Source organism: Carcharodon carcharias, chromosome 2 (assembly GCF_017639515.1).
Source record: "Carcharodon carcharias isolate sCarCar2 chromosome 2, sCarCar2.pri, whole genome shotgun sequence".
Lineage (NCBI taxonomy): Eukaryota > Metazoa > Chordata > Chondrichthyes > Lamniformes > Lamnidae > Carcharodon > Carcharodon carcharias.
The window spans coordinates 122,947,355-123,019,443 of NC_054468.1; the positions used below are offsets into that span (position 1 = coordinate 122,947,355).

Below are 72,089 nucleotides of genomic sequence, written 5' to 3' on the forward strand. Positions count from 1 at the left end.
CATAAACCAGCATGGACCTGTTGGGCCGAAAGGCCTCTTTCTGGGCTGTAAGTTTTATTTAATTATTTTTGAATGTTGCTATTGAATCCGGTTTCGCTGCTCTTTCAAACAGCGCACTCCCAGATCATGTCTCTACTTATAAAACCAGGAATCCTGTGTGTTTTCTCAGAACCTTTTTCTCTGTTATATTTGTTGTGGTGAGTCAATGCTTCTCTGAACTTTCCTCTTGTAATCTCCTCAACTGTCCCGGGCTATCCTTCTGTCCTCCTGATATTGAAATGCACACTGCAATGGCCTCATTCTATCTCCTTCTTTAGGGTGAGAGTACCGATGTCCTCGCGCTGTGATTTTGTGGACGATGTTAATGAACAGCAGGTCGGTCTCCAGAAAGCAACCGTGAGTTAATAGTCGTGGTTATGGTACTGGGTTTGTAACCCCAAGATCAAGAATTCAAATCTCACAATGGCAAACTATGAAACAATGTAACTTCATCTGAAACAGATGGAAACAGGTTTATTCAAAAGAGTATCAAGAATTCAAATCTCACAATGGTAAACTATGAAACAATGTAACTTCATCTGAATAGGAACAGATGGAAACGTGTTTGTACTCAAAAGAGTTACATTGAGGCTGTTCTGAAACTAGGATGGATAAAAGTTTGCTGCTGCTCAGGTGGTTTGATCCTTTTGTGTTTGGAGGCTGACCCCAGTGTTGGTGTCTGGAAGGGATTTAGATAATGAGATGGAGGGGCTGACAATGCAACAGTCCCATTCTCTAGTGAAGACTAAAACAAAAACAGAATTACCTGGAAAAACTCAGCATGTCTGGCAGCATCGGCGGAGAAGAAAAGAGTTGACGTTTCGAGTCCTCATGACCCTTCGACAGCTAGTGAAGACTGTTCGGAGCTTGTGTGTGAACTACACCTCCCAGAATACCGCCTCGTACTGGCTCTGGGGCTGCATAAGGAGGAGTTAGAGAGAGAGAGAGTGTGTGTGTTTGTGTGAGAGAGAGAGCGAGGGGAGGGGGGGAGAGAGGACAGAGGTTCCCCTCCTGGCGGACGCGGCTTTAGTTGGCGAGTGGAGAGCGGTGGATGAGCTGTAGATTCTGCCGTGAAGGTTGGTCGGGATTTGTCTAACAACGCGCCCCCCCCCCCCCCCCCCCCCCCCCAACACTGGGACAGAAAGCTAACCGGGTGAGTGAGAGCTGCGTTATATCTTCTTGTGAAGAATAAGGAAAATAGAAGATTGCAGAAGAGACTGGGTGGGTTTTAGTGATTGTTAATGATTGTATTTGAATTAATCTCTGCAGCTGGCGCATGCATTCCTCCCCCCCCCCCCCCCCCCCCACGGTTTGAGTCTAAAGGTTGCTAGCGAAGCGGTCCTTTATTCCCCGGATTTATTGTTCAGGGGTTTATCTGCATCGTGCATGTTTATTTGGTTTTCGAGTGATTGATTGAATGCAGCCACTCGGTGAGGAGGCAGCTCCGGCTGATGTTCTGTACGCGAGGGAGTAGATTACAGCTGAACAAAGAATCTCACTCCGGGCAGTGACAGGCTGGAATTAGAAACATGATTGATTTTGTCTGTGATCCGAGGGCGCTCGGCTGCACACCGATACTGGTGTTGGTGAATCACTGAGAATCTGTTGGGCAAATTTAAAAATACAGTCGATACCAAGAGTGATTGAAATGCTGATGATTCACGGTGAGAAGCAGAAATCAAAAGACTTACGTCCTGTGGTCGTGTAAGATGCTATGTAAATGTATCTCAGTTTTACAGCCTTTGAAGAATTTTGAATGCAGTCACTGTTGTAACCGTCAATTTGTGAACAGCAAGCCCCCACAAACAGCAATGTGATAACGACCAGATAATTTGTCTTGGTAATGTTGAGATAAATATTGGCAGAGATAACTCTCTGCTCTTCTTTGAAATAGTGCCATTAATGAGCAGACAGATGGGGCTTCAATTTACCTGAAAGAAGGCACCTCCAACAGTGCAGCACCTCCTCAGTACTGTGCTAGAATCAGGCTGGATTTAACTCCTGCCTGGGGTGGAACTTGAACCAGGAAGCTTGTGACTCAGAAACAAGCATGTTGCCAAATGAGCCACAACCGACAGACTAAATTGTTTTCATTCCAATTATTATAACCTGTGCTTGAGTCATTGGACTGGGGTCACAAGGCTTGGCCTTCCTGCCTCAGACATCATGGCTTGGGAAAGGTAAATAAGAACAGATGGAGACTACTTGAGTTTTGCTGCTAACACAAGCTTTGTGTAACTAACACCATCTTTCAGAACAAGCCATGCCACGAGGTGTCCTGGAGACATCCAAACCAGAGAATTGGCACCAACTGGATCTGATCATCACCAGACCTGAATCCTAACACATGCAACTACCACAGCCCTGACAGTGATACAGATCACTCCCTGGTGTGCACTAGGGTGAGGATGAAACCCTTTAAGTTTTTTTCATTCAAAGCACAAATGTCATCCTCATCAACATCAACATCAGCCATACGGCCTATCCAGATAAAAACCAACAGTTCCTTCACTCGACAGGACAGGTGCTCTCCAGCATTCCCACAGAGTGCAGAAAAGAAATGGAATATATTTTGAGACACCATCTACAATACAGCACTCTCAACACATGGGAAGCAAGAGGGGGAAAATGCTGACGGGTTTGAGGCTAATATCACTGCAACAGTACCTGTCTTTGAAGCCAAGCAGTCCACTCTCATTAATTACAAGAGAGATCTGAGCGATAGGATACTGGATACACTAAGAGTTGCTCGAAATAAAATCTACCTTGAGTTGTACTTTAGAGAGAACAGGGTCACCGAGGAAGCTGTAGACACCATAGAGAGCCTGCCTGTTGTGGGACAGCTGGATATCAAACCCACAGTGAAGGATCTTAGCAAAGCTATTAAGCTATTGGCTCATTTGCCATTGGCAAAGCTCCAGGTAATGACGCTGTACCACCTGAACTCACCAAGCATGGAAAATAGGTACTGCAGCATCTGCACAAAGATCTGTCTCTGTGAGGGGTGGCAATGCCCCAGGGTATGTATGATACAAAGGTTGTGACCGTGTATAAGAACACGGCCGAAGGCAGCGATTGCAACAACTATCAATGTAGCTCCCTGCTGTGGATCATGGGGAAAGTATTGGCCTGTTGCCTTTGTCAGACTGCAGATCCTGGCTGAACACGTCCATCCTGAATCCCTGTATGGCTCCAGAACTGGAAAATCTACAACTGACATGATCTTCCCAGTTCGGCAGCTGGAAGAGAAATGCCGTGAACAAAGGGACCACCATGTATTACCTTCATTGATCTCACCAAGGCGTTTGACCATGCGAACAGAGGTGATCCATTTAATCTGCTGGAGAAAATTGGCTGAGCAGCTTCGATGAGCAATGTGATCTCCTGTTTCCATGCCAAGGTCATCAGAGCCCTTTGAGATCCGCAGTGGGTTCAAACAGGGTTGTGTTCTGGCGCCAAAACTCTTTGGCATATACACAGGAACATAAGAAATAAGTGTAGGGGGAGGCCATTTGGCCCTTCAAGCCTTCTCCACCATTCAATAAAATCATGGCTGACCTGTTTGTGGCCTCAACTCCACTTTCCTGTCTGCCCCTCATAATCCTGCACATCTTGCTGATCAAAAATCTCTTCTCTTTGCTCCTGTCATATGCCTTCAGGTGTTCTACAGAGGATGTCTATTTGCATACCAGAACTGACAGAAAATTGTTCAACCTTGCGCCTGAGATTCAGGACAAGGGTAGTCCCAAGTCCTCATCAGAGAGTTATTCAACGCTGACAATGCCACACTAATACTGACAATGCCGCATTATTATTCCATACTGAGGAACACCTCTAGGGGCAAATGGACAGATTCTCTCGCACCTGTAAAGAGGTTGGTTTGACCATCAGTGTCAGGAAGACAAATGTCATGGTCCTGGATGTTGCCATACCATCACCTGTCAGTATGATTTGGGATGAAACATCATCAGAAAATGAGCCAAGGACTTGCCTTTGGGCACAGCACACATCACACACTTACTCATACATTACAGTTAGCTGGATGGTCAACTATGCTGTCAATCTCTATAGTGCTATTGTATAGTGGGATCCTATTTTAGCCGAGATGCTGCTAGCTGTCCTACATTTACTGCTGTGGAAACTCTATGCCCAGAGGTTTTAAAACTGCTTTTACATTTCTGGAAATTATTTGCAATTGATCATTTTACTTTGCTTTAATATTGACACTTCAAGGAGCTCTGTGGGAGAACCAGCTCCCTAATCATAAAGAGAAAGTACTGCAGATGCTTGAGGGGCCTGACAAAGTGTCATTGACATAAAACTTTAACTCTGTCTCTCCCTCCACAGATGCTTCCAGAGCTGCTGAGTATTTCTGGCATTTTCTTTTTATTCCTAGTGTTAAAACCTGCCTGATTAAATCCTGTAGATTGATGCAGAATTGTAGACCCAAATAACATTTCTGTCGATTTTCCCCATAGTGATGTGATAGGATTTCTTATTTCAAAAAGTGCAATTGTATTATTTAATTGGTGAACACATACCCATTCCTGTTTATTTAAGGGAAATACAAGTGCCGTATATACATTGCATGTTTGTAAAATTTCCTCCAATGTGGATCTGGGGTTATCTCGCTGTGTCTGCGAATTGTATTTGGATGAATTTATTACAATACAGACTATAAAAACAGCTGAGTTATATTATATATTAGTAAATGATATATTAGTTATTTATTTTGCAGCCGAAAGTAACTTAGTTAAAAAACGGTGTGCAGTTTGGAGATGCACTGAAGGGCTGGTTACAATTTGCAGGGGAAAAGGGCGGGCCTTCTGTCCTGGCGTCATACGCCGCCCTGTCAGCCAGCGTCAGGGAGAATTGGGCGTGGCCCACGCGTTGACGTCACTAGCCCGCTGTCTTCGAGTCGCTTTAAACAAAATGGCGGATCGGGCTGGGGTCTTCGCCGAGTGGCTTTAAATTTAATTTTAATATTGAAGCACCAGGTGAGGAAACTGTGAGTAAGGCCTTTCATTTCGATTGTTCTGTTTAGAGTGCGCGTGTTGAAACATAGGCTTCACGTAAAATAATTGCCGATCAATCGATGCTGAGGCTCGGCTTTGTCTGAGGAGGGGAATCCGCCACCGATCCCGCTCCCGCCGGCCCGCCACCCCGGGGCTGGCTCCCCACACTCTTCCCCGAGAGCTGTGCCTGGCTGTCCGCACCACGCCGCGCTCCTGAACTCAGCTTCCTGTGGCTGGAAGAAAATATTCCAGCCTCCCGAGAAGCCGAGTTTATCGTCCTCCCGTCACATTTACAGTTCCGAGAATCCTTTTCGCTGGCCGCTTTACTTCCCCATGTAAAATGCTGAATTCATAGCTCATTGAGTCTGATGTCCAGTTCTCTGCGATGATCTCAGATAAGGTAGAGCATTGTGCAGTTGTGGTACTGAACTGAAGATCTTTGTAAAGGAAAGAAAGGAAAACAAGAGAAAGTATTCCCGATTAAACATCGCCCAATCAATCTGCCCCTTTATCTTTGGAGTTGTAATATCAGCTCATCAAATCTAAAATTTCCAGCCAGCGCCGTATGAAATCGGAAAAATGCTAGGAATTTCTTGGACTTAATGTATGGACAGAGCCTGCCCATGTTCACTTGGGTTCTTCCCACTGGCAGAACATGTCTGCAATTTTCGTATTTATGTAATGAATATAAATACAATTAGGTAGTTGGGGGATTAATATAACACTAAAAATGAGAAGCAAAAAGCAGTGTTTCTGAATGTAGAAATCATGATTTAATTACCAGGACCTGTATGGAATGATGTGAATAATCTGGATTGTTGTTATAAACTAACGACCTTTCTTGTAGTGGTTATTAATCATGGAATGTTATAGCACAGAAACCAGCAATGAGACACACCAAATTTTTAATAATCTTCCCATACTTAAGGCAGCTCATCTTCTGCTCAGTCCTCATACCCTTTCATTTTTTTCCAGGAATTATCTAATTCCCCAGCAAAGTAATTTATTAATTGTATTTCCACAGCAGCTTATGGCAAAACATTCCACCATCAAACCACCCTCCATGAAAATAAATCTTTTTCTAACTTCTTTATTTTTGGGAGTTTTATCTTAAATATTTGCCGCCTTGTCTGCATCTCTAAGATCTAGTACAAGCTATTACAATTTACCTTTTCACAGCCCTTTACAATCTTCAATGCCTCAATCAAACTTCTCATCTCCAGCGTAAAAACCCTAATTTTAATTAATTATAATTAATAACTAACTCCTCAAGCCTGGTAACATCCTAGTGATTCTATGATAAATCTTTTCCCACCAACATAGCTCAAAACTACACTAACTACCCCCAATTCAGGTCTTTGAATTCAAATTCACTCCTTGCTTTTGTATTCTGTGTCTCTAGATACTCAGCCAAGGATTTTAGTCTGCCTTTTTATGGCGTACTGCCTACTTATTGCCTAATGTATCCACAAACCAAGGTTTCTCTCCTCCATTTTAACACCTTATAATTTAAGGTATATTTACTTTTCTTCCTGATTTAGTTTAGGAAGGATTCCAACCTCAGACTTCTTGCTAGCATCAGTTCATTGAATTTTATTATGCCCAGTCAATGAATTGAATAATTCTGTCATTATTATCTGTTGGAGGTATTGTCTTGTATAGTGTAACCCCTAGTGTAAACATATCGCTGTTTCCATCTATTCTGATAATCTGCCATAATGCCAAATATGAAGAAACTTTAAAATGTTGTAGCCAGCAAAATGTCCAGGTCTAGGAGCAATGTTGCTTTTCCCCCATTTCTGCCTTAAAATGATGATTGAAGACGCTGAAGCATGTTTAATTCTCATGCAGATGATTTATTTTGTACTATTTTAAATGGAACAAAAATTATGGAACTAACAACCTGGTGGAAATTTATTCCAAATGATTTTTGAACTCTGCAACTGTAAATTATTGTTTCTGGATTAAATGATTACTGAAGTCTACACATTTGAGTAATTCACACACTTAACTGATCATAAATCTCAATTTAACTTGATGGCATAGACTCTACTGAATATTCTGTGCTGCTAACTAGAAAATAAAATCTCTACAAATCTTGAATTGAAGCAGTAGGTAGGTATGTATTGTGTGATGCAGAGTTGGAGTAATCTTCGTAGGTTATATCACAGAATCTCACAGTGCACAAGAGGCCCTTTGGCCCATCGAGTCTGCACCAACACGTGAGAAACACCTGACCGACCTACCTAATTCCATTTACCAGCACTTGGCCCATAGCCTTGAATGTTATGACGTGCCAAGTGCTCATCCAGGTACTTTTTAAAAGATGTGAGGCAACCCGCCTCCACCACCCTCCCAGGCAGCGCATTCCAAACCGTCACCACCCTCTGGGTAAAAAAGTTTTTCCTCACATCCCCCCTAAACCTCCTGCCCCTCACCATGAACTTATGTCCCCCTGTGACTGACCCTTCAACTAAAGGGAACAACTGCACCCTATCCACCCTGTCCGTGCCCCTCATAATCTTGTACACCTCGATTAGGTCGCCCCTCAGTCTTCTCTGCTCCAACGAAAACAACCCAAGTCTATCCAACCTCTCTTCATATCTTAAATGTTTCATCCCAGGCAGCATCCTGGTGAATCTCCTCTGCACCCCCTCCAGTGCAATCACATCCTTCCTATAATGTGGTGACCAGAACTGCACACAGTACTCCAGCTGTGGCCTCACCAAGGTTCTATACAACTCCAACATGACCTCCCTACTTTTGTAATCTATGCCTCGATTGATAAAGGCGAGTGCCCCATATGCCTTTCTCACCACCCCTCTAACATGCCCCTCCACCTTCAGAGATTTATGGGCACACACACCAAGGTCCCTTTGTTCCTCAGAACTTCCTAGTGTCATGCCGTTCATTGAATACTTCCTTGTCAAATTGCTCCTGCCAAAGTGTATCACCTCACGCTTAAATTCCATCTGCCACTTATCTGCCCATTTGACCATCCCGTCTATATCTTCCTGTAGCCCAAGACACTCAACCTCACTGTTAACCATCCATCCAATCTTTGTGTCATCCCCATACTTACTAATCCTGTCCCCGACATAGTCACCTATGTCGTTTATATAAATGACGAATAATAGGGGACCCAGCACAGATCCCTGTGGTACGCAACTGAACACTGGCTTCCAATCACTGAAGCATCCTTCTGTCACCACCCTCTGTCTCCTACAACTAAGCCAATTTTGCATCCACCTTATCAACTTACCCTGTATCCCATGTGCATTTGCCTTCTTTATAAGTCTCCTATGTAGGTCCTTGTCAAAGGCTTTGCTGAAATCTATATAAACTACATCAACTGCATTGCCCTCATCTACACACCTGGTCACCTCCTCAAAAAATTCAATTAAATGAATGCCTTATTTGCTTTATTTAGCTAGTGTAAAATATGGGATGCAAATTCCCTTAAATGTAAATACATGAAATTGGATCATTTTTCTAACCATGACCTTGTACTCCCAAGATCAGAGCTTTTGAAAAATATCACACCCCTTTTCATGGTAGCAAGACCCAAATATGTGGGTTTATAAATAGAAATTAAATTTTCCAGCATTATTTCAGGTAGCTGAGATTATTCCCAAAAATCACTTCAGACTTCTGGCAATGACTCAGTGTTGACAGCTTGTTTTGCTTCCATCCAGAAACAATTACGTTTTCTTTACTGTCAGTCAGTGTTTAGCAGTACTATTCTCATGTTTTGTATTTGTTTTCTAAAATTTTTGAAGAGCTGCAATATCTTTATACCCCAAAATGTTTTAGTGAAAATATTGGACTCCTTTTGAACATTTAAGTTATTTGATAGATAAACATGTTTAAGTGTGAGTTGTACAAAATCAATAACTTTGCAAATTGAAACATTTAGTATCATAATGCAGTAGCTACCGGCTAGCAGTTATCCTGTGTTGTCAAGTCTCTTATACTTATATAAAACCACTTGTTGAACGCAGGGTTGTTAGGGATACCTTACCAAAAGTCTGGGAGCTCTTTTTGATAAAATAATGGTGCATCACTGACAAATATAATAGAGTGGTATGTTTCTAGAAAGTCAAAAAGGGAGGTCTACACCATATCATTTTTACAGAAGTTCCTGTATCAGGCCAGGAGTAATGTAATAAATCTACAGTCGATACTGCTCACCAGTTGGTTTAATCAGGAAAGGTTTCAGTGTCTCCCAATAATTGCTTCAATAGGTATTACCTTATATTGTGACTTGCTGGAGGAATATTTACTTAACTAACCTGAATTATTTCCACAAATGTGCAGTTACCTTTGAGGTTCACTTTGAAAATTTAAATAAAATGGTCTTATAATTTTGTCAATAATGGAAAACATTTTTCTCCCTTTACAAACTTAATTAAGTCCCCACATAATGTATATTCAAGGCTGCTGACCATGACTGGAGCATTACAATTAGCCTCCATGCTGCTAACCAGTTTGGAAGGGGAGTCGGAGCTGTGGAGGGTGGGTTGCAGGGTTTGATGAGGAATCAGCCAGAATTCTGCAGCTGAAAGCTATCCTTTCATCCCAGTTGTAGGAAAATTGCTGAAGTTTAGTGTCCAAGCTTCCACAAAGTGAAGAATCTCCTTGTACGATGTTAGCCCAATCATCCACTTGTGCAGTTATAATCTGTCTTGGAATCTATTTAACCCCAAATGTTAGCATTCATTGTGAAGATGTGTGTGACGTGGATTAAAATATGTCTTGCTCGAGTGGTTTTTAATTTCCTGTGAGCCCAGAGAATGAAGGGTTGTTTGCATTCGAGCCCATCAAGGAAGATGTTGATAAAAGCAAAAAACTGCGGATGCTGGAAATCCAAAACAAAAACAAAAATACCTGGAAAAACTCAGCAGGTCTGGCAGCATCTGCGGAGAGGAGCACAGTTAACGTTTCGAGTCCGCATGACTCTTCAACAGAACTAAGGAAAAATAGATAAGAGGTGAAATATAAGCTGGTTTAAGGGGGGGTGGGGGGGTGTGGGACGAGACGAGCTGGGTAGAGGGCCAGTGATAGGTGGAGATAACCAAAAGATGTCACAGACAAAAGGACAAAAGGTGGTGATATTATTTAAAGGAATGTGCTAATTAAGGGTAGAAAGCAGGACAAGCAAGGTACAGATAGCCCTAGTGGGAGTGGGGTGGGGTGAAGGAATCGAAAAAGGCTAAAAGGTAGAGATAAAACAATGGATGCAAATACATTTAAAAATAATGGAAATAGGTGGGAAAAGAAAAATCTATATAAATTATTGGAAAAAACAAAAAAGAGGGGGAAAATCGGAAAGGGGGTGGGGATGGAGGAGAGAGTTCATGATCTAAAATTGTTGAAATATTCAGTCCAGAAGGCTGTAAAGTGTCTAGTCGGAAGATGAGGTGCTGTTCCTCCAGTTTGCGTTGAGCTTCACTGGAACAATGCAGCAAGCCAAGGACGGACATGTGGGCATGAGAGCAGGGTGGAGTGTTGAAATGGCAAGCGACAGGGAGGTCTGGGTAATGCTTGCGGACAGACTGGTTTTGATCCTGTCCTTTTGGTGTCTACACTTGCACTTAAAGTAGACATTACTGATAGTAAATGGGGACAGGATACCTTCCTCTCTCCTACTCATCCCTCTCATTTCACAATTATGATAACTTTATAGAATGATACAATAATGCCGCCTGGGTGGCCTTCCAGTCCTTTTGAGTAAGTGCCAGCTCTCTCAAAGAGCTATTCCCATTTCCCCACTCCGTCCCCATATCCTTGTAATTCTCTCTTCCTCTAAGCATTAATCCAATTCTCTCCCAAACAGTATCACTAAATCTGTATCCACTACCCTATCAAGCAATGCACTCCAAATCCCAACTACTCATTGTGCTAAAAAGCTATTCCTCATGTAGCTACTGGTTCTCTTGCCAATCACCTCAAATCTATGCCCTATGTTTCTCCATCCTTCAGCTATCTGAACCAGCCTCTCCATATCAACTCTATCTGAACCTCTCAAACAGCATTGTTAAATCTCTTCCCAGCCCTCATCCCTAGGGAGAAAAAATCTTTGCTTTTCCAGACTATCAATGCAACTGTAATCCCTCTATTCTGGAACCATTCTAGTAAATCTTTTTTGAACCCTCTCCAAAGCCTTCACTTACTTTCTAAAGTGCAATGCCCAGAATTGGATGCAATACTCCAGGTGGGGCTGAACTAGCATTTTATAGATGTCTAGCATGACTTCTTGTCTTTTGTTCTCTGTCTCTATTCCTAAAGTCCAGGATTTGTATCCTTTATTAACTGCTTTGTTAACACATCCTGCTCCCTTCAGAGATTTGTGTCCAAACCGCTGCAGGCCTCTTGCACTCTCTCATGTGCTCTCCACACCCCTTTTACTACTGGGCTAGGTGAAATTTGGGATATCTGTCATTACCTTCACATCACAGCAGGTTGGGTTTTTGCCCATTGACTAGTTGGAGCTTCCTAAATGCTGGCTATTTTGAGCCCTAAATATGCTGGTGGGATTTTGTTCTGCACTTCCCAGAAAGTGGAAATGAAGAACAAAAACTGGGGTCAAATGGACAATTTGTTTGTACCCTACACCAATATTTTGGCAAGTACCGTGAGAAAAGTAGATCTACCCTGGATCTATATTTGGATCTGAATCAAACTGGACAGCTTGTGGCTTCCCCAGTGATTCATCTGATTTGAGGCAGTGAGTAGCTGAGCTGTAGTCTGGGAAGGTCCAAATCCAGTGTTCCTGTGCGAGTGAACTCTTTTAAGCTGGGATAAGAGCGATATGGCAGTGGGCCTTACTAACTCCAATAAGGAGAAAAGAAAATTAGCTGACGTTCCTGTCCCTGTTCGGAATTCATTGACGTCTGCAGGAAATAGATAATGTGCGTGCTCACATTTGACTGTTCCAGTTCCTGTTTTTTTGAAAAAGGGCATTTATGAAGGAAAGGAAGGGATGAGAAAATGGTGGAAAAAGGGAGAAGGCACCATATTTACAGAGGCCATGCCTTTATTCATGGGTGTTGTCATTTTTATTTCTTCTGTGATTTTCATTGTCCTTCAAATTTTTTTAGTGTATATCTGAACTCTGATTCTGGTGTATCCTATGCATGAAGTTAGATTTGAACTAGACTGCTTAGGATGCCCTTAATTTGTATTTAGCCTAGATTTCTGCATTAATTAATAAGCACAGCACTAATTTCAAAGTCTCATCATGAATACTAAAATTTGGGAAATACTGGAAGTTTTAATATTCAAACACAGTTGGTTCTGCTTCCTGGGGATTTTGAAATTAAAAATAAGTACTGTGCATATTGATTAATTTGGATCTATTCAAATTCATAAATTTGCCAAATAAAAATCACTTTAGGTGAAGCCTAAGGATTTGCAACAAGCAAACAGACAATTACGCCAGGAATGTATATATCAGGCACGCAGCCTAACTCCTGCATCTGCCACACCTTTCCTAAACTGAGACTCCGAGGGTACTAATGAGCTTTGTTTCCAACTGTTTATAATCTCTTCCTTTTTCCTACCCTGTGAGACATTAGTACCAAATGCAATGCTGATTGTTGTTCTGTTTTTTCATTAAAATTTTCATTACTTTTGTTCCTTTGATCATGGCTGTCACTATAGCTCTAAGTGTTTAAGCAACGGTCTGTTTGATGAAACAGAAATACAAAATGACAAACTTGAACTACATACATTTTTAACTCTTCAAGAATGTCTTCTAGCCCTGACTAGTCTTGTTTATAATTTATAGATAACAACCAAGTTCACAATACACCTAAAAACAAGGTAGTGCATTATGAAATTTCATTACTAAAATTGAATATTCACCAATGGTGCTTAACAAATGTCAGATGTGTTATACTAGAGGTGCCAATCTCCAACCAGTACACGTAGAAAATGATGGACAATTTGGCAGCCTTGAATTGCATTGCATTCTGCCCACCGACAAGGGAGCTGTGCACATGCATACAAGTGTGTGCACTGAACTTTAATGTTGGTGAATGTGGCCTTTTTCTTGACGTTTAAAATTTTTTTTTGAATGTTTTCAAGGTTCCCAGCCCAACTTGCAGTGGGGAGACATTGCCTCCTGAAGTTGATCACGTATCCTGCCTTTTGTTCAGCTGAGTTACGTTATTGCTTTTGTGTTAATACAAACTCAGAACCAGTATGCATTAACAGAAAATTGATTGGTGTAGCTTGGTAAGTGGTTTACTCCATCTTGGCATGTAATTATAAGTGATTTTCCTTTTGGGTAATAAAACAGTCTGTGGAAATATGTGATTTTTTTTTGCTCTATATTTTTAAAATTCATGTTAAGTTTTGGTTGGGTTATGATTGTTTCCTGTTTGTTAAAGTTTTGGTTTTGTAGGTGGTTTCAGTATTATAACCTTGCAGCTATACATGTGTAACTCTTGCATTTTTGAGTAAGCTCGGATAGTGAATCTACAGTGACAGTGAGTTTTTGGCTTTGGTATGGAATGATAATGTTCAGGCTTGATGTCAATTTGTATTATGTAGTACAACGTTGGTGTAGACTGTCAAACATGCCTTTTCTTACCATTGTTGTTCATATTGGAATAGTTAACAATTGGAGAAAATTTCAGAAATATTCATGCCCTCCTTTACCCATGTAACAGGTTCAGTTTTTTGAAGGGAGTATTTTGTAAATCAGGTATGTCTAATTCATCACAGGAATTATTCTGAGTGAGATTGACTCTGTTAACATTAGCTAGTGATGAAATTGCTGTGAATTTAGTGATCATCCTCCAGGGGAGGAATACGTACTAAATAAATTATCCAATGTTCTTCTTAAAATGTACATTCTAGGCTGGTTTTTGAAATTAGACTTAGTCTACACACACCACATTTCTGTGAATAATGCCATTAAATCTACAATACAGAAATGACAGCACGAAGTGCAGGCACTTCCCATGCCTCTTAATGAATGACGAAAGCCATTTAATTTTCTCCCTTTCCCACTCTCCTGTTACAAGTGTGACTTGTGGCTGAACAATTTTTGGATGTAACGCCAGAGGGTAAACACCAAAGTGGCCAGTCTTTATGTCAGATAAAAGCAAAAAACTGCGGATGCTGGAAATCCAAAACAAAAATAAAAATACCTGGAAAAACTCAGCAGGTCTGACAGCATCTGCGGAGAGGAACACAGTTAACATTTCGAGTCCATGACTCTTCAATAGAACTAAGGAAAAATAGAAAAGAGGTGAAATATAAGCTTTATGTCAGTATGGATGTTGTGTGTTGGCAATGTCCACATGTACACATTTCTAGCAGGTTGAGTGCAGGAATTGTTTATTGTCTTCTCCTTTTTCTTCCCCTGTCCCCCACTTCTCCCTCCCACTCATGGAATGGTTGAGTTCAATCACAGTGTTCCAACTGCAACCTGGACTAAGTTCAGTTAATTCAGCAGAATCTAACTAATTCAGAGAATCTAACTCTCCAATCTTCTGGTTTCCAGAGTTGCACGTGTTTCTACAAACTGAGGCCTCAAGATTTCCATTTTTAGCTGAGGTACATGGATTAATCCATGCTTTACACCAAGAGTGCTCCCATTCCAAGAGCTGAACCTGTATAACTAAAACTGATTCCTGTTTGGTTTGGGAGTGGCTTGATACTTGGCTTTTTTATATAGGAATTAACAGACTAATGAATTGGATCATAATCTCCACACAAAGCAAAAAGAAACATACTTTGAATCATGATTTGTCTTTTGTCTTTGCACCTAGTGTCAGATTGTCCACACAGTGACAAACCATGAAGTTTGTTCGTTCCTAAATCCTGTGTTTCATAATTGAGAGATACTGTGCATGTTTATTCCTGTGCCAAATATTTTACATTTATTTATCCTCTTCAGTTCTCCAATAATCAATTGAATCCTTTTTCATTAGGCTGCTGTGAATGGGTTTATCTGCCAATGGTTATCTGGTATTGTTTGAAATAACCAACAGTTGCTGTCTTCACCTATCAATGTACTTTGAATAAATGCCAAAAAACTACATTGGGTCCATGAAACCAAACCTCAATTCACAATAGTAAGACTTCCTTCTGAGATTTTAAATAATGTAACGTTTTAAAGAATGGACCTATTTAAATTCAAGCAGCTTGCCAATAATAAAATGGCACGTATTGCTCTGTATTTTCGTGCCCTCAAATAAACTTACTGTTCTTACTATTTGTAGTGCTGCTCAGACTTTTATTGTGAGTAAATAGTCATTTAGCTTTTCCTTTTTGACAGGTAGTTGGGCAAACACTTCTCTTTATACTGAGAATTTTAAAGGTGTCTCCACATAATTCATGCTGTCTATTCCTTTAATGGCTGCTGGCTTATGCTTCAATCAACCTGCACTGTCAATTTAGCATCTGGGCACATAATTGTAGGTCATTATAACTCATAACCACCAAACATATACACAGTATAATTGAAACCAACCGTCCCCAGGACCTCAAACCTGCTGCCTGTCTTCCTTGTGGATTGTGCTCTTGGCATACAAAGCATATTTGCCTATTCAATAACCTTTTGCCTTTTCCCTCCTTTTATAACCACCAGATTTATTCTGTACACTTCCACCACTCAACCCCTTTTTAAATTAATTTCTGTTTATTTTTTTTTTGCTTTCCATAAGATGATCCAAAAGGAATTTTGCTGTAATTTGGATTTATTTCAGTGACACATATGCTTTCCATTTATTTTTCCCAGTTTTAAAGCAGCCCTCCACCTAGCCCCCAGCCCCTGCCGCGCACCCTACATTTGTGTGTTTCTGCAGATTCTACTGTCTGCATTGGTTTGATGGTTATGAACTGCTTCCTTCATTCTCTATTTGAAGTCATCAGTATGGGTTGATTGAATTTCTGCTTTATAATCACACTTGGTTGTTCTTGTTAATTCCACTCACAGTTGTTGCTCCTTTGTGGCCTTTTTAATAAAAGACGCCTTGTCTATTGTGGGCCATAGAGGTCACTATTATCAGCAGGAGTGCATTCTTGATGTATGTGTTTATTAAGTACATGGTTACATTCAAATTTGAATGAAGTATTTTTTAGCTTAATGCTCAATATGGATAGTTCTTCCCTTCCCAGCCACTTTAACAAAAAACTAATTGCATTTTCCTTGCTTACTATGGTGTACGTTCCTAATGCCTTGTTACCCTATTGTACGGTGAGCTGTCTTTAAAATGTATTGGGCACTTAGAACAAATTCTTCCTTTACAGCTGCTAATCGACTTTGGAATATGTAGTAGTTTTTTTAAAAAATGCTTCAATAAAGTTGAGGCATTTTAAGTCACTAAAGTAAAAATTCAAACTTTGTACAGTCATTGGGACTTGGTTGCTACAGCCTCTAATTTGAGGTTTGATCTTAATCTGTGGCTGTTGATATTCAAAAAGGGGTGTTGGAGCCCTTGGCATATTTAAACTATTAGAAAACTTCAGTTTTTGCTTTCCTCTTTGTGGTTTCTTAAGTCGCCTTCTGACTCTTTGACTTTGAATGTATCCTTGGCTGGAAAAATGTCATTTCTGATCCAGTGGTCCACTGGCTCTTCTTGTGTTACCTGCTGGTAATTATGGTGAAAAAAAAACTTTCTTGGAGAAAATCAGAGGAGCTGGCATCCAATTTATAAGCTTTTAATTTGCTAGTGTGCCATCTGGGTTGGAAAATAAAAGATAACATTTCTAATCTGAGCTCTCTAAAACTTGGTGTACTTGACACAAGGGATTGATGGGAAATCTAATGGGGAAAACTACATTTTGACACTCATTGCCAAAGTCAGTGAATTTGCAACTCTGACTGCGAAACTGAGGTCTTTTAATGCATGAAAAATATCCTATTAAAATTTATAAATGATGCTTCCAAATACTAAATGCCTAAGTAGAATAGGTTATGATACTGCAGTCATTAGGAGAGGTGTCCTGAGAGCATTGGGGAGTGGAGGATGGGGGAGTGGGACAGCCTCAAGTTCTGATAAGGTAAAAAGGGAGCTAACTATGATAAACAGAAAAAAAAGTTTGCTAGATAAGACTGTGCACTAACAATTGGAAACTTTTAAATGGGAGATTATTTGGGTACAGGCTAGACAATTCCCACTGGAAGTTATGATGATTCTGCAGACGTTGTCGATCGTTGGATGAGTAGAGAAACGGCCCTTGACAAATCTAGAGCTAGTAATACACATCATTATAGAACTGAATACAGAAGAGAAGCAAAAAATATATATACTGCAAGAGGAATATGAATAAGACTGGCAAGTAATATAAAAGGAGATGGTAAAGGAATTCGTAAAAATATAGAGTAATAGAATAGTTTGAGGCTAAGGCCTATCAGTAATACTAAATTAATATTTTGCCTTGGTTTTCAGAGCTTAGAAAAATAATCGCTAACTTCTGGGTGCAAAAAGAGAAATTAGGGCCTTGAGTTAAGATAACTACATAGGTATGGGGGAATTGGTAAAACTAAGTGAAATGACATCTGAGAAGTGGTCGCTGAATTAGTAAATCAACAAAAAAAAACTTGAATTTATATAGCCTCTCTTGTGTCCTCAAGACGTCGCATAGCATTTCACCGCCAGTGAATTACTTGTGAAGTGCACTCTTTGTTAAACAGGCATACACATAAACTAAATACATTTATCAAGGTCTGAGAAAGAACATGAGATACATGGCCTGATAATTTGGTGATGGCAATGGTTGAGAGAGAAACGTTGGTCAGTAAGCTGTCTTCAAATAATGGCATGGGTTCTTTTAAATCCACTTGAGCAGACAAATGGAACCTTGGTTTAATGTTTCAACTGAAAGATGCTGCCTCAAATTATGTGGCAGTTGCTAAGTACTGCACTGAAGTGGAAATCTAGATTATATATCCTCAAACTCTACAGTGTGGCTTGTGGAGAGACAGGAATCAAATCACTGAGTCAAGATGACATTTGGGAACAGATCAGCAAAAGGCCAACAAGAGAGGTTAGAATCTTTTTATACAGATGGTGATAATATGGAATATCCCACTAGGAATAGTGGTGGAAGCAGAATTCATGATCTCTGTTGAAAGAGAATTGTTGGAAAAGAATTTAAAAGGGTATAAGAACATTTAAATGGATACTGGGACTTTGGGGGCAAGTGCCAACTCATGGTCTGGATTTCACTGGTTTATGAATTGTAGTGAAACTTTTGTCCACTCAAACTGGAAAAAAATACCCAGCACTATATATTTGATAGACTTTAGTTCCAAATGTGGGAATGAGGAGCCCACTTTCAGTTGTGCTGGGATAGATTGCAGCAACTGGTAATTAATGGAAAAAATTTGAAGTGACTAAATTAAAAGTATCACAATAGTATATAATGTGTAATTGTATTACTGTCTTTATGTGTTAAATCTGTAGCCTCCTGGTGCCAATGTGTCTAGTGGCAAAATTGCTGCTGCATATAAGCCTTGTACTGTGCTAAGTGCGGGGTTGTTTTCTATATAACAACACTTAATAAATTTCAATTTATTTTTCTAGACTGGAAGCTGAAACTCCATGTTAACTCTGACTTGTTATGAATTAGATTTGTTGTCTGTTAAAGCTCCCAGGCCCTCATGGTAATTGGTGACCCCCTGGGACTAGAAGAAAAATAGTTCAGTCTCTGAAGCTGAAAAATTATGGCATTGCTAATGTGGAAATATGAAAACTATTTCCACAGTTCCTAGACCATGTACATGTGTTACAAATTTAACTGGTGCCAATTTCTGGATTAGTAAGGAAGGGTTTTGTTGAAAATAAGTTGATAGAAAATTTAAATAGTAATTTCTGCAAAAACTATCTTTGATGCGATCTTTTGGATTGGTAGCAAAAGAAGGAAAGAATGTTTTTTTATAAACAAAACTTCTAACAATGAAGCTGGATGTCAGTTTTGAATATTTTGAAGATCCTGCTAACTATGTACTTGACCAGAGAGCGCAGCTGTACTCCCTTAACTTTCTCCTACATATTAGGGTTGTTTGTATTGTGAATGGGAAATGTGCTGAGAGCACACAAACACTGTTTAGTTCTGAGAGGTTACCATAGGCTTTTTACCGTAGGCTTTTTCTTGATTAACAATCAAATTAAATTGTAGTATAATGCACTTGTAAAAATGAAGTGCTTTCAGCACACTTTTATTTACTAACTATATACTATAAAGCAGCTGTATTTAATATGCGCATTTCATCTTTGTTTCTGTAAAGGAGTGTTCCCCATTTTACACAATTCAGGAAAATAGTAACTAATGGGTGAAGTCTATGTAGGCAAGATAAAGCTTTAATAGGCTGCTTAACCATTTGGATGGTTACCAGACCAGAAAAGTGGTTTTTAAGTAAAAGTGAATCTAGCTCCATATCATTCAGTTGGTTCTATCGTTAAAAATGGAATCCTGTATAATTTGTAATCCATGAGAAGAGTTTGGCGAGGATGCAGAAGTCAGATGTTTCACATTTTGCCTTTGCTGTAGCAAAAGGCATCTACAATTCCATTGAGCGGCCTTCTCGACTGTTACATAAAAAACTCCTCCAATTGATTTCCATGCGAATTTGCCCTGGGTTTTGATCTGCTTATACTAGTAACTTATTATCATAGACACATGAAACTCAAAAAGTACACCAAGCATCTTTGAATTTTCGAAACTTTTATCTATTAGAATTTTCTGTTGTACAATGCAAAATATTATAAACTTGTCTGAATTGTATTAAACTATGTTGTATTTATTTGCAGAAACTTTGAAAACGAATAATGAAAAAACTGTGTAAAGATTGCAAACTCTGAAGAAAAGTACTAAGTGTGCTAAACCACCTCGTCCAGCTCATGTTTTCTCCTGATCAAGAAAATCTTTCTTCATCCACCAAAGCACCCATTAAATATGGAGAAATCATTGTGTTAGGGTAAGCATTTGTGTGTGTGTTTTAAGGTTGGAGGGTGGCGGTGGGGAGGGGCAGTTGCGGGAAGTTAAAGGGAATTATTGGCTATTAGAGTTTCTGCCACAAACACTGAACCCTACCCTTTTGCTGTACATTTCAGCAATTTTTTATTTGTAAAATAGGACTATGTCGAATCCCTTCTTTAAGACCTTTACTTAAAATCCACCACTTTGACCAAGCTTTTCATCACCCAAGCTACCATCTCCTCCTTCAGCCCTGCACCCCTTTTTAAAATGGCATCTCTGTAAAGCATGGAGTATTTTTTTGGTATTACAAATGCAGATTGTTGATAGATGAGATGATCTGTTCTCCTTTTGGTTTTGGAGAAGCTCAGCATATTTGCAGATTTATTCTTTTCCTATGACTGCCTGCCTTTTTAAATTGTAATTGGAAACTGGGAGGTTTCCAAATCAGAAATGCTCTTGATTCAGGATCTCTTCGCCTACGATAAATTGTCCTCTTATTCTGCATATTTCTTGGTTATTAAATTTAAAAAGAAGTGCATATACTTTTTAAAAATCTGCCATGCTAGTTACTTTATAAATTGCCCAAAAAAAGTGTCATTGAAATTATCACAATGAAGACCATTAGGAGGTTTCCTTTTTTTAATTGGAGATTTAATTTAAAAAAGTAGCAGCTGACAATATAGGAAGAACCTTTGTTAGTTGACATGAAGAAAACTTTCACCTGCATTGCCTGATAAATTTAAAAGGCAATGCAGGCTCTTGTCCCTGTTATATATATCACCCATATTCCTGGGGTGAAATCATTAAACTTGGTAGCAGTGGTGAGATGAGTAGGATTAAAAGTTGGTACATCTTTAGCAACCTTCTGTCTTGTGAGACAATGGTTTGTGCCTTGGTGGTCAACTCTAATATTGCCTGGTGTGACTCAGAAGGTTCATTCTACCACACTTGCCGCAGATAAAGACATATTTGGTTGAAAGTGGTAGGATTCATGGCCTCTGTTTTCTCTGGGCTCTCTGTTTGACCAACAAAGCTTACCATTTCTGTTTGCCTCTTCCCATGCCCTTCCAAACAGTTAGCCTCCAGCAATCACTGCCATTGGCAACTGTCTCCCAGCTGTCTGTGTCAATGTCAACCATCTTCATATCTCACTTGCATGTGTCCTTGTAGCAGAGGTATGGGCATCCAGCAGGTCATGATCCAGTAGCCAGTTCAGTATACAGAAGGTCTTTGAGTATACGGCTGTCATCCATTCGATGAACGTGGTTGAGGCAGCATAAATCCTGTTGGCTTAGCAATGGGTGTATGCTGATAGAATTAGCTTGCTCCAGGACCTCTGAGTTAACTACTTTGTCCTGCCAAGAGATGCTGAGCATTCATCTGAGACAACGAAGGTGTTCAGCCTTTTCTCCTGCCTAGTATATGTTGTCCAGGTCTCACCGCTGTAAAGGAATGCACTGAGGATGCAGGCTTGGTGGACTCAGGGTTTGGTGTTCTCGGTCAGGTTGCTGTTGTTCCACACTCTCTTACTCAGCTTGGACATAACAGCTGCAGCTTTTGCAATGCATGTGTTGATTTCAGCATCAAGTGACAGCTGGTGATTGTAGGGCCTTTATATGTGAATGTATCAACAACCTCCAGTGTCACGTTGTCAATGCTGATAAATAGTGGTATGGCAACATCCTGGACCATGACGTTTGTCTTGCTGGTGTAGTTGATCATTCCAAACTGTACAGGCATGAGAGAGTCTGTCCATTTGCCCCTGAAGGTATTCTCAGTATGGAACGCTAGTGTGGCATCATTAGCGTAGGATAATTCCCTGATGAAGACCTGGCCTTCCTTTGTCTTGGACCTCAGATGAGCAAGGTTGAACAGCTTTCTGTCAGTTCTGGTTTATAAGTGGACTTTCTCTGTAGGTGACATGAAGGCACGTGACAGCAGAAAAGAGAAGAATTTGCCAACAGTGACAGTGCCAGAGCACAATCCTGTTTGAAACCACTGTGGATCTTGGAGTTCTGATGTTGCCCTGTCATAGCTGACCTTACCCATCATGTTGTCATGGAAAGAGGAGATCACATTGAGCAGCTGCAGTGGGCAGCCAATTCTCTCCAACAGCTTAAATGAACCACCTCAGCTCACATGGTCAAATGTCTTGGTGAGATCGATGAAAGCAATACATGGTGGTCCCTTTGTTCATAGCATTTCTCTTGCAGCTGCTGAACTGAGAAGATCATGACAGTTGTAGATTTTTCAGTTCTGGAATCACACAGGGATTCAAGATGGATGCATTCAGTTAGGATGTGCAGTCTGACAAGAGAAACACAGGTCAATACTTTTCCCACATTGCTCAGCAGGGAGATGACTCGATAGCTGTTGCAATCGCTGTGGTCGCCCTTGTTCTTGTACAGGATCTCAATCTTTGCATCATGCGTATCCTGGGGCATTGCCTCCCCAGCAGAGGTCAAGAACTTTGTGCAGATGCTGCAGGAATGCTGGTTTCCTGTGCTTGATGAGTTCAAACAGTATAGCATCATCACCTGGAGCTTTGCCAATGGCAAGCAAATCAATAGCTTTGCTAAGCTCCCCCACTGTGGCTAGATGGTACTTAAATTTCATATAGCTGAAAATAATACCTGTTTTTTCTGTGAGGCTAATACTTTTTTTTGAGCTCAGAAACTTGGACCATGGACTGAGATGTATCCTTCAATGTATAGATTTCCTAATTTCAACACCTAAAATTATTTGAATTATTAGTGGAAATCTGTTTAATAACAGACTAAACAGGATAAGTTTTCGCTTTCAAGCAGATGGAATGGTATTACTCCCCTTGATGCTAACTCTCCATTTCGGCCTGTTTCTCATCTTACCCTCACCCTCCTGCCTCCCCACCCCTGTTGGTAATGGAAAGCTTGGAGGAAGGGATGCAGAGGGTTTTACAATTGAGCACTTCATCCTTTTGCACTTCTTCATCACAGTGCATTTTTATGGATGCCATCTGTCACTTTTATAGAGTTCTCTGAGTAGAGAGTAATGGGACAGAGATCTCTTTGGGGGTTGAAATATTTTTGTAACTAAAGATTGGAAAATCCCTAGGTAGGGTAGCACTTGTATCTGGTGCTATGCAGCTGAAGTAAGATCAGAGAGAATCAATGGCTTGGTTCCACACCTATCTGGAAAATGGCGACGCCTCCAAAAAGTAAGTAGTTTTTTCCTACCTGTCCCATTCTTTTCACTCAATCAAAAATGCTTGCCATTTCCCAGCATTTTGGGAAAATAGCCCCTATGTTCAGCTCATTCCCACTTGTGTTTCTGGTCTCTGGATTGAATGTGAAGTGAAGATTTCAATAATGCAGGCACATTGGTCCTGCTTCACTTCTTGTCACAGTAAGTGACTGAGTCACAAATCATACTTCTGCAGTCCCGTTGGTTTTTTGTATTGAGTGTCATTGATAGTGGAAAACATTAAATGCCTGCTGTTGACTTGTAAATCAGTCATGCAAAAGATCTGTTCTGATTTTTGAGACACGTTGGGGATGAGGGTTGGCTTGACTTCTGACCTATGCTCTGGAAACAGTATAGTATTTGATAGTATTTTCAGTTAAATAACTTGTAAGTTGACATTCATGGTAATAGATAAACTGCTCAACTGTGTCCATGCACTACATTGCTGATAGAAATTCGAACAACTTTCGGTTTAAAGTTTGCTCAAATCATCGTATAAAACAGAAGCATCAGGTATCATGAACGTTTGGCATTTGGAGAGTTAATGGAAGTCACCTTAAAGCAATAGAGTGTTTAATTATTTAAAGTAACCAGAGTTTAGGACTTAGCTAGAATTGTAAATATTTAATGACGATATTTTCAGTATTGGATTTCTTCTTCTATTCTATAAGGTACAACGGATCTCTACCAAATGGAGACCGAGGACGAAGAAAAAGCAGATTTGCTTTATTTAAAAGACCAAAGCCAAATGGTGTGAAACCCAGCACAGTGCATGTAACCTGCACTCCTCAAGCAGAGAAGGTATGTTTTTGAAAATTGCAATTACCAGTTAATAAATATTTTACCCTGAACCCTTTTAAAGACTGCATGCACCAGAAAGACAAAGTGGATTAAAATAAAAATGTTCATTCTTTGTATATATGAATTAGGAGCAGGAGTAGGCATTCAGTCCCTTGAGCCTGCTCCGCCATTCAATAAGATCATGGCTGATCTGATTGTGGCCTCAACTTCACTTTCCTTCCTACCCTCTATACCATTTGACTCCCTTGTCAATCAAGATTCTATCTAACTCGGCCTTAAAAATGTTAAATGATCCTGCCTCCACCACTCTAGGGAAGAGAGTTCCACAGACTAATGACCATCTGAGAAGAAGAAAATTCTCCTCATCTCTGTCTTAAATGGGAGACCTTTATTTTTAAACTGTGTTCCCTAGTTCCGGAACACAGTTCCCATAAGGGGAAACATCCTTTCAAGTCCCCTCAGGATCTTATATGTTTCAATAAATCACCTCTCGTTCTTCTAAACTCCAATGGATACAGATCCAACCTGTCAAACCTTTCCTCATAAGAAAAGCACCCCATCCCATGAATCAGTCACGTGAACCTTCTCTGAACTGCTTCTAATGCATTTGTGTCCTTTTTTAAATAAGGAGACCAAAACTGTACACAGTACTGTAGATGTGGTGTCACAAATACCCTATACAACTGTAGCAGAACATCCCTACTTATATATTCCATTCCCCTTGCAATAATCAGCAATATTCCATTTGCTTCCTATTCACTCGCTGTACCTGCATACTAACTTTTGTGATCATGTATCAGGACATCCAGATCCTTCTGTACCTCAGGGTCCTGCAATCTCTTTCCATTTAAACAATGTGCTGCCAAAATGGACAAGTTCACATTTTCCCACATTATACTCCATCTATCAAATTTTTGCTCACTCACCCAAACTATCTATATCCCTTTGCCAGACTCCTTATGTCCTCTTCACAACTTGCTTACCTCCCTATCTTGATGTCATGTTTGTGGGTGTGGTTGCTTTGTCTTTTGTCAGAGTTTTGGTTTAGTGAGCTTGTGGCAGACTCAGCTAAATAGATATCTCTAACTCTGTAATGTGAGGTGAGGGCAGAGGAATGGAGGTTTCTAGCGGAGAAAAGAAGCTGGGTATAGTGATCCTGGAATGATGTTAGCAGAAGAGAACAGTGCTTGATGTGATCCAGCCACAGCTGGTAATAGATGGCTCAGCTACTTGTGTGCTAAATGTGTTCAAGTCTGTGTCTCGTGGACAAGGGAACAAAGGAAGGAGAACAACTAGAAATGGAGATTGATGGGCTAGGTACAAAGGTGAACATCTGATGGAGCAGGTTTGCAGCTTTGAAGTATCATGGTGAACAGAAAGACAAAAGCTAGGAAGTTGGCACCTTCTAAATGCAATTTTCAGTAAATTGGGGAGAGCATCTTTTTCAGGCATGATGCAAAAGAAAGTGTGGAAGCAGGGAGTAGGGTGTGTGGCTAGTGAATGCTTCAAAGAAGTGGTTGGAGATGGCCTTGTCTGTGATTGAGACTATTGGAGTAAAGAGACCGCCCATAAGTTAGCATGGTTGAGAGTAATGAGAAGACAACTGAAATCACCATGCAGTGTAGAGGCTGAGGGAAAAACCCAAGAAGGTACTACTAATAAACTGGATTGGACTGTGGTTGGAGAGGATTTTAAAGGACAAGCAAGAGGGATAGAAATGCTTGAAGGAAGTGAGGAAGAGATCTGGGTGTGATTTGGTGATGGGGGCCACACTGCTAGTGTGGTGCTGTGCCTTGGAGTGGCAATGATGATTACCAACATTCCTGACCTGATGGCAGAGGGAAGATCTTTGATTGTTGAACCAAGAACCCTGCGATGACGCACGATGAGACATCTGGGGCTGTGGTAATTGGCTGGCTATAACGTCTGCCGTCTTCCTGGGGGTCGGGAGCCACAGCCACTGCTGCTGGAAAACTTACACATCCTGTTCAGTCACAGGAAACCATGACATTGTCAGCTATTCTCAGTTCCCTTCTGGCATACAGCTCTTTGGGCATCTTCCACAGCATACCTCTTGATGGAGCTATTCACAATTTTTTTTCATCATCTTACTGATGATTGGGATGAGTTTGATTGATTGGACAGTTAATTGGATTAGTGAACCGCTAATTGGTTTTTTACAACAATCGACAACGGCTTCATGGTCATCATTAGACGTTTACTTCCAGATTTTTATTGAACTCAAATTCTGCTGTGGTGGGATTCAAACCCAGGTCCCCTGAGCATTGCCCTGGGTCTCTAGTCCAGCGATAATACCACTATGCCATCGCCTCCGCCCCTGTTCATCCTGTTATCATGGTTAGGACCACTGTAATGTTCCTTCCATGACACAGAATTGAACTGGTCGCTATTATTGCCAAATCACTCCACTCCATTTATATTGTGGAGGGGGGAACAGCAACAATTAAGCTTCAGGTGGAACTTCTGAAGTCACTAATGCAATGTGGAAGGAAGAAACATTAATTTCTGCACAACATTCAAGTCTTATTTCATATTCATTCCAATACTACGTTTGTATTCACATGCACATCATTTTCAATAATAGAAAATTAGTAGCAATTTCTGGACCTAGAGCAACGTTTCTGCAGTAATTACTATCTCTGGTAGAAGAAAAGCAGATCAGAGCCAAGAAAAAGAGATGAGGAAAAAAATGACAAATTCAAAATATGAAGATCCAAATGTCACAAAGTTCATGTCAAGGAATTTAGTGGGTTATGGGGGAAGCTGTTTGGAGTCAGCTCCCATGGTTATACATTACTGAGAGAAACCTTGTATATTAAACGTTTTTTTGCTTCTCAATTTGCACACTAAGTTAGAAAATGTGTTGTAAATTTCATTTTTCTTTACTTGTTTTTAAATTTGGTTTGAAAGCATGCTCACGGAAGATCATCTGTCACTTATTACAGATCAGTGATCAGCAATTCTTTTCCTAGTTTAATTAGTGATGCTGACTTGATAGTGAAAAGAGCTGATGTTTTTTGGCAAGTTCTATACTCTGTGTGATGCCACATAAATTGAATTGTGGGTGGATTTCAAAGAAGATGAGTGATGTGCTTTTTATAGATGCTACTCAAACCTTTCAGCTTTTCTTACATCAGCGTATTTCAGAGTGGAAAATGATGCAGTAAACTGATGGACCTAAGTCTTATTTTTTCCCCTTTTCCACATGTAACTGGTGATGTTTGGGATTCCCTGCTGGTTCAAAGGGTATATGTTCAATCTTTTGTTCTAATTGGCATTACAGATCGGCAATGTCCCTGGCGCATGCCAGGATAGTGTATTGCAACAAGGAATCTAGCATTTTTTGAGCTGAGAAGGGGAAACAATCCAGTTATCCTGGCTGGAGTGTGTATAAGCATGTCAGATAAGCACAAGTTCAAGATTGGTTGTCATGCCTTTTCATGATTAAATTGCTGATTGATACTTACTGACCAGATGCAATTATTTCCTCAACATCTCAGTCCTGTGCACAGTAGCAATGCCTAAAGCTCAAGTTTGGGAAAGGGACGAGTTGCTCGAGCTATACTGAAGTAGTTTTGGAAACTCTGGTCCTTCCAGACGCTAAGCATTTTCACATGGTTCAAAACGATCAATTCAGGACTGTTGGCATCAGGGTGTTTGTGCCTCAGGGTTCCCCAATCAATCCCCCCCAAAAAAATACGAAAACTTTCATTAACATTTTCAAAAACTCTTCAAAGGTAAGGAGTGAGCACAAATTTGTGAGGAAGAGACTGATAATTAATTTGCTATGATATTTGGCAGTTGTTGACTGGTTGAAGTTAATGGGTGATAAAATTGCGGCTCCCATCCATTTCTACATTGAAGGTGAGGGAGATGATGGAAGTGACAAGGTAGTGGTGATGTTCTTGGGCCTGTATGGGGATATGATCCCACAGCAAGAATGGTTAGGTATTGTGAATATTTAGAAACCTGAGCTGTTTTTTAAAGGTTGCTGGGAATGTACTCCTTTAGTTTCATGATCTTTCTTTCATTTAACTGACTCTTTTTTTTTATATATAGGCAATAAGCAACAAGGACCAACACAGTATTTCATATACACTGTCACGTGCTCAGACAGTGGTGGTAGAATATACACATGACAACAATACAGATATGTTCCAGGTAACTTGTGTTCCTTTTTAAAAAGCTTTAATGTTTAATTCATGTAAAACAGCACAGGCACTTAAATGTGACTTTGGCCTATAGTTTAAAACCCCATAAACAAGTATAATCAAATAAGTGAAGTCCCAGCTCACTTTTGCACACTTACTCATCACACTAGCAATATAAATTGGGTGATCTCTCTCTTCTATCTCACACTGAATGGAAATTAATTTTGGGCTGACACCCAATTCAACTTGTGTCAACAACAGCAATTCTGTTGCTCACACTTAGGGATTTTAGCTTATTTATTGGACAATTCTCTCTCCATGTTGTCCTTATTGTTATTAAAAAGGTAGAAAAACATGCATTTTTATAAAGTTTACATCACTTAACATTCTGCAATCTTGGCAACACACCATTTACTATAAGAATAAAATCTTTTTTTACCAAATTGGACTTTGACTACAGCTAAAATTGTTGGTCAGGTTTTAAAAATTACATATCCTGCCACTGACTTTTCATACATTGTCTTCCAACATTATGTAATTACATGTAGTAAGTGACCAGTTCCAAACTCTCAAAAGTTCGAAGATACCAAAGTATAGTTATTGTGTGTGACATTCCTGAACCATATTGTAAAATATACCTGTTATGTATTTTCATAAAATTGCAGCCTAGCTGATTCATACAATTTTTAATATGGAAGATCCATCTGCTGTTAAGATGAAATCTTAAAAGTTTATACAAAAGTTAGATTAAAGGCACTACATGTTCATGACACAGAACTTCACTCTAGTCTCTGACATTTGTAAGGGGTGTGGCATGCCAGATGTAACAAACTCGATAGATAGTGAAGATGGTTATTTTTCTGCCATGCATCCATAAAACAGGAATAAAAAGTATTGATGACCAAGAAGTTGAGAAGTTTAAGCTCCAGGAAAGATATTTGTCTATCGTGAAAGGCTGGCTTTTGATCAAAGGCGTTGGATCCTGTTAAGACTAGATGTACCTGCTACCTATGTTTTCCATATCCTCAGTTCACAGTTGATCAAGTCACTGATGGCATGGAATTCCCGGGGGGGCAGCAGTATCTGCATGCAGAATCATAAGACTTCGATGAAGAAAACTGAATTTCAAAGAATTTGTAAATATTGCTTGAAAAAAAAGAGACATCCTGTTGAAGCTTTTTATCTTGCGTTCATTAGGGCAGCCACGCAAGAATACCAACTGTAAAGGGAACAAAAATTTTATGCTGTGTGAGAAGTGGGTACTGATTGGTTGGCAAGCGGACTCCTCTTGTAGAGGCATTGCCATGGAGAATGCACCAGGGAATGGCTGTCCCCCAGGTTTTTGTTTAGTTGAAAAAGGCGCAATGTGTGGACTCGCTCCTTCTGCAAAAGACCTGCATGTGAATATATGTAGCTTCTGGCATATGTAAGCGAGCCACACTGCGAGCCCAACCAATAATCCTAAATTGGTTGTCAGTGTAATTCCTAGCACAATAAGGATTGTTTAGCAAGTGCTGTCCAATCGTGGAATCACATCTAATGTTGGACACTGTTTTGAGTTTTGCGAGCTTGGGCTGGTTGGGTACGGCTGGTAGTTTGCCTGTTGCAAACAACCGAAGGGACGTGCTGTTTGAAGTGATCCTCCAGTCATCAGGTCATCCAGCCTACATACCTGGCATTACACTGGCACTGAAATTCATATACCACATTATTCATTTTTGTGATAGGTAGAATGTCTGTTTGGCTTGATGGCAGCATCCTGTTAGTGGAGAATACCACTTGTGTTGCTAATGCATAGTAGCAGCTTCACCTGTTGCTCAAATTTTTGAGAGACTGTACCCTTCCAGGGTAATGGGGCGTAGACTGGGCACTTTTCAGGACCAAAAGTGGCAGCCTTAGGCCCATTCTTAAGTTTGCATGATATAAAGTGAGCAATGATCTGATCAGTGTAGCCATTATCCTGCAGGATGACTTTGATGTGCCCTATTTCAGCATCAAGCTTGTACAGCAAGCAAATGGCTCGGGCCCTATTTACGAGGTTGCTGATGAGGCCAATCTTATAGTGCGTGGAACTGTAGGAATCCCAATGCACATATTGACCAGGGAAGGTAGGCTTGCAGAAGATAGTAGTGGAGAACCCATTGGCATATTCCTCAACAGCATGTCAAGGAAAGGGTGTTCATTTGACTGCTCCATTTCAAAGGCGAATTTGAGGGTAAGATGGAACCAATTAAGGTAAGTAAGGAAATTCTTACATGCGGCTGTGAGTTCAAATATAGCAAATGTATCATTTTTGTATCGGAAGTATGCAAGGGGTAAGAGATTAGGTGTCATTCCATCAAAAACGCGTTTCTCGTGGAAACTGACAAAGATGGTTGTGAGGGCAGTGCCTTGACCAATCAGAGTTGACCTACCTGCTTTGAATTTGAACAAAAACTTGGCAGTTAACTGTTCCCTGATGCATTCTCCATGGCAATGTCTCTACCAGAGGAGTCCACTTGCCAACCAATCGGTACCCTCTTTTCATGCAGTCCTTTTATGATTGGTATTCTTGTGTATCTGTCCAGATGAGTGTGAGACGAAAAGCTTCGACAGTATGTCTCTCTTTTTTTCAGCAATATTCAAGTTCTGTACATCAATTTCAAAATAGTTTGCTACTCTGGTGTTCTACCATCTTGCAATAAATGTGTTTTGTACTTATAAATGCATAACCTGTCAGCATTTGTTTTCAAATCTGTAGGGATGTTAAAGAGTCTAATGGCTATCTGATATAGTTTTCACTTAATAACCTGAGGAAAAGTTAATTGTTAATTCTACAATAAGTTATTTGGTGCATGCATGGTGTACAAGTTTCAATTCACTCGCTTCATTGGCTGCACTATTTCTGTGAGCACAAATACTCAATTTTTTTTCTTCAGGCAGTACCATATTACAATTTTAAGAGTGTTGTTTGATCTTTTGTATGCCACCAGTGAGATCAGGTTTAGTTTGATTTTGATGCACAAGGTCAATGGAAATATAGCTCCAATACTCACATGGCTACAGTTGAAAACCATGACAGTTGAAATACGTAAAGTTGGTCTTCCTGAAAATAAGCTGTGAAAGATTCCAAAAAGTTGTATCAGCAGAACATTATACCGATAAAGATATTGGTTTATGAAGTCAACCAATAGGTTCATCTGAACTGTTGCAAAATAATGGCTTGATGAGAAAGATCCATGCATTGAGTGTTTTCATCCACCAGGAAAAGTTCCAAATGGATTGCATTTTATTCAAGTGTTGTATTCAGAAATCTGGCAAACTGTCACAGCCTTTGGGATGCTCACTTTCAAAAGTACTTATAATTCAGTGTCCAGAGAGTAAGTAATCAGTATGCAGCATACATATTGGGCTTGATGCAGCTGCTCATAAGCACACTTATCAACAATGGGTTCCTTTGACTTCTGTACCTTTTATGCCTGCCATTAGATGATTGGTCCAGTGATGCTCCCTCTCAACTCTGCAAAACCCAGAATGTTCTGGAATTGATTGCCAATCACAAAATTCCAGTCATAGCATGACATCTGTCCTTGGTCATTAGTTCTAAAACCCTCCTTGAGTGTAGGCTTGACACAGTTATTTTAGCACCTTGGAATAGATGTAGCAGTGATCTTTGCAGGACCAAATATTAAAATTATCATGACAATTTTGCAATTTCTCATAGAGTAACTCCTGAATTCTAATTTGTTCTTCCACATGGCAGATCCCAGTTGGAATTCCCTAATAGGCCCTACACTGTTAGCAGGAAGTTCTGGATATGCTCAGCTGAGTAAAACCAGTGTTGCATGGGATGCGTGGTTGGAACAGAGTATGCCACAGCTCTGCTTGGGTCATTTTGTTCTGCAGCAGTTTCTGAAGGAAAATTTCGTCAAAATGAAGAATAAGTGTATTCATCGCAAAAAAGGAAATAGAAGGCAATTGGGTGCTGCCTTCTCCCAGATATTCCAAATAAAATGTAACCTGATTTTATTTCAGATATTGTGCCCCCTGCTGTATATTTTCAGTCCTGTTTTAAGTTTCAGTATTTGTATGCATATTTTTTTAAAATATCAATTTAAGTTCTATACGGGCCTGTGCTCTAACTTTCTGACTTTATATTGCACCTCCCCAATACTCCCAAGTATGATTCTTCCCCACTCAAACCTTTAAGGAAAACTGTCCACTCAACTAAGTTTGATTTCCGCCACTTTCTACATTAGCTGTTTAGAAATAATGTGGTGGCCTCCTCTGATCAGTTCAACACCTGAAAGCAAGTTTGCAAAATAATATTAGAAATGACTGTAGTGATGGAGAGAATTACATTTAACAAAAATGTTTTTCTGTTGTTGTCCCTTTTTTAAGATTGGCCGTTCAACTGAGAGCCCGATTGATTTTGTGGTGACGGACACTGTACCAGGAAGTCAGAGTAATGCTGATACTCAATCCGCTCAGAGCACCATATCCCGATTTGCATGTCGTATTATATGCGAAAGGAATCTTCCCTATACTGCCAGGATATATGCAGCTGGATTTGACTCATTTAAAAATATTTTCCTTGGAGTAAGTCAAATGGAAAGTAAGCTGTTGACTACATTATGTTTGGGTTTGAAATATTTTTGCCCCAATGGAAGCTCATGTTTGTTTCTTCCTCTTTCAGGAAAAGGCTGCCAAATGGAAAACTTCTGATGGTCAGATGGATGGCTTAACCACAAATGGCGTCCTTGTTATGCATCCAAGGCTTGGTTTTACAGAGGATTCCAAGCCAGGAGTCTGGAGAGAAATATCTGTCTGTGGCAATGTTTTTACCCTGAGAGAAACAAGATCAGCACAACAGCGAGGAAGAATGGTAAGACCCCAGGAACAAGATTGTAAAAATATATTGAGATAATAAGAAGGATTTCTTGAATTTTGAGGCTTTTTAAGATAGAATCTTCAACCTAATGAAATATTCAATTAAAGGAGCAGTATTTTAAACTTGAACAATCCACACAATTTTATGATACTGTAGTATTTTAAAATCAAAGTTAGGAAATCAGATCCATTGGGAACTATAGGAGTCATTCTGCTGATATTTGCTTCTAATTACTTTATAAGCTGTTTAACTAGACACAAGCCATTGTACATTGGAATGATTGTACACTTATTCCCTATTGAACCAAAATTGGTACAATTCTCTTTATTGTCTTATTTGAATGGTTCAGTTTATATGCTAACCTGAAACTGATAATTTGCCACTTTCAACACTTGCATGCTTGTAAAATGTTACTGCTCTTTTTGAACTATTACACTGTTAATTTTAATTCACCACATACGTTTATAGGTTGGTTGGTTGCAGAATTACTCCAAATTAAATTGCCTTTGTCTTTTTTTAATTCTTTCAAGGGATATGTGCATCACTGGGTAGGCCAGCATTTGTTGCCCATCCCTAATTGCCCCTAAGAAGGTGGTGGTGAGCCACCTTCTTGAACCGCTGCAGTACATGTGTTTGCATACCACAGTGCTGTTCGAGAGGGAGTTCCAGGATTTTGATCAAGTGACAGTGAAGAAACAGCAATATAGTTCTAGGTTGGGATTGGTGTGTGGCTTGGAGGGGAGCTTGAAGGTGGTGGTATTCCCACACATTTGCTGCCCTTCTCCTTCTCGGTGGTAAGAGGTCACCGGTTTGGAAGGTGCTGTCGAAGGAGGCTTGGTGAATTCCTGCAGTGTGTCTTGTAGATGGTACACACTGCTGCCACTGTGTTTCGGTGGTGGAGAGAATGGATGTTAAAAGTAGTGGATGGGGTGCCAATCAAACAGGCTTCTTTGTTCTAGTTGGTGTTGAGCTTCTTTAGTGTTTTTGGAGCTTCATTCATCCAGGCTTAGACTTTGATTTATGACTCTGTAATGCAGGAGTTATTAAGGCACAGCCAACGTTTTCTCACATTGCTGCAGCGTCTGTTGACCAGCTGGAGATCTCTACTGACAGTTTGGTGACCATTCATCTTGTGTCACTATCGCCCACTGCATGACCTGACGGACAGGAAATTGGGTGACATGGTCAAGCCAGCTGAGCTGTCTTTTACAGGTAATGGATGAACATGGAGGTTGTTCTGAGCACTTTCTTACTTCAGTATTGGGTATAAATTCCCTCCAGTGTGCCTAGAATTCTTCAAAGACATCTGATATCGAAGGTGTCCAGCTTCCTTTCTTGGCAATTTTTCAGATTCCAAGTTTCACAAACATATAGAAGAGCGGAGAGCATATTTGCATCGTAGAACCTAAGTTTTGTTTTCATGGAAAGCTTTTTACTGTTCCAAATCTTTTTTTCAGTTGGTTGAAAGCTGTTGCTTTATCAATTCTCGCATTGAGCTCTTTGACTATGGCTCACTGGATATTAATGGAACTACCCGATAAGTGATGTCCACTGTAATGTCAACTTTGTTTTGATTGACATAAACACCTGATGGTTGTTGGTCATTTCCTAAATTCATATTTTTTGTTTTCTTGGCATTTATGAGTCCCATTCTCTCAGCCAGCTTGCATATTGCTGATTGAGTTAATGAGCTGTTGAAACCCTGTTATGCTGTCTGACAGGGCAGCGATATCATGAGCAAAGTCCAAATCTGTAAGTTAACCATCTTTGATCCATTTCAATCCAAAGATTATCCTTGATTGACTTCCTTAATATCCAGTTAGTGGCAACAACAAAAAGAAGAGGGGAAAGGATACAACTTTTGCCTGACAGACAGCACATGAAATCAGTCACTGTAATCATCTCCGTCCTAACACAGCATCTGGAATTCTCATAGATTTTCTCAATAGCTGGAACCATCCTTGCTGGGATGCTGTATGGAGAGATTTTCCAGAGTGAAGGTCAATATAGGCTATCAAAGGCCTTGCTGAAATCAAAAAAAGCTGCCAGCAAGGGGACTTGATGCTCTTGTTTATCCAGGCAAGTGGAAGGTCTTCCATCACACTCCTGACCTGTGCCTTGTAGATGGTGGACAGGCTTTGGGGAGTCAGGAGGTGAGTTACTGTCCAGGAATTCCCAGCCTCTGACCTCTTGTCGGTATTTATATGGCTGATTCAGTTTCTAATTAATGGTAACCCCCCAGGATGTCGACGGTGGGGGATTCAGTGATGGTAATGTCTTTGAATGTCATGGAGACAGTTGGATCCTCTGTTGGAAATGGTCAATGCCTGGCATTTGTGTGACCTGAATATCACTGGCGCTTGCTGGTTCTGTACAGTTAAGATTGCGATGTTACTTACTCTAGCATCAGAGGGAAACGTGAACGCTAAATTCTCCTGTTTGGTGTCCCAAACCCAACAGCATATCTCAGCACTGCTTTGATTTAAGTTTTATTTTTGTTCTATTAATAACAATTCTGTTAAACTTTACCTGGTGCTGTGGTAGCTCATCCCTTTAGAATGATAAAAGGAAGCACTGTAATCAGAGATAAAAACAAAAAAACTGCGGATGCTGGAAATCCAAAACAAAAACAGAATTACCTGGAAAAACTCAGCAGGTCTGGCAGCATCGGCGGAGAAGAAAAGAGTTGACATTTCGAGTCCTCATGACCCTTCAACAGAACTGAGTGAATCCAAGGAAGGGGTGAAATATAAGCTGGTTTAGGGGGGGGGGGGGGGGGGGGTGGGGGGGGGTTGGTGTGGTTGTAGGGACAAGCAAGCAGTGATAGAAGCAGATCATCAAAAGATGCCACAGACAACAGAACAAAAGAACACATAGGTGTTAAAGTTGGTAATATTATCTAAACGAATGTGCTAATTAAAAATGGATGGTAGGGCACTCAAGGTATAGCTCTAGTGGGGGTGGGGGGAGCATAAAAGATTTAAAAATATTTAAAAATAATGGAAATAGGTTGGAAAAGAAAAATTATATAATTTATTGGAAAAACAAAAGGAAGGGGGAAGAAACAGAAAGGGGGTGGGGATGGAGGAGGGAGCTCAAGACCTAAAGTTGTTGAATTCAGTATTCAGTCCAGAAGGCTGTAAAGTGCCTAGTCGGAAGATGAGGTGTTGTTCCTCCAGTTTGCGTTGGGCTTCACTGGAACAATGCAGCAAGCCAAGGACAGACATGTGGGCAAGAGAGCAGGGTGGAGTGTTAAAGTGGCAAGCGACAGGGAGATTTGGGTCATTCTTGCGGACAGACCGCAGGTGTTCTGCAAAGCGGTCGCCCAGTTTACGTTTGATCTCTCCAATGTAGAGGAGACCACATTGGGAGCAACGAATGCAGTAGACTAAGTTGGGGGAAATGCAAGTGAAATGCTGCTTCATGATTGAACTCTTCTTCCGCCGTCTTCATCTCCAGGCTCACTTCTTTGGGCAGGAGTCCTCTCCCCATTCAACAGATCCTTTCACCCATCTCCAATATTCTCCCTCCACCTGGACCCCTTACCTTCTCTTGATCTTTTCATTGAGAACTGTCGGCGCGACATTAGTTGTCTCAATTTCTCTGCTCCTCTCACCCATTCTAATCTCTCTCTCTCTGAACTTACTGCACTCCATTCTCTCAGGTCCAACCCTGACATTGTCATCAAACCTGCTGACAAGGGTGGTGCTGTTGTTGTCTGGCGCACTGACCTCTACCTCGCGGAGGCTGAGCGTCAACTTGCAGACACTTCCTCCTACCTCTCCCTGGACCATGACCCCACCACTGAACATCAAACCATTGTTTCCTGGACTGTCACTGACCTCATCTCCTCTGGGGATCTTCCTCCCACAGCTTCCAACCTGAAAGTCGCCCAACCTCGGACGGCCCGCTTCTACCTCCTACCCAAAATCCACAAACAGAACTGTCCCAGCAGACCAATCGTGTCAGCCTGTTCCTGCTCCATGGAACTCATTTCTCGTTATCTTGACTCCCTTCTCTCTCCCCTTGTCCAGTCCCTTCCCGCCTACATCCATGATTCCTCTGACACCTTACGTCACATCAACAATTTCCAGTTCCCTGGCCCCAATCGCTTCCTCTTCACCATGGACATCCAATCCCTTTATACCTCCATCCCCCACCAGGATGGTCTGAGGGCCCTTAGCTTCTTCCTCGAACAGAGGCCCGAACAATCCCATCCACCACTACTCTCCTCCGTCTGGCTGAACTTGTTCTCACACTGAACAATTTCTCCTTCAACTCCTCTCACTTCCTCCAAATAAAAGGTGTGGCTATGGGTACCCGCAAGGGCCCCAGCTATGCCTGTCTCTTAATGGGTATGTGGAACATTCCATGTTCCAGTCCTACTCCGGCCCCCTTCCACAACTCTTTCTCCGGTACATCGATGATTACTTCGGTGCTGCTTCATGCTCTCGTCGGGACTTGGAAAAATTTATTAATTTTGCTTCCAGTCTCCACCCCTCCATCATTTTCACATGGTCCATCTCTGACACTTCCCTTCCCTTCCTTGACCTCTCTGTCTCAATCTCTGGTGATAGACTGTCCACCAATATTCATTATAAGCCTACCGACTCCCACAGCTACCTTGACTACAGCTCCTCACACCCCGCTTCCTGTAAGGACTCCATCCCATTCTCTCAGTTCCTTCGCCTCCGTCGCATCTGTTCCGATGATGCTACCTTCAAAAACAGTTCCTCTGACATGTCCTCCTTCTTCCTTAACGAGGTTTTCCGCCCACGATCGTTGACAGGGCCCTCAACCGTGTCCAGCCCATCTCCCGCGCATCCGCCCTCACGCCTTGTCCTCCCTCCCAGAAACATGATAGGGTCCCCCTTGTCCTCACTTATCACCCCACCAGCCTCCGCATTCAAAGGATCATCCTCCACCATTTCTGCCAACTCCAGCATGATGCCACCACATCTTCCCTTCACCTTCCCCTATCGGCATTCCTTAGGGATCGTTCCCTCCGGGACACCTTGGTCCACTCCTCCATCACCCCCTACTCCTCAACCCCCTCCTATGGCACCACCCCATGCCCACGCAAAAGATGTAACACCTGCCCCTTCACTTCCTCTCTCCTCACCGTCCAAGGGCCCAAACACTCCTTTCAAATGAAGCAACATTTCACTTGCATTTCCCCCAACTTAGTCTACTGCATTCGTTGCTCCCAATGCGGTCTCCTCTACATTGGAGAGACCAAACGTAAACTGGGCGACCGCTTTGCAGAACACCTGCGGTCTGTCCGCAAGAATGACCCAAATCTCCCTGTCGCTTGCCACTTTAACACTCCACCCTGCTCTCTTGCCCACATGTCTGTCCTTGGCTTGCTGCATTGTTCCAGTGAAGCCCAATGCAAACTGGAGGAACAACACCTCATCTTCCAACTAGGCACTTTACAGCCTTCCGGACTGAATATTGAATTCAACAACTTTAGGTCTTGAGCTCCCTCCTCCATCCCCACCCCCTTTCTGTTTCTTCCCCCTTCCTTTTGTTTTTTCCAATAAATTATATAGATTTTTCTTTTCCAACCTATTTCCATTATTTTTAAATATTTTTAAATCTCTTATGCTCCCCCCACCCCCACTAGAGCTATACCTTGAGTGCCCTACCATCCATTCTTAATTAGCACATTCGTTTAGATAATATCACCAACTTTAACACCTATGTGTTCTTTTGTTCTGTTGTCTGTGACATCTTTTGATGACCTGCTTCTATCACTACAACCACACCAACCCCCTCCACTTCTCTCCCCCAACCCAAACCGCGCGCACCCCACCCCCCACACCCCCCCACACACACACACACACACACACACCTTAAACCAGCTTATATTTCACCCCTTCCTTGGATTCACTCAGTTCTGTTGAAGGGTCACGAGGACTCGAAACGTCAACTCTTCTCCGCTGGAGCACTGTAATCAGGTTCGGCAATGAATTGGAATGGGGAAATTGCACACGAGGCTCCTATTCCAGAGTTGTATCCAGTCACAATTGTTGGAATTGCACACACATGGATGTCAGGTCAGACTTCATTTGAGCTTGATTGTGATTTTCCCTCGACAGCCAAACAGCAATCAAAACTTACCCTTAAAGGCTTACCACTGAATAATGGCTATTTGGGCAAGGTATCTGCAGGTGCTTACCATCCATGGAGTCACATGTTAGCAAGAGTTGGTGCTTTCAGGGCAGAAAATTGTTGAAGAAAAAAATATATGAAATTCCTTTAAAACCAGTCACTGCACCTTGTATCTTAAAAAAATTTCCCTCACAAGTTTTTCTCTAAGAAACTTAAACCATATCAGTTGTACACAATTCTCTTTCTGAAGCAGTGGCAGATTACCTCTTTTGGAGCTCTTTGAAGAACCATTGTGAACCAGTGGGGTAGGGTGAGGGACTGCAGTTCAACTTTCCTCATATTTTGGTCTCTTTTACTCCCCTGTCCCATGCTTTTCCCTAGTAGATCTGGAATTCAAAAAGCCTAACCCGAGTCCTACCACTTGTTTGCCAGTACACTACCAGCTAGGGAACCATTGCGTGTTTCTTAATGCTGAAGTTGTCCACTAATCTAGATGACTTTTTCAATCTTTAATTTCAGACAATTGCTCACTTAAAGTTATAAACAGAATTTTTGTATCTTGGTGTGATGAGCAAAAGTAATTTGCCATAGTACTTTCTGATTTTTTTTTGTTTTTTCCCCCTCAGGTTGAAAATGAAACCAATGTACTGCAGGATGGTTCTTTAATAGATCTCTGTGGAGCAACTCTACTGTGGCGCACTGCAGAGGGACTCGCTCACACTCCGACTGTTAAGCACCTGGAAGCCCTTCGTCAGGAGATAAATGCAGCCAGACCGCAATGTCCAGTTGGGTTTAATACACTTGCCTTCCCCAGTATGAAAAGGAAAGATGTGGATGAAAAACAACCATGGGTGTACCTTAACTGTGGACATGTACATGGCTATCATAACTGGGGAAACAAAGATGAGAGAGATGGAAAAGAGAGGGAATGCCCCATGTGCCGATCACTTGGCCCATACGTTCCTCTGTGGCTGGGGAGTGAGGCTGGATTTTATGTTGACGCAGGACCTCCAACTCATGCGTTCAGCCCTTGTGGACATGTGTGCTCAGAAAAGACTACCACTTACTGGTCTCAAATCCCTCTTCCTCATGGCACTCACACTTTCCATGCAGCCTGTCCTTTCTGCTCCACTCAGCTCACTGGGGAACAAGGATATGTTAGACTTATTTTCCAGGGACCTCTTGATTAAGGATGCGATTTTATTAACTGCAGGGGAAAACAGATAGTAGAAAGACATTTGATATCTTTGAGAATTATAAGCTAGTTTTCTATACTGAATTCCATGGGTTTGTTCTGTTCTGGAACATAACCTGAATTGTGTAGCTCTTCTTGAGGAAAGAGACCTCATTGTTTTGTGATGTTGCCTACAAGAACGGTTTTGATATGTTTGCATTTGTTAAACATAAGTATTTTGAAATACAGAAACTTCTTGCCCAAATATTTAAAAAAAATTGACTCTCGTGTTGGAGCTCTTCACAAATGCAATACCAATTACAGATTTGAAGATTGTGTTGTTTTAATAAAATATGGAAGCATTTTTAGCTGATTCAACCTAATTTGTAATGGGCTGAATAAATCTAATGCAACTTGATGAGATACTCTATTAGTCATAAAAGCTGCAGTATGATCCAGTAAAATATACCTTGTTTCAACACCATTTGAAAAAAGAATTGAATCCTAAAATTTAGGAACAATAGGTTTGGTGATTTATTACTTTGTTTTATCATTAAAAAGGTATTGCAAAGCACTTCCAGTATCTCTGTAAGGGAAGGCAGTAGTTTTTCTGTCTTGAGCAAAATAATTATCTCTGGCTTCCAAAGGAATATCAGCAAAGTTCAATTACTGGTAACAGTAAAGAATCTTCGATCAGTTAATTACAGTTGAGACCCAAGGTAGATGCATTTTCACAAAGCCTCACATGTTTTCTTGTTCAGTATCAACAGGTTGGAGGTAAGAAATGATGTGAATTGGGCACATTGAATATTTTGCAGCTGTTTACTACAAAATAATAGGCCACTGTAATTTAATAACATAAAGCTAGCTCTGTGCAACTGTCTGCGTTTAACATCTCAGTAAAGGCAAGCGCTCCATGCCGTTGTGCCAAAATAACGTCTGACGTGCAACACCACCTTGAATATCATTAATTGTTTACACAAGCTCACCTGCTAAACCCCTATCTCCCACCAATAACTGAGGATGTGTGAAGCTGGCTTATTTTACTGTATTGCAGCTTTCAAGTTCTTTAGGGTCTTTTGTACTAAATTATTGCCTGAAATGTATGTAGCTTTAGGTGTTTGTAGGGGATGCTTAGCATATGTGGAATGCTAACTTATAAAGTCTTGATTTTGTGGAGTAATATATAGGGATGTGCAAACTGCTCTCTGATTCTGGTCAACTAAATTGTACCTTGAGCAATTATATCTTGTCCCTTTAACTTTTTAGTATTGCTGGCTTTTAATTCAGTTTACTGTATATAATAAACCTTGTTACAAAACAAATTCTGGAAGAAAGAAGCTGGATATTGGTGTTAACGAACTAAATACTAATTAGCTCCTTGTTATCATGGTTGAGAGCCATAAGATATCTCTCAAAAACATGAGCTGATTTATTTGGTTAGTTTTATTTTGTGTTCTCTACCTTTGAGTCCTCATCCATTTCCCTACCCTCTCAATTTGCACCCGCTGCAAAAAAAAAGGGACAAATGTGTAAATGTGGCCACTACATTGCCAGTTAATTGTAATGCAACATTTGATAGCTCTGGTGAATGACACTGACAGTGAGTGCATTAAACTGTCTCAGGGTTTAAGATGTGGATTCAGTACTAATTCATGAATTCTATTTGAGCAGATATTTGGTAAGTGATTCTATTCTATGTTGCATAAATATATGGATTTAAAAAAAACAACATTGCAGTCATGCTTTTTTGTTCCTGTTGGAATCATAAACTTTGACAGTACTATTAGGTAAATACATCTAGTTTTGGGGCTGCTGCTGGCTTAACAAAGTTCAACAAGCTGGTGGTCTCTTGCAGTTATTTTATAATTGAACTCCACAATGCAGGTCTGTGGAGGGCAGTTTTGAGATGGCAAACATCAGCTTGCATTTCAGTCTGTGCTGCTTAAGTGAATCTTCTCGTAGCTGGTTTGATAAAGCATTAAATAGTGGAAGTGGCTGCTACTGTGAATGGAGGGTGGTAATCCATGGAACTAGCTGCACTTGAAACAATACTCACCTTGTGACTTGGACACCAAGTTGTAAATATGGGATGTTGTCCAGTTGTAAGCAGGGATTGGCTGAGAGTACAATTGTCAAGTTTTGTATACAGGGGTCAGTGAATGTGAAGGAACCTTGGTAAAGGAGGCTATTGGGTTGTACACGATGGCTCTTGGTTGACTCGTTTAAGGAAGATGTGGATTAGATTTCTTTTTACCACCCAAGTACACACACCGTACAAGGAGATTGCCACTCCCTGCACTCTTCCAACAAATTAGAGACTGTCACCTATTAAACAATTAAACTAGCTATGTTCCAGATATTGCATGTCTTTTATTCTTTGATAAGGGTATGCTGAAGATTTTTACAAATGACAGGTGAATATTACTGAAATGCAATTGGTGAGGGGGGGTTTTGTTTGCCATTCAGCTTCATAAAATGAGTCTTTGGTAGATTTATACTTGTCTGTGAATTTGGGGTGATGATTTGATATCTTGCTGGTTAATCTGTAGTAAAGATTTTAATAAGTTCCCATCTGGATTTCATTGCACCAAACTCTTTGCTTAACCAAAATCCTCTTCATTTTGATAGTTTTCAGACTGTTTGGCAGCCCTCTTCCCACAGCTTCATACTCCATCCACGTAAGTAAATAACGTGTATTTCCTCAGTCTGGTCCTACTCAACCACTTATTGCTTATGATGGAGCCTTCACATTAGAGAGATGATAGACACAATAAGGCTTTTCCAAATGCTTTTGTTCTGCCAGCCAATGTGATTCTGATCTCTCTGTGGCTGGCCATTTGGACTCCTTGCCCCTCACTCCATTCTACCCTGACCCTGCCAACATTGACCTTCTACATGGTTTCAATCAAGCTTAAAACAGGCTTCAGAAATAGTGCCTCATTTTTCTCCTGGCTGCATGTAAATCTTTGGTATGAGTATTGACTTTTACAACTAAAGATCCTCACCATTTGATTTCAAGCAGTGTTGTCCAATAGCCATATGTAGCTAATTGGAAATCCTGATATGGATATTTACATTTTTGATTTATGATTAGACACTGTACTTAGGCAGCAACGTCGACATCCCACGAATGAATAAAAAAGATCTCCTGTGTGGTGTTCTCCACAATTACTCTGAAGTCAAAGATCTTACTGCTTGCAACTGTTGAAGTGCCCTGGAGCTGTTTGATGATGTTCTGTGTCTGATAAATACATGTCTGAATTCCAAATGCCAGCGGAAGTTTTGCACTGAATGGTGATAGACATTTATTAAGTAAATTTACATTTACCTATATTGTGTGTATTCAATTAAAATTAATGCACAAGGTTAAGACAGTGTCACTGTTGTAGCCATGCATCTGACCCATCAGATGTTTAGTGCTTCTACTATTCAGTTTAGCCGCAAAATTTTATTGCTTCTCACCAAAAAAATCCAAGATGCCATTACATGTATTCCAGCAAAATACACACGAACTGACCAGACCAATGAAGGGGCTGTGTTTCCCATTTTTTACCAATATCTTGGTTTCCATATTGCTGTAGTTGTACTTGTTAGAGAGATGGGTCTGCATCGCAGCAACTCTTACTCTCTCTACTACTTGAAATGTTCCATCTTCAGTTGTTTGTATTTTGTTATAAAAGTCCTTATTTGTTTTTATTTTACATGATAGAGTATTTTTGGGTGTAGTGTATTTGCCAATTGACGATGCTTTCGGGTGGAAATAAAAGTTACCAAATATCAACTTACAGTCCAACAGCCACAACAACTTGTATCTATATAGCGCCTTTAATGTAATGAACCAATCCACGGTGCTTTACAGGAATGTTATAAAACAAAGTATGACACAGAGTCAGTTAAGGAGGTATTAGGTCAGACGACCAAAAGTTTGGTCAAAGAGGCACCAGTAGGTTGTAAGAAATGTCTTAAAGGAGGAAATGAGATGGAGAGGTTTAGGGAGAGGTTCCAGAATTTTGGGCCTATGCATTTGAAGGTGTTTAAAATTGGGGATGCACAAGAGGCCAGAATTAGAGGACCGCAGAGATCTCAAGGGCTGTGGGGTTAGGGAGGAAGGCAGGTGCAAGACCACGGAGGGACTTGAAAGCAAGGATGAGAATTTTAAAAAGCATGATGTTGCTTGACTGGGAGCCAATGTAGGTCACCAAGCACTGAGGCGAAAAGGGGAACGGGACATGGTGTGAATTAATACATGGGCAGCAGAGTTTTGATGATCTCATGTTTTGGGAGGATAGAATGTGGGAGACCAACAGGAGTGCAATGGAATAGTCAAGTTGAGTCTAAAGGTAATGAAGACATGAATGGCCAATTGCAATTACCTGAAGATATACGGTTTGTAGCACAGAAACCCACTTGTATGTTTGTTTAAATTAAAAGAAAGCTCTTAACCCCCAAAGTGTTTACGGTTTTTTGTATAGAATCGAAACTCAACTCAATACCTTGCACTTAAATTTAAAAACGTGGAACTTTTTTTTATATGCAGCTACAACGATTATTCACAATGCTTCCAGCAATTGACCATTTGAAACACAAAGTTATTTTAACAGCTCTTGCATGATTTAAAACAGTTCTGAAATTGGTGTAGGATACTGGGGACTCTTAAGGACTAATAAAATTTGTGAAAAATTTGCAGAGCTACAGGGAAAAGGCTGGGGAGCAGGACTTGGCGAGTTGCTCTTCCAGAGGGCTGGCATGGTGTCAGGAAGATATAATAATTTTCATAATGTTATTGGAATTTATTGTAGAGTAATAGTGGGGTCTATGTCTATGGCTGTGTGTGTGACCTAATTAAATTAAAGGCGGTTGGTCTGAAGGCTGTGATGTATCAGAAGATAAGTTAGGTTTGAAATGTTAAGTAGGTAAACATGGGTGAAGTTTTAGGATGTGAGGAACATTTGCATTTTTAAATAAACCAGACTAGCTAAATTCAAAAGAGGGGGTGAATTGTTTCACCTATCCAGGAGAAGTTCAGAAACAGTATGTTTATTTTTCCCAAAGATTACTGGTAAAATTGGTAGTATGATAGATTTTGACTATTAGTGAGACGATGGGAATTTGCATTCAAAGCAGAATTCTGTATAACAGAGATGAGGTGTGTAGGAAAGAGGGCATTCTAAGATCTAACAAGTGTGAAAAGCCTCCAGCATCTAAGCCTCAGGCTGCTGCCCAAAGAAACTGAGGTTAAGAAAACTCACTTTGAATTCAACTGTTCAGGGTATCATGTTACTTTGCCGAGGTCTTTAAAATCTGTGTTTTACTGTTGCCTTATCGGAGGTGTAACTGGGAGTTAGATTAACTAGGGGAGTTAGCAGTTAACATAGTAGTAATTTGTAAACCTATGTAAGCTTAAAATCAGTTTTAAAAATTTAATAATTTAATTTAGTTTTATAAGAAACCTATAAGACTTGGTGATCTTATTACTACTGAATTCAAGGCATGCATCTCAAAATATATACAAATTGCAAAACAGTTGTGGCAGTTGTTTCAAGTTTCCCTTTGGGATTTGAGCAGCTCAGCATTTACCATCCGCCTGCCATGACACATGGACATGATGGGCCATATGATTTCCCATCCTGTAACCATCCTATGATTCTCTAAACCCAGATTTGCACTGTTTGAGATACAGATGATTCTCTTATGGAGAAGTTTTTAAATTATAGTTGATCTATGATGCTGGTTTGTTTGGGGATATTCATGTATTATTTTTTAACTGAAATTGATCAATGTCAAATGACTGCATTTGAAGAAATGTAAAAATAAAAATATCCCATTGTCATTCTGCTCTTCCCAAATGTTCGATCAAGTTTTATAAATAAACATTTAAAAAGCCCAGAACTCATCCATTGATTCTGCTACGAGCAATGGATAGAAAAATTGCTACTGTTATGTAACTGAATGCTTGATATTAGATGAAATACCCTTAGAATTGTAAATTGAGGATGACTTGGTTAAAGAGTGAAGGAAAAACCAATTGAGGTTTATAGAGAAAACCAGGAGAGCTTCTGAAAGAATGGAAGAAGCAGAGAGAATACAGGTCACATAAGAAGGTTATAAGATTGTAAGGGGAAAAGGCCAAAAGTAGTGGAGGCAAATAGCTGAGATTCTTTCGGAAGGAAATCACACACAGGGGAAAAGGGAATAGAAAGAAAAGCTGAAAGGCTAGGATGAGGCAGATGAAATGGGAGGAGGCCCCTGTGGAGCATAAGCACCAGTACAGATTAGTTGAGCTGAATGGCTCATTTCTATGCTCTATGTAAGAGGAAAGGCTGACAGGAAAAATATTTTGCAAGGATCAGGAGAGCTTAAGAGAAAAACCACATTTTTCTGATGTATGCTGTCAACATATGAGAACATGGAAGCAGAAAATCTTCTAAAGTTACATGTAGTGTTAAAAACGTTTTGAATTTGGTAGGAAATGTTATTGAAGTTTTTTTTTGTCTTTTGTCTTTCAGTATCAATTTGTGCAATGTTTCTAACGTGCCTGTAAGGTGTTGCTTCAGTAAACCTGCTATATTACAGTGTTGTGTAAGTCACTCATATTTAGGCTTCTGTGGAACTGCAATAATAATCAGGAACCACTGCACAAACCACAACAACTCCTGTCGTCAAATAAATTGCTCTCCAGACATGATGAGGGTGCATTTAAACTCAAGTGACAAAGGGTCATTGACCTCAAACATTAACTCTGTTCCTCTCTACAAATGTTGCCTGACCTGCAGAGCAGTTCCAGCATTTTCTGTTTTCAAAATGGTTTGCCGAGAACTGTAATAGTTCCTAATTATCTTGACTAGGCAATCTTTTGTTTGCGTAATGCATCACATGACAGACATTTGTTTGAAATATATTTAGAAATATTTGCAGATGAATCATTGTTACTCAACTTTTTCAATAATCGTCACTACTGCATTATAGTAGATTTATCAGCTTGCTGTTCTGACAGATATCAAATTAGTGACTTCAGTCTGCTTGCTGTGCACACAGGGATCAGGCAAATCCCTGTATGAAACATCAACAATTCATTATCTTCTCCATGAAAGCTGATAAACAGGCAGAAGGAGAAGTGGGATTTATCCACATGGCTGGATTCCTGCAGATGTAGTGCACCATGGACTACACGTGCACGTTAGCTCTGTGATCCTAGTCAAGAACCTGCTCTGTTTCCCAACAGGAACGTTCAATGTTCAGCTTGTTTGTATCCACAGGAAGAAGTCACACAAGTTTGTGCCCAGTTCACTGGTAGTAGCCATGTTGCATTAATACTGCATCAAGCCCTTGGTACCCTCCCTGTTTCACCCAGGTCCTTGGCTGTGAATCTAGACAGGAATCTGGGTACCGGTTCAGAGCAGCAATAAAGCCAGAGCCATACAACAATCAGAGTTCTCAGAGCAAAGGATTAGCACCTTGAAACAAATTCTACTGTCTAGTTATGCCAGGAGGAGTCCTTCAGTACGGCCCAGAGAAAGTGTCCACGTTTGTTTGCATTTGCTGCACGCTGTACAATCCTGCAATATAACAGGTGGAAGAGATGAAGGAAGATGATGAAGGAGTAGAGGAAGAGGAGCTGTTGTGGAAGTATATTTTGGAGCAGTAAGGTAAACTTTTTTTCGATTGTTGTTGCTCTTCATAATCTTCGTAGTAGTACAGGAACACCCAACAAGGTTATAGTATTATGAGGTCATTGAAACGATGCATGTAAGAATTAAGACATATGGATGGAGGTAACCTTGGTCCTTTAGGGAGGGGAGGGATAGGTAAAGCAATAATGCAAGCTGCCAGAGCTGTGAGGCAGCAAATTATTGAGGACATTCTCTGAAACTATCCCCCCTCCCCTTAAGGACCAGCTCAGGCAATTGGGAACTGTAAGTCTAGTTCTGGAGGTTTCTGAGCGAGCACGTATGATCTAGTGCTCTGCCCTATGTCTCAATCAACCATCACTGTTTATTCTTACATCAGTCTCTCCCCATTATTGATTGCAAGCAGCAATTAAGAACATAGGAAGGCGTGCAGTTAGAGTTTGATTGGCCAACAAACTCATTTACCCAAGACATAAAAGTGGCGACGAGGATAAACAACAAAAGTAAATAAATTTCAAGACGGGTGAGCAAAGTATTGGAAAGAGTACCTGTACCTTGTAAAATAGGCGACAGCCAGCAATCAGAGCAGAAAGCAGTGCTGCAGTTAAAATTAAAAAAAAAACCCTGCAGAATCGTAATTGTGGGGATCCCACCAAAACTTAAAGAGCGTGAAACCCAGCGGAGAAAAGCCGACAGCTGCAGAGACAGTTTTAAAAAAAAAAGGTGACTGCTCTTAAAGCAGCAATGCATTTAAACTGGTAAATACATGAAAAATGGCTCTGGGCAGAAAATTATACGAGACCCCAGAGAGAGGGTGACTCCGTGGTAAGCCAAACACCTAAATTTGTCATTTACTTGGAAAGCCTATCGGAAGTGCAGTCCCCTTGCAGTCAGTCACGATGTCACAGTTCGGGCATATCCATTCGACCCCATTTCAGATGACTGGTCTCAATATGTCAAATGCCTAGTGTTTTATTTTACCGCTAGCGACATCTCGGGGAGGAGAAGAAAAGGGCGATTCTTTTGCCCTCATGCGGGAGTAAAACATACGGGCTGATCCGCAGCCTCATATCACCTAGCGCCCCAGACTCAAAAGACTTTTGACAAGCTAATAAAAATTGTACAGAGCCACCTGAGGTCAAAGCCCTCAGTTACTATGCAGCGCTTCGTTCATTTCAAGGAACAGGCTTCCTGAGGAGACAATTGCTGACTATGTGACTATTTTAAAGGCATTAACTGAGCGTTGTGAATTCGGAACATCCATTAGTGATATGTTGAGAGACCAGCTGATTTGCAGGATTGGAGGTGATACTATCCAAAGGTGTTTGATAGCCAAACCTAGCCTAGACTTCAATAAAACATTAGAATTAGCTACCGCGATGGAGAGTGCAGTTAAAAATTCCCAAGTTATAAAAGTTACACAAAATGGCGCCATCCATTCGGTTGAGCAGGACAATCCAACAACTAAAGGCGCAAAAACTTCGGACCCGATACCCAAGATTGAGGAATTGTTTTCAAAGTTGGCAGGGGACACCATATATTGGAAATTAGACATGAACCATGCCTACCAGCAGGTAGAGTCAGAAAAGGATTCTAGGGAATTCGTCACCGTTAATATGCACCGAGGATTGTATCAATACACATATCTACCGTCAGGGTCTCCTCGGCTTGCACTATTTCCCAAGGAACGATGGAAAAATTGGTCCAAGGATTGCCCCAGGTTATTGTTTACTTGGACGACGTATTAGTCACGGGGCTGACTGACGCTGAATACTAGAAGAGGTGTTCAAACACTTCACACAAGCAGGGGTACTTTAAAATGAGAGAGGTGCCTGTTCCAAGCTACGAAGGTAGTTTACTTGGGCCACAAGGGGATGAAGGCCATTATTAGCTGAGCTACATAGCGCTCACCTGGGCATTAGCAGAATGAAGATGCTCGCGTGCAGCTATTTGTGGTGGCTAGGCATGGACTTGGATTCAGAAACCTTGGTCAAGAGCCGTCCTCAATGTCAGCAAAAGCTCCCTCCCCACTTAGCTCCATTGCACCATGGGAATGGCCAGGGCGACCATGGGTGCGTCTCCACGTCAATTACATGGAACCCTTCTTGGGCACAATGTTCCTTTTACTGATAGACGTCCATCCATTTGGAGCGGGAGCCAATGAAGTCCGGACACCCACATCGGCTGCCACCATAGACTGCGGCAGAGTTTTTCGGTGCATGGGTTGCCAGAGATCCCCGTGTCTGACAACGGAACCGATTTTACCAGCGGGGAGTTCCACAGGTTCACAATCCTTAACGGCATTACCCATATCAAAACCTCACCCTACCACCCAGCATCAAACGGCATAGCTGAGCAGTCAGGCCAAACCTTTAAATCCGGGGTGAAAAAAATGGAAGGGGATTCCATCAGCATGAGATTGTCCTGGTTCTTGTTTGCATACCGGACCACGAGACACATGACTGGCATTGCCCCTGCAGAACTACTAATGAAGAGACATCTCTGCACCCGCCTGACTCTTATCCGGGCGAATTTAGAGGGGAGGTTGGAGAAAAGCCAAGAGGCGCAGAAGACCAGGCACGATGGCCGTGGTCACAAAAGAACTTTCATGGTGGGAGATGCGGCCCTCATGAAGGACTTTGGAGATGGGGCCCAATTGGCTGTTAGGCGAGGTGAGTGCAGTAACTGGTCCCCTCTCCTCTAACGTGTTGGTAAATAGCCGAATAATTAGACGACACATGGATCATCTCCACAAAAGAACGCCTGTTCCACGAGAAGAAATGTAATCTTCACCTATCCTGTGCCGCATGTAGAGGACAAGTCACACGATTTGGAAGCACCAGTGGGGCCTATGGGAGCTGAGGGGGTCGGGGAGACAAACCTGCCAATTTCCACTGAGGAACCTAGTGGAAAACTGTCCCCTGAAAAGGAGGTTTCAGAAAAACCAGCCAAGGTTGTTGAACTGAGATGCTCAACACGTCTGAGAAAGCCTCCTGAGAGACTTTACCTGTAAATAGTTATTGTGTAAATAATTGATGTATTTTAAGCTTGTTAGCTGTACTTTTAAGTAAAGGGGGGTGGGAATGTGGTAAAGTGAGGTACCCTGTCCCTTTACTAGAATGCAAGTGTGCTGATCATGTGACAGCATTGACGAATCACTGTACAGCTCGGGCAACTGGGAATTGTAAGTTTTTAGTCTTGGAGGTTTCTGAGTGAGCACATATGACATATGATCTGGTGCTCTGCTCCATGTCTCAATAAACCATTACTGTTTGTCCTTATATCAGTCTCTCCCCATTATTGATTGCAAACAGCAATTGAGGAGAACATAGGAAAGCGTGCAATTAAAGTTCAGATGACCAATGAACTTATTTACCCAAGACATAAAAGTTTTCCTTGGAGAAAAGGCTGAAAGGAGATTTGGTAAAGTTATTCAAAAGCATGAGGGGTTTGGATGGAGTAGATGTGGAAAAACTGTACCCACCTGTGAAAAAAAATGAGAACGAGAGGGCACAGATTCAAAGTACTTGGCAAAAGAAGTAAAAGTGATATGAGAAAGCTTTTTCACACAGTGAGTGGTTAGGGCCTGGAATGCACTGCTTGAGAGTCTGGTGGAGGCAGCTTCAATCAAAGCATTCACCAGGGAATTACACTGTTATCTGAAAAGGAAGAATGGTCATGGTTATGGAGAGAAGGCGGGAGAATAGCACTAAAGGAATTGTTCAGCCAGAGACCCGGTGCAGCAATGGTGGGGCAAGTGGCCGCCTTCTGTACTGTAACAATTTCGTGATTCTGTGATGAGCACCTTTCAGAACCTCAGGGAGTCACCAAGTGCTTTGCAATGTAATCACTGTGATAATGTGGGAAACACGGCAGCCCAATTTGCACAGATCAAGATTGCTGTTTGTGATCAATATGCTAATGACCAGGTCATTATCCATGATCTTAATTGAAAGATAAATATTGTTTGGAACAGTGGGGAAGAGCTTCCCTTAAAATAATGCCACAGGACCTTTGACATCCACCTGAGAGAACAGAAAGGGCCCCAGTTAAACACCTCCAGATGGCAGTGCAGCACTCCCTCAGTAATTCAGTGGGAGTGCCTTTTTTTTTACAAAAATATACTTTATTCATAAAATATCTGGAAGAAGATACCAAACCATTTCAAAATCACCATGACAAAGGTACAATCAGGTTCAACTTTTACAACATGTATCACGAGGTGCATCAATACAATAAATGAATATTACAATCATTTGCAGACATTCATTTTGAGCTGTACAGCCCGAGGGGCTCTAAACAGTTCCCAGGCCCTCGGTGCACTATGGCAGAAAGGTGTTAGACAGCGACCCTTCCCCATTGTGACTTTGCGGCGGCCGCCCCAAGCTTTAGTGCGTCCCTCAGCACGTAGTCCTGGACCTTGGAACGTGCCAGTCTGCAACATTCGGTCGGGGACAACTCTTTGCACTGGAAGACCAACAAGTTTCGGGCAGACCAAAGAGCGTTTTTCACCGAGTTGATGATCCTCCAGCTGCAGTTGATGTTTGTCTCGGTGTGTGTCCCTGGGAACAGCCCGTAGAGCACAGAGTCCTGTGTCACAGAACTGCTCGGGACGAACCTCAACAGAAACCACTGCATCTCCCTCCAGACCTTCTTTGAAAAGGCACAATCCACAAGGAGGTGAACAACGGTTTCGTCCCCACCACAGCCACCTCGAGGGCAACGTGCTGAGGGGGTGAGACTCCTGGCGTGTAGGAAGGATCTGACGGGGAGGGCCTTTCTCACCACCAGCCAAGCTACGTCTTGGTGCTTGTTGGAAAGTTCTGGCAATGAGGCATTCTGCCAAATGACTTTGACAGTCTGCTCGGGGAACCATCCCACAGGATCCAGCCTCTCCTTTTCCCGCAGGGCCTCTAAGATGTTACATGCCGACCACTGCCTGATGGACTTGTGATCAAAGTTGTTTCTCTGCATAAATTTTTCCACGAGGGACAGGTGGTATGGCACGGTCCAACTACTTGCAGCGTTCCTCAGCAGCATGGCCAGACCCATCCTTCGCAACATCGGGGACAGGTAGAATCTCAGCACGTAGTGACACTTGGTGTTTGCGTACTGAGAGACTACGCATCGCTTGATGCAGCCACACACAAAGGTGGCCATCAGTATGTTGGGCACATTTTTTCCCCCTTTATCCAGAGGCTTGTACATCGCATCCCTGCAATGGCTCGGGTGATCGCCGTTGCACAGGAGTGTGGAATGGGCCAGACTTGCGCCACGTACAGCAACAGCGAGAGTGCCTCACACCTGATGACCAGTTCTTACCCGCAATGGAGAGTGAGCGTCGCTCCCGCATGCCCAGTTTCCTTTTCACCATAGACACTCGCTCCTTCCAGTTTCTAATGCATGTCCCGGTCCCTCCGAACCATATCCCCAGCACCTTCAGGCCGTCAGCCCTGACGGTGAAGGGGACAAAGGATCGGTCAGCCCAGTTCCTGAAGAACATGGCCTCGTTCTTCCCACGGTTTACCTTGGCTCCAGAGGCCAGTTTGAACTGGTCGCAGATGTGGATCAGTCTGCGCACCAACAGCGGATCCGAGCAGAAGACAGCGACATCGTCCATGTACAGAGAGGTTTTGATCTGAGTGCCTCCACTGCCTGGGATTGTCACTCCTCTTCTGCCTGGATCCTTCCTGATGGACTCAGCAAAGGGTTCTATGCAACACACGAAAAGAACAGGCGAGAGAGGACAGCCCTGCCTGACTCCAGAATTAATAGGAAAGCTGTCTGATTCCCACCCATTGATTGAGACAGTGCTACTCGGCAGTTGGATCCAATTGCGAATTCCCTCCCCAAACCCCATTTTGGAGAGTACATCCACCATGTAGGTGTGCAATATTCTGTCAAAGGCCTTCTCCTGATCCAGGCTGATGAGGCAGGTGTCCACACCCCTGTCCCGCACATAGGCAATCGTATCCCTGAGCAGCATGAGGCTGTCAGAGATCTTCCTGCCCGGCACAGTGCAGGTCTGGTCAGGGAGTGTCAGTGGTCAAGTCTCTGGAGTGGAAATTAAAACCCCACAAAGCTCTGACCCAGAGCAGACACTGCCAGGAACTGAACTACACCTGACACCAAATGGTCATTGTGAGTCAGATTTGATACAAGTTTAACATTATCCCTGCTTTTAGGTTCTATCCTGCAGAAGTGAGCCTCAATGGTTTGGGTTTCTTTATTTTTATGTTTTTATTCACCCGCCTTTGTTGATGATTTGTGAATGCACCTTCCCCATTCTCAGCAGACACACGCCTGCGCCTCTCTGATTGGCCGGCTCCAGCTGTCCGTCAGGTTGGGTCACGTGGCGATCACACCCCCCGCCCCAACCAATCGCGCGGTGTGTGCCGGGCCAGGCCGGGAGGCTAGGAGGACTGATGGTGGTTCCGGGCGGCAGCGCCGGTGTTGAAGCGGCGGCGACGGCAGCGGGTGAGGCGCTCTCTGGGGATGAGAAAGTGAGGGGATCCGGGAGCCGAGCGGGGTTGCAGGGGCAGCCGGGCTGTGACGGCGGTTTAGTTGCTGCTCTGAGGGAAGCCGGAGCCCGGGCTCCGGGTCGGCCTAGGCCGGGGTTTGTGTTGCTGCGGCTCCGGGGGCAATGTCAGCGGGGCCGGCTTCCAGATTCCGGTGGCCTGAGGCAGTGCCCTTTACAATGACACAATAACCAAGCGGCTGTTAAATGTTAGACATACACCAGGGTCACAGAATCAACAGAGCGCGGCCATTCGGCCCACCTTGTCTGTACAACCCCCCCCCCCCCGCTGACTGGCTCCTGTATATGATTATGATTCTCCATGTCGTGGCTCCAGCAAAGGTATCCCATACCGTGGGGAGGTGTCACTATGATCTGCCTGAGTCGGTCATTCTTTGTTGTTGATTTATGGTCACTTTTATTTTGGCTGATCATCTTAGCAATTCACAGACTGCCACAGTGCAGAAGGACTTTGGTCCATCGTGCCTATGCTGGCTCTTTTAAAGAGCTATCCAATCAGTCTTGCTCCTGTGCACCCCCGCCCTCATTTGCCCACAGCTCGACATGTTAAGTTCCTACAAGTGTCTATACGGTTGCTGCTTCCGACAAATTTTTCAGGCATTGAATTCCAGATCATGATAGCTCAGACATTGTGTTCACTAGGTCTGAGTGCTTGTTTGCCAATTACATTAGCAGAAACGATAACAGAACTATTTCTAATGCAGACCCTTAAAAAAAAGACTTCAGAGTATAAGTGTTCATGACTGTACTTTGCTCTCATATAGAATTCAGTTATTTTGCTCCTAGGTTGTAATTTTGCTTTTGAACAAGGCACAGAGGCCAAGTTAATGTTACCTTTATAAAAACAAAAAACTGCGGATGGTGGAAATCCAAAACAAAAACAGGATTACCTGGAAAAACTCAGCAGGTCTGGCAGCATCAGCGGAGAAGAAAAGATTTGACGTTTCAAGTCCTCATGACCCTTCAACAGAACAGTTCTGTTGAAGGGTCATGAGGACTCGAAACATCAACTCTTTTCTTCTCCGCCGATGCTGCCAGACCTGCTGAGTTTTTCCAGGTAATTGTGTTTTTGTTTTTGATGTTACCTTTGTCTTACGTGCTGCAGAATGCTTAAAGATTTTTGATTGTGTGTAATGCAGGTCATTTTTGAGTTGACTTTGTGTTTGTGACCGAGCCCCACGATGATTTATTAGGGCAGGTAACCAACAGCTTGGCCAAAGAGGAAGGTTTTCATGAGCATCTTAAAGGAGGAAAGCAAGGGAGAGGTTTAGAGAAGGAATTCCAGAGTTTTGGGCTAAGGCAGTTGAAGGCTCAGCCACCGATAGTGGAATGATTAAACTCTGAGATACTCAAGAGCCCAGATTTGGAGGATTGCAAAAATCTTGGAGGGTTCTATGGCTGGAGGAGGGATGGAGGGCCACGGATGGATTTGAAAACGAGGAAGAGAATTTTAAAATTGAGGCATTGCTTCACCAGGAGCCAGTATAGGTCAGTGAGCACAAGTGATAGGTGAATGGGACTTGGTGAATGTTTGGACATGGGTAACTGAGTGCTCGGTGACCTCAAGTTTATGGACAGTAAAAAGTGGGAGGCTGGCCTGGACTTTGTTGGAACAGTCAAGTCTAGAGGTAAGAAAGGCATGGAGAAGGGCTTCAGCAACTGGTGAGCTGAAGCTGGAAGGGAGTTGGATGGTGTTCAGAGTTGGAAGTAGGCTGTTTGGTGATGGTGCAAATATGTGGTTCAAATATTCGCTTAATCAGTTAATGTAGCCGAAACTTGTGACCATTGAATATTTTAGTGCCTGGAAATGTTTTTGTTGGAACACAGGTTAAAATTGATCTTTTTTGTTTTGAGTTTTGATAAAAGTAAACATAGCTGGTCTATATAGACTTTTCCTTTAAATATAATTGGCACAGGCACAATGGGCCAATTGGTTGCCCTCTGTGCTGGATCATTCAAAGATGTTGATCCTGTGATAATCCTTTTTATGTTAATGCAATCTTGAGGTGAATATATTAATCAAAATTTATATTGCATGTGATGCCATCTTGGATTTTTTTCATGATATAGATGGGAGCAGTTGATGGACATAAATAAAGTAGTTCTGTTCAGCGCACATTTCAGATTAACATTTGCATTTTGATGTCCAATTTGAAGTATCAACAATATGATGAGCCATGCCGATATGTTTGGCTTATGTGACTGCGCATTATAAAATATATGCAGCTCCTCTGTATGGATTGTTCATGTAGCTAGCTCACTCTAATCACAGCCTGACATGTACCTCCTGTGGCTGAGGTGGAATGTTGGTAATGTGCAGCTCCCTATCAATGCTGTTTAGCAAGTTGCCAGAATCTATGTGGCACAATCACAGCAACAACTTGGACTGGGCTGGTTCAGGTAGCTGAGCGAGAGGAGATACAGCAGTATAGCAAGCCTCAATCACTCTATGGAGCTAGCTTTGATATTCTTAATAAGTTATTCATTTATTGAAATTCTGCCAATGTTTTCCATAATATGATGACTTGTCAAAGGTGCAGTAAGAGATGGAATTATGCCCTCAGTCTGCCATTGTAGTCAGAGATTTCTTGTGTTCTGAAGAAAGAGTCAGCATCTCTAGACTCTCCTCTCAACCAGTGCCTCTTATTCCCAATATCATCCTGTGAATCTCTTCTCCATGGTCCTGACATCCTTCCTAAAGAAAGGCATCCAAACAGAGCAACATATTTGCACTGTGACTTAATGAATGAATTGTATCAATGCAGTATTGTAACTAAGGCATAATCAATGATTATTGTTTGCTTTAGTGCTCTATGCCCATATTTAATACCCCACGTGCTTTTTAAAATAGTCTTACCAATCTGTCATTCCAGTGAAAGGTTTTTTTTTACCTGAACCCTCTGCTACTTTTAAAGTTTTGCCCCTTTAGAGTATATATCCTCCCTATTCTTCTTTGTAAAACATATCACTTCATGTTTTTCTGCATTTTATTTCATAAGATATTTATCTGCCTGACTGGCTGAGGTCTCAGTATCTTCCGGAAATTGATTACAATCCTCTTCAATTAACCACATTTTTTATTTGTGTGACATCTGCAAAATTTGATATTCATCACTAAACCCCCAAGTTCAGGTTATTGATATATGTATAATGAGAAGAGGAATGGTTCCAATGCTGACCCTTGGGATATACCACTGCTTGCCTAGATAAAATACTAGCATTGTCACAGCTTACAGCATTCATACTGAAAATTTGCTGATGGTTAAACTACTATTCTTGTTTTTGCTTTCAGTTTGGGTGATACTGTTTCATTTTTAGTACATTGAGGAACTCTGCCTGTACCTTACAACAGCTTAACTTGGCATGAATGTGGCTTTTATTCATTATTATTTACGGGTATGCTAAGACCCAAGAATTTTACGCATTATGTTTCTGAAATGAAAGGTAACTTAAAAAGGTAAACAAAATTACAGAAAATTTAATGTTTAGATTGTTTGACTTTTTGATACTATTATGTGTTTAGCAACACCAGATTTTGTTTTCAGTGGCCTGTTGTAGAATGTGTTGCTATAAATGGGCTTCATTAAGATACTAAATATGATTTGTTGTTTGATGTAATGCCTTCTAAGATGAATACACAAACTTGCCAGTGTTTGTTTGGACAGGTAGTGAAGAAACCAACAGATTCCTGACCAAGTTATTGTAACCCTCTTGGATGTTCACAAAAGCCTATTCTCAGATACCGAGACAAGTTCAGTTTGGTGTAGTCCACAAGTGCTTTCTTTCTTCCAGTTTCTGGGTGCAAAATGGAAAGAAAAGGAAAATAGGCGTTAAGGTACCTTTAATGGTTTTTGGTCCTTAAAAAGAGGTTCTGGAGAAGGTGCAAAAATGTTTTACCAGGATGATACCAGAACTGAAAGGACATAGCTATCGCACAATATTGAACAGGCTTGGGGCACTTTTCTCTAGAAAAGAGGAGGCTGAGGGCTGACCTGATAGCTATTTAAGATTATGAAGGGCTTTGATAAGGGTTCACTTAGAGAAGATGTTTCCACTTGCAAGCAAGATCAAGACTGTGGGTCATAAATATAAGAGACCCACAAATAAATCCAATAGGAAATTCAGGAGAAATTACTTTACTCAGAAACTGGTGAGAATATGGACTTCCAAAGGGAATAGTTTAGGCAAATAGTGTAGATGTATTTAAGGGGAATCTGAAATGAAAGGGAAGGGGGTGGAAGAATGAAGTAGCGTGGGAGGGGATTCATGTGGAGCATAAACACCAGTACAGACCAGTTGGATGAAATGGCCTTTTGCTGAGCTGTAAATACGATGTAATAAGGTAACCCTAAATTCTGCTGAAAAACTCAGCAGGCCTGACAGCACCTGTGGAGAGAAAGGCAGAGTTAACATTTCGAGTCAGTAGAAGAGTCATAAGGACTCGAAACGTTAACTCTGTCTTTCTCTCCACAGATGCTGTCAGACCTGCTGAGTTTTTCCAGCAGTTTTTGTTTTTGTTCCAGATTTCCAGCATTCGCAGTATTTTGCCCTTAACACTAAATGTTTTCTTAGATAAAATGATTTCATATGAAGTTGTGTACATATATGCATACTGTACTGCAAAATAAGAAATTGGATGCCAAACAAACATTATTTGAATTCAGCTTAAGTTGTAATGTTATAAAGATATGTGCCTTAAATCTTATTAAATATCTATTGATGGTTTTTCCTGTTGCCTGCTAATGGAGGAGTAAGATGTAAAAATAAAATGAGGCTATAATTATAGTATAGGTTGCCTAATTGTGGTGTAAATACAAACTCTGAAACCCTAAGCTAGTATTTGTTTTCTGGTTTTTTTTTAAGTTAATGCTACATTGAGTTTGATTCACTTTCTGGTTGTTTCAGTTTGCCTGGTACTGAAACAGCGTAAGGCAACTTATTTAAAAGAGGTACACAGCGCTTCAAGCTTTTAATCTAGACCAGCGAATCACTTGCATCCTCTATGTCTTACCTTTCACGTATGGCATTCACTTGTGCTCATTCACTCTCCCTAGATTTTCATTTGCTTTGGGATGCTTGTGAAGTTGGGATTCAGTGTTTTTTCTCCCTGTCTTTCAGCAATAAAACGAGTTAATGGCAAAGCAGGGTGAACTGAAATAGCCAGGTGGCAATTCCCTGCTGAAAGACAATTTATATAAATAACTTAAACGGAGACACAAGGGGAGTAATAAAGTTTGCTGATGGTAGCAAATATGAGGGCATGGTAAACTGTAGGTAAGAGTGAAAGATTGTAAGAGGACAGACTGGTTAGTGGGGTGAATGGGTATATGGCAGATGCAGAGAAATATTAATCAATACATTTTGATATAGGGAAAGCACCTATATGAATGGGGAAATCTTGATTTGATTGCAGATACGTGTAATTGTAAAGGTGAGAGTGCAAATAGAAAAAGTCAAGTTTAAATGAGATTTGAGATTTTTTATTTATGTCTGTTTGACAATAAGTACAAGGAAGTTTTCCAAGACATTGGTTAACAGCCAATTATAGGAATGCTATGAGATTCATGGAAAATGTAAAGCTTCACAAGAATGACACCTGGGATGAAAGTTGGGGGGATGCGGGGAAGCCTAGCTGAAACAGAAAGTTAAGGAGGACCGAATAAGAAATTCTCAGCATTATGACAAGGGAATAGGTTTTGTTGGTTGGTAAATTGAAAACCAGGAAAAAGAATAAAAGGTAAGTAGGAGCTTTTTTAAATGGGAGACCATTATGACATGGAATGCAATAGCTCGCAGAAATTATAACAACTGGAAGTGGAATCTTGACAAGGATACAAGCAAATGGCATTTGAATGGACAGCTGCAGTTGAATAGGTATCTCCCATATACTCATTGGGCTAAATGGCTGTCTTCTGTGCTATATCTTCCATGATTCTGTTTGAAATCAGGAGCTTACTGTGTGAGGAATGATTGTCTATATTACTGCTTCCTGTGTTTACCCCCCACCATCACCACTGCTCCAGCTGGGCATGTTAGAGTATTTCTGGTAGTGACTCTGAATCAAGCCTCAACTCAATTCAGAGCAATACCAGCACTAAATTATGAGAACAAGTTTCACAGACTTGCTTTGTATTTCCTTGAATAGATGATCAAGGGGTGATCTAGCTGAAGTGTTCTGGATGGTTAAATAATTTGATAGGGTTGGTGGTGAGAAGCTATTCCCTCTGGTGGGGAAGTCCAGAACAAGGGGACATCACCCTAAAATTAGAACAAAGGCTCTTCAGGGTGATGTCAGGAAACACTTCTTCACACAAAAAGGAGTGGAGATCTGGCACTAGCATTTCTTCATTTTATTTGTTTATTCTCTTCCCCGTCCTCTTCTACTGTCATTACGGACCGAATCTTCCAAAGAGTGGCAATCACCGTTGGATTGCCGCTCCGCTTCTTTTTTTTACCCAAGCCGGAGCTTCACATTCCTGGCCCAGTCTTCCAAACCAGACCTCTTCAGAACTCACAGCGTACCTGTTCTGGGAGTCCTCCTTCGTTTGTCAGGCTTATCAGGGGAAGCCAGGCTACACCACCTTTCTCCAGCACTAACACAGTGCAAAGCTTTGGGACAGTTAAATAGCTTCTCATGCGTTAGTGAACGGTTGCGAGTGAGGTAAGTGGGTAGGGTGGCGGGGAGGGGAACCGGAGGATCGGGAGAGGGGAGGGGAGTATTGGAGGCTCAAGGGAGGGAAGGGGAGTATAGGAGGCTTGGCAGGGGGGCGTATCAGCGATTTGGCAGAAGAGTCAGAGGATTGGCGGTGGGGGTGGGTGTTCAATGGGGAGCCAGGGTGTCTGTTGTGCAGTTACCCAGGAGTTAGTCATGGTTTTTTTCAGTCCAGTAACTATCTAGGAAAGTGAGTTGGAGGCTTTTTTGGACAGATCCAGACATGGGAATTGCCCATTGGAAGTTGAAACTTCCTGGATAATTCGCACGGAATATTTGCATTGTGACCTCTCAGGGGTAAGTCCCCAGGTACGACCATCTGGAGGTTGGAAGATCTGGGCCTGCATAATAGCTTGTTTTCTCCTGTCCTTTCACATTTTAATTCCAATATACAAGTCCATTCTTCATTGAAGAAAGTTAAAGTACTTTATTATCTCAGTCTCTTCATCGGCAGTTTTTATCTTCTGCCCTTTGTGCTGCAAATTTTCTGTGTTTCAATCCAAACATCATAATGGAAAGTAGAATTTTTTTTGCTAATCATGGCATTTTCCTCCATGTAAACTTTTCATAATCATAATTATCTATAGACTTGAGGCCTATTAATAAGCATCACTTAAATCTCCTCATTCATATGTCGGATATGAGCAATACCATCAGAGACCCACCAATATTTTGAAACGTGACTTACATTTTGAAGTGTGACCAAGTTTAACACCTTATGAATGGGCCAAAACTTTTTTCTTAAATTCTAGAGGTAGATCGGTGTAGAGCATGGCAACAGCATCTAGATACCTGTATGCAGTAAGTAGATTCAGAGATTTGAATTTCAGATGGACCCTGACCGGTAGCTGAAATAAATTATTTCATATCATTGCATTTGGTATTAAATTTGGAATATAATTTTAAAATTGATGCTGCTGTCGGTTTCCTATGGTGAATGTAAGGGCCATTTCATTGTCCTTCACTAAGTTCCTTTGTTCAAACATAATACTGGAAAATAAATTTTGTTTGGAGAAAAATGAAAGAAAAATCAAGGTTCTTAGACCCAACTAAGTTTCATTTTAGCTGTCAGTTGAAGCAAAATTACAATCAAGGAAAAGCTGTAACTCCAAGATAAGTTTGTGATTTTTGATTGAGTTGCTTTGTCTTTCTGTCTGTACAGCTCGGTGTCTTGTTGGGATGCCCTTATGCAATGGCTTCAAGTCATAGCTCCCCAGCGGTGCTTCGACCAAGCAGCAGCGATGGAAAATTCAAAAAAGAAATGGACCCATCCAAAAAACCCTTCAAAGCTGTTCGATCATTGCCCGATGTCTGTCCCAAGGAACCAACAGGTAACCCAATTTTAGTTCTGATTTTTTCCCTTCGCTGTCTCCAGTGTCTATTTGCCATGAATGCTCACTCAGAACTATATAGGTAATTTGGGGTACTCTGATGTTGGGAGTTCCAGGCGTAAACCTGCTTTGTTTCACAGAAATTTTAAAAAAGCGTATGAAGGAAGGTGACATCGATAAGTTAAGTGAGTGGGCAAAGATCTGGCAAATGGAGTATAATGTGGGCAAATATGAAATTGTCCATTTTGGCAGGAAGAATTAAAAAGAAGCTTATTATCTAAATGGTGAGAAGTTGCAGAGCTCTGAGATTCAGGGGATCTGGGTGTCCTAGTGCATGAATCACAAAAGGTTAGTATGCAGGTACAGTAGGTAATTAGGAAAGCTAATAGAATGTTATGGGTTATTGTGAGAGGAATTGATTACAAAAGGAGGGAGGTTATGTTTCAGTTGTACAGGGCATTGGTGAGACCACATCTGGAGTATTGTGTACAGTACTGGTCTCCTTATTTAAAGAAAGCTGTAAGTGTATTAGAAGCAGCTCAGAGAAGGTTTATTAGACAAATACCAGAAATGGACAGGTTGTCTTGTGAGGAAAAGCTGGACAGGTTAGACTTGTATCCACTGGAATTTAGAAGAATAAGAGGCAACTTAATTGAAACCTTTAAGATCTTGAGGGGTCTTGACAGGATGGATGTAGAGAGGATGTTTCCTCTTGTAGGCGAACCTACAACTAGGGGGTCACTGTTTAAAAATAAGGAGTCGCCCATTTAAGGCAGAGATGAGGGTTATGAGCCTTTGGAACTCTCTTCCTCAAAAGGCGGTGGAAGCAGAGTCTTTGGATATTTTTAAGGCAGATGTGATATATTCTTGATTAACAAGGGGGTGAAAGGTTATTGGAGGTTGATGGGAACGTGGAGTTGAGGTTACAATCGGATAAGCCATGATCTTATTGAATGGCGGAGCAGGCTCGATGGGCTGAGTGGCCTACTATCTATTCCTAATTCATATGTATGCTCGTATGATAGGGGAATTGGAATAAGGGGACACCTGTTTCTGAGAGCTGGCACAGGAGCAGGATCAACCTACTAAGCTGTAAAATTCAGTGTATCGTTGGCTCTTTCAAAGAGCCAGCGTGGGCACAATGGGCTGAATGGCAGCATACTGCACTATTATTCTATTCTGGTAATTTGTAGGTACTTAAAAATACAACATTGCCCATGGCTATTCCATAAGCTTTCTCTGTGTAATTTACGTGGACTTACACTGAGGGAATCTATGTTCTTGAAATTCTGCAGTGAAGAAACCTTGAGAATTTAGATTAAATATTCATTTTTAATTAGCAGTCTTACTGATTTCAATCTATTCCTGTGTTTGCCAAGATTGAAAATTGCTCTAAAATTGACGTATGTTCAGTCTCATTCAATATAATTGAACTTGAACATGATACTGTAAACCAATCTGACCTTAGCCATGAGTTTGTAACTGTTGGTTGCCAAGCCAGTACCTCTATTATATTTGTAGCCAGATGTATTACTTCTGTACTACATCTAGGAACAGTCTGATTGAGAGATCTGGTTATACCATCTGCACACTAACAGAGTGCCTCCCTCTGTTAAAGTTAAAACAATTTTTAATCCATTATGATAGAAGTGCCTTAAATTAAAATTAGCTGATGATGCGCAAGCACGAATATTTTCATTGTCAATATGACACTGTTTTAGTTTAGTAGAGGTGTGTTCAGTGCTCATTAGTTTCCGAATATTGTAATAACCCCAGTGAGACATAAAATTCAATAATTTCTGATAAAGTAACTTGTATCCATTCCTTTGCACTAGTGATGTTGCCTTCTATTTTAGTGCGTCCCAACATCAGATCCAATGTCATTTGCATAGGCCAGTTGAAAGGACCCAATTTGCATTCTTGCTTCAAATAAGCCTGCCTGTTCCCAGAGGAATGGTATAGTATGGGAAGCAAACATGCTTTGAAGTGTGGGTGCAACTTTCTTGTTAAAGTACAATAATAGCTTCCATTTCTGATGGTGTCTTTATGTAATGTTATTCAAATTCTTTACTGCTGTCATTTGAGCAATGTATTCTGTCTTTCCAGGAGACTCTAGCAGCTTATGTGATGGTCCATCAGTAGTGGCAGATCAGCATAGGTGGACTGTTTATCATTCCAAAGTGAACCTTCCAGCAGCGTTGAATGACCCCAGATTGTCCAAAAGGGAATCTGATTTCTTCACAAAAACATGGGGACTGGATTTTATGGAGACCGAAGTTATGCCTTCCTTCTACCTCCCACCAATCACCAAGGAACACTTTGCATCCTATCTACAGGATATGACTTCTGTAAGGATTGGTAGAAGATAAACATTACTTCAGCTTTTTGCAACACTTGCAGGAGAATTTTTCTCAGTTTAACATTACCATATTTTTAATCATCAATTATTTGTAATCCACATCCTCCTGAATCATCCTTTTATAACTCTTTCTGAAAAGCTGTATTTTTTTATAAAAGTTGTAGGATGTTAATGAAGGCAGCTTGCTTGGCAGAATTGAACTCCATGATTCTTTTGAGCAATTCAAGTCCTAAGCCAAAAAAAACTAAATATTTTTATTACCCTGTACAGTATTTCAATAATTTAAGTTTTGAGCATTGTTTCTTGGAATTGTTTAACCTCATTTAATGTGATTCTCATTCCTAGCGACAAAAGATTCATGAGAAGTGCAAGAAAACATGCCCGCTTAAGGATGGACTACACCAAACACTCGCACCTGTTGTACACAGCCATGGTGAGAACATGTCAATTCGATTTCTTTGTGAAATATTTGAAAAAATCAGGACTTTTGCTTTTCATGGCTGTGAATTCACTGTTTTTGCAAGTAAGCATTGAGCTGTAGAAAAGAGAGATATATTTGAGTTGTCAGCTGTGTTAGACCAGGGGTTGAAAATCCTTTTCAGGATAGCTGCAGTTTTATTTTGTTGTATATTACAACTTAATGATTTTTAGAAATTTGTGAGGCATCCTGATTACATATTATGCAGACCATATCAAAATTAATTGAAATGTCAGCTTATGTTTGAATGCAGCAAGTTAAAGAAAGGCGTAATCTGGGAAAGTGTTTTGTTAATTCCTGACACAGGCTGATCTTTTGTTTAATTCTTGGACAGCTGCCTGTGCTGCACCCGGCAACTGGGAATAGGCAGGCTTATTTGAAGCAAGAATGCAAATTGGGTCCTTTCAACTAGTCTGCTGTTTTCAGTTCTTCTGCATGATATTTGTGCAATCCCAGTTACTATTTGATCTGTTTCAGCTGCTCTCTGAGCCAGTGCTTTTATTTCCACCCCCTCCCAATTATAGCATTTTTCTACTAAACCTGATTTCTCCTTTATAAAACACCCTGCATCAAACATGATTTATGACCCCCAGTTGACTTGTGTTTCTCTCTTGTTTTCCTTTAGAACATATTTCTGTTTCTTCTCCCGTTTGCTTAACTCATTGTATGTGCTTAACTCGTTGCATGGGTTTTAAACTAAATAGAGGGGGTGAGGGTTCTGGGAAGGGGAAATGTAGGCTTACAAAGCAAAGGGATATGGCAGCATCGCAGGACAGGTATTTAGGTAATGATACACAGTGTGTGTGTGACAGGAACGGACAGGTTGTACAAACGTAAAAAAAAAAGCAGCAAATAGGGCCAAAGGGGGAAAAATTGGTAAAAAGCCAGAATTAATGCCTGTTTACGTAAATGCACATAATGTTCGGAACAAAATAAATGAATTAACAACACAAATAGAGGTTAATGGGTATGATCTTATAGCCGTTATGGTTACAAGGAGATCAAAGCTGGGAACTAAATATTCAGGGTCATGTGACTTTTCGAAAGGGCAGGCAGGAAGGAAAGGCTGGTGGGGTAGTTTTGTTAGTACAAGATGGAATAAGTACAATAACAAGAAATGATCTTGGATCGGAAGATGTAGAATCCACTGGGTGGAGGTAAGAAATAACAAGAGGAAGACGACACTGGTGGGAATTGTCTATAGCCCCCTAACTGTAGCTATATTTAGGACAGAGAATAAATTGGGAGATAATGAGGGTATGTAAAAAAGGCAGTACATTAATCATGGGTGACTTTAATCTTCATGTAGATTGGAAAAATCAAATTGGCAGAGGTAGCCACGAGCAAGAATTCAAAGAGTGTATTCGGCACAGTTTCCCAGAACAATATGCTGTGGGTCCAACCAGGGATCAGGCTATTTTGGACATGGTAATGTGTAATGAGGCAGGTTTAATAAATGATCTCAGAGTAAGAGATCCCCTAGGAAACAGTGACCATAACATGGTAGAATTTAGCATTCAGTTTGAGAGTGAGAAACTTAGTTTGGAAACATCTGTGCTAAATTTAAATAAGGGTAATTGCAAAGGAGTGAGAGCAGAGTTGGCTGGAGTGGACTGGGAAATGAGTTTAGCAGAAACGATGGTTGATGAACAATGGCAGACCTTGAAGAAAATAGTTCATGACTGACAACAAGATATACCCCAGTGAGGAAGAAGGATTCTACGAAGGGGATAAACCAAGCAAGGTTAACCAAGGAAGTTAAAATTAGTATCAAATTGAAAGAAAAACATATAATGTGGCAAAGATTAGTGGTAAGCCAGAGGATTGGAAAGTTTTAAAAACCAACAAAAGATGACCAAAAAATAATAAAGAGAGAGAAAATAAACTTTGAGGGAAAACTAGCAGTAAAAACGGACAGTAAGAGCTTCTTTAAAAAAATAAAAAGGAAGAGAGAGGCCAAAGTGAATGTAGACCCCTTAGAGAAAGAGGCTGGGGAAATAATAGGGAACCAGGAATTGCCAGAGGAATTGAATTAATATTTTGCATCAGCCTTCACGGTAGAAGACACTAATAGCATTCCAAAAACACTAAATAATCAAGGAGCAAAAGTACCAGGGAAACCAATGGGGCTAAAGGCTGATAGGTTTCCTGGACCTGATGGGTTACATCCTAAGATATTGAAGTAGCTACAAAGATAATGGATACACTGGTATTATTCTTCCAAGAATCCTTATATTCTAGAAACGTCCCAGAGGATTGGAAAATTGCCAATGTAATACCCTTTTTCAAGGGAGGAAGACAAAAAAACATAAATATAGGCCAGTTAGCTTAACATCCGTCATTGTGAAAATGTTAGAGTATTATAAAGGATGTAATAGCAGAGCATTTAGAACTGCATAATATAATCAGAGTCACCGTGGCTTCATGAAGGGGAAGTCACACCTGATAAAGTTATTAGAATTCTTTGAGTACGTAATAAGTAGAATAGATAAAGGGGAACCAATAGATGTAATATATTTGGATTTCCAAAAGGTGTTCCTTAAGGTACTGCACATAAGGCTACTTAAATAAGATAAGAGGCCATGGTGTTGAGGGTAGTATATTAGCATGGATAGAGGATTGGCTTACTAATAGAAGACAGAGTTGGGATCAGGGGGGCATTTTCAGGATGGCACCCTCTAACTAGTGGAGTGCCACAAGGGTCAGTGCTTGGGCCACAATTATTTACAATATATATTAATGACTTAGATGAAGGATGTGAATGTACTATCGCTAAGTTTGTGGATGACACACAAATAGTTGGGAAGGCAAGTGGTGAGGATGACAAAGTGTCAAATGGACAGGTTAAGTGAGTGGGCAAAAACTTGGCAGATGGAATATAATATGGGAAAATGTGAGATAATGCATTTGGCAGGAAGAGTAGAGGAGCTGAATATTATTTAACTGGAGGAAGACTGCAGAAAGCTGCAGCACAGAGGAATTTGGGGTCCTTGTGCATGAATCACAAAAAGCTAACATACAATTCAGCAGTTAATAGGGAAGGCAAATGGAGTGTTGGCCTTTATTTCAAAGGGAATGGAGTATAAAAATAGGGAAGTTGCTAAAACTATACAAGGCACTAGTTAGACCACACCTAGAATACTGTGAACAGTTTTGGCCCCCTTAGCTAAAGAAATATGTACTGGCATTGGAGGCAATCCAGAGAAGGTTCACTAGGTTGATTCCGGATATGGAGGGATTTTCTTATGAGGAGAGGTTGAGTAGGTTGGGCCTGTACACATTGAAGTTTAGAAGAATGAAAGATGACCTTATTGAAACATATAAGATTCTTAGGGGGCTTGACAGGGTAGATGCTGAGAGGTTGTTTCCCCTTGTGGGAGAGTCTAGAACCAAAATCTCAGAGTAAGGGGTCACCCATTTAAGACAGAGATGAGGAGGAATTTCTTCTCTGAGGGTTGTTAATCTGTGGATTCCTTTACCGCAGAGGGCTGTGGAGGCTGGGTCGTTAAGTATATTCGAGGCTGAGAGACACAGATTTTCAATCAGTAAGGGAATCAAGGGTAATGGGGAAAAGTCAGGAAAATGGAATTGAGGATTATCAGATCAGCCATGATCTCATTGAATGGTGGAGCAGACTTGATGGGCCAAATGACCTACTTCTGCTCCTATGTCTTATCATCTTTCTTTCACCTGTTTGCCTGAAGTTTAATTTCACTTAGGGTGGAATTTTACAGCCCCTCCAGCCAGTGGGATTTTCCAGTCTGGATGAAATCAATGGACTTTTGAACGGCTCGCTGCATTTTCTGGCTCTGCCCCTGTAAAATTCTGCCCTTAGTACTACTGTCATGATGTTCTTGTTCCCTTTGAACTGTTGGCCCCTCAAGATTTACATATTAGCTGAGCTTTCCATTCATTTTAACTTTCCTCCACTGTTCCCTTTGACCTCTATTTGCTTCTAATTTAAACCACTGTACTTAGACCTCTGTGATAGTGATCTGTCACTGTCATAGCCACCTTTCCCATACCCCTTGCAATGGCCATGTTTAAAATGGGCTGGAACAAAAACAAAAACACCTGGAAAAATTCAGCAGGTCTGGCAGCATCTGCGGAGAGGAGCACAGTTAACATTTCGAGTCCGAATGACCCTTCAACAGAACTAAGTAAAAATAGAAGAGAGGTGGAATATAAGCTGGTTTAAGGGGGCGGGTGGGACAAATAGAGCTGGATAGAGGGCCAGTGATAGGTGGAGATAACAAAAAAATGTCACAGACAAAAAGACAAAGAGGTGCTAAAGGTGGTGATATTATCTAAGGAATGTGCTAATTAAGGGTAGAAAGCAGGACAAGCAAGGTACAAAACAAAAACAGGATTACCTGAAAAAACTCAGCAGGTCTGGCAGCATCGGCGGAGAAGAAAAGAGTTGACGTTTCGAGTCCTCATGACCCTTCGACTGAACTAGGTACAAGCAAGGTACGGATAGTCCTAGTGGGGGGTGGCGTGAAGAAATCAAAAAAGGCTAAAAGGTAGAGATAAAACAATGGATGGAAATACATTTAAAAATAATGGAAGTAGGTGGATAAAGAAAAATCTATATAAATTATTGGAAAATAAAAGTGGTGGGGGGGGGTAATCAGAAAGGTGGTGGGGATGGAGTAGAGGGTTCATGATCTAAAATTGTTGAACTCAATATTCAGTCCGGAAGGCTGTAAAGTGCCTAGTTGGAAAATGAGGTGCTGTTCCTCCAGTTTGTGTTGACTTCACTGGACCAATGCAGCAAGCCAAGGATGGACATGTGGGCATGAGAGCAGGGTGGAGTGTTGAAATGGCAAGCGACAGGGAGGTCTGGGTAATGCTTGGGGACAGACCAAAGGTGTTCTGCAAAGCGGTCACCCAGTCTGCGTTTGGTCTCTCCAATGTCAAGGAAACCACATTGGGAGCAAAGAATGCAGTAGACTAAGTTGAGAGAAGTGCAGGTGAAATGCTGCTTCACTTGAAAGGATTGTTTGGGCCCTTGGACGGTGAGGAGAGGGGAAATAAAGGGGCAGGTGTTGCACCTTCTGTGGTTGCATGGGAAAGTGCCGTGGGAGGGGGTTGAGTTGTAGGGGTTGATGGAGGAGTAGACCAGGGTGTTCTGGAGGGAACAATCCCTGCGGAATGCCACCGGGGGGGGGGTGAAGGGAAGATGTGTTTGGTGGTGGCATCATGCTGAAGTTGGCGGAAATGGCGAAGGATGATCCTTTGAATGCCGAGGCTGGTGGGGTGATAAGTGAGGACAAGAGAGACCCTATCATGTTCCTGGGAAGGAGAAGAAGGTGTTAGGGCGGATGCGCGGGAGATGGGCCGGACACGGTTGAGGGCCCTGTCAACACCGTGGGTGGAAAACCTCAGTTAAGGAAGAAGGAGGACATGTCAGAGGAACTGTTTTTGAAAGTGGCATCATCAGAACAGATGCGACGGAGGTGAAGGAACTGAGAGAATGGGATGGAGTCCTTACAGGAAGCGGGGTGTGAGGAGCTGTGGTTAAGGTAGCTGTGGGAGTCGGTAGGCTTGTAATGGATATTGGTGGACAGTCTATCACCAGAAATTGAGACAGAGAGGTCAAGGAAGGGATGGGAAGTGTCAGAGATGGACCATGTGAAAAGTATGGAGGGGTAGAAATTGGAAGCAAAATTAATAAATTTTTCCAGGTCCCGACGAGAGCATGAAGTAGCACTGAAGTAATCATCGATGTACCAGAGAAAGAGTTGTGGGAGGGGGCCGGAATAGGACTGGAACAAGGAATGTTCCACATATCCCATAAAGAGACAGGCATAGCTGGGGCCCATGCGGGTACCCATAGCCACACCTTTTATTTGGAGGAAGTGAGAGGAGTTTAAGCAGAAATTGTTCAGTGTGAGAACAAGTTCAGCCGGACAGAGGAGAGTAGTGGTGGATGGGGGATTGTTCGGGCCTCCGTTCGAGGAAGAAGCAGAGAGCCATCAGACCATCCCGGTGGGGAATGGAGGTGTAGAGGGATTGGACGTCCATGGTGAAGAGGAGGCGGTTGGGGCCAGGGAACTGGAAATTGTTGATATGATTTAGGGTGTCAGAGGAATCATGGATGTAGGTGGGAAGGCACTGGACAAGGGGAGAGAGAATGGAGTCAAGATAGCAAGAAATGAGTTCCATGGAGCAGGAACAGGCTGACACGATCGGTCTGCTGGGACAGTCCTGTTTGTGGATTTTGGGTAGGAGGTAGAAACGGGCCATCTGAGGTTGGGAGACTATCAGGTTGGAAGGAAGATCTCCAGAGGAGATGAGGTCAGTAACAGTCCTGGAAACAATGGCTTGATGTTCAGTGGTGGGGTCATGGTCCAGGGGGTGGTAGGAGGACGTGTCTGCGCGTTGACGCTCAGCCTCTGCAAGGTAGAGGTCAGTACGCCAGACAACAACAGCACTACCCTTGTCAGCAGGTTTGATGACAATGTCAGGGTTGGACCTGAGAGAACGGAGTGCAGCAAGTTCAGAGAGAGACAGGTTAGAGTGGGTGAGAGGAGCAGAGAAATTGAGACGACTAATGTCACGCCAACAGTTCTTAATGAAAAGATCAAGAGAAGGTAGGAATCCAGAGGGCGGGGTCCAGGTGGAGGGAGAATATTGGAGGTGGGTAAAACGATCCGTTGAACGGGGAGAGGACTCCTGCCCAAATTTTTA

The 72,089-nt window shown here is 41.4% G+C and overlaps 2 protein-coding genes across 13 annotated transcripts in view; both read left to right on the forward strand.

The window, feature by feature from the left end:
- Positions 1 to 1,025: 1,025 nt before the first annotated feature.
- Positions 1,026 to 41,672, forward strand: peli1b (pellino E3 ubiquitin protein ligase 1b). Of its 9 annotated transcripts, XM_041213248.1 has the most exons (9): positions 4,944 to 5,047; positions 13,143 to 13,292; positions 14,999 to 15,142; positions 19,826 to 19,992; positions 23,888 to 24,017; positions 28,098 to 28,199; positions 32,570 to 32,767; positions 32,865 to 33,053; positions 39,800 to 41,672. In XM_041213248.1, exons 4-9 carry the CDS (start codon positions 19,916 to 19,918, stop codon positions 40,361 to 40,363), a joined length of 1,260 nt encoding a protein of 419 aa, XP_041069182.1. In that variant the 5' UTR covers positions 4,944 to 5,047; positions 13,143 to 13,292; positions 14,999 to 15,142; positions 19,826 to 19,915; the 3' UTR covers positions 40,364 to 41,672. The 9 variants fall into 9 exon arrangements, with proteins under 9 accessions (XP_041069154.1, XP_041069167.1, XP_041069192.1 ...); XM_041213233.1 differs by lacking the exons at positions 4,944 to 5,047; positions 14,999 to 15,142 and adding an exon at positions 1,031 to 1,115; XM_041213240.1 differs by lacking the exons at positions 4,944 to 5,047; positions 14,999 to 15,142 and adding an exon at positions 1,617 to 1,703.
- Positions 41,673 to 54,368: 12,696 nt separating this feature from the next.
- Positions 54,369 to 72,089, forward strand: part of vps54 (VPS54 subunit of GARP complex) — a 144,192-nt gene continuing 126,471 nt past the window's right edge. For 2 of the 4 annotated variants that reach the window (XR_005941698.1, XM_041177158.1), the window contains exons 1-4: positions 57,864 to 57,973; positions 62,391 to 62,559; positions 64,666 to 64,907; positions 65,264 to 65,351. Coding sequence is in view for 3 of the 4 variants with exons in the window: in XM_041177158.1 (XP_041033092.1) it covers positions 62,421 to 62,559; positions 64,666 to 64,907; positions 65,264 to 65,351 (469 nt within the window). In the remaining variant the exon portion in view is untranslated. Of the gene's footprint in view, positions 54,456 to 57,863; positions 57,974 to 62,390; positions 62,560 to 64,665; positions 64,908 to 65,263; positions 65,352 to 72,089 lie in introns of those variants that run through there. The other 2 variants (XM_041177147.1, XM_041177136.1) reach the window with 2 other exon arrangements.

What these genes read in the sequence shown, in the direction of transcription:
- peli1b (XM_041213220.1), top strand. Translation starts at nt 19,916, where the DNA reads ATGTTTTCTCCTGATCAAGAAAATCTTTCTTCATCCACCAAAGCACCC. An exon ending in GCACTCCTCAAGCAGAGAAG is followed by an intron (nt 24,018 to 28,097) that starts GTATGTTTTTGA and finishes TTTTATATATAG; the next exon opens with GCAATAAGCAACAAGGACCA. An exon ending in TTAAAAATATTTTCCTTGGA is followed by an intron (nt 32,768 to 32,864) that starts GTAAGTCAAATG and finishes TTCCTCTTTCAG; the next exon opens with GAAAAGGCTGCCAAATGGAA.